This window comes from Phalacrocorax aristotelis, chromosome 6 (assembly GCF_949628215.1).
Source record: "Phalacrocorax aristotelis chromosome 6, bGulAri2.1, whole genome shotgun sequence".
NCBI lineage: Eukaryota > Metazoa > Chordata > Aves > Suliformes > Phalacrocoracidae > Phalacrocorax > Phalacrocorax aristotelis.
Window position 1 is genome coordinate 59,338,689 of NC_134281.1, and position 60,948 is coordinate 59,399,636.

At 38.7% G+C, this 60,948-nt stretch overlaps 1 protein-coding gene across 7 annotated transcripts; it reads left to right on the forward strand.

Annotated features, from left to right (window-relative positions):
• Window positions 1-4,873: 4,873 nt before the first annotated feature.
• On the forward strand, window positions 4,874-59,813 carry PTBP2 (polypyrimidine tract binding protein 2). 7 transcript variants are annotated; one of them, XM_075098188.1, is made up of 14 exons: window positions 4,896-5,049; window positions 6,646-6,676; window positions 19,691-19,766; window positions 33,186-33,358; window positions 33,776-33,919; window positions 37,578-37,742; window positions 37,819-37,929; window positions 47,006-47,201; window positions 55,119-55,258; window positions 56,730-56,763; window positions 57,213-57,305; window positions 57,680-57,896; window positions 57,999-58,076; window positions 58,209-59,813. In XM_075098188.1, exons 1-14 carry the CDS (start codon window positions 5,042-5,044, stop codon window positions 58,336-58,338), a joined length of 1,596 nt encoding a protein of 531 aa, XP_074954289.1. In that variant the 5' UTR covers window positions 4,896-5,041; the 3' UTR covers window positions 58,339-59,813. The 7 variants fall into 7 exon arrangements, with proteins under 7 accessions (XP_074954290.1, XP_074954291.1, XP_074954292.1 ...); XM_075098186.1 differs by having other exon boundaries at window positions 4,899-5,049; window positions 55,104-55,258; window positions 58,206-59,813; XM_075098187.1 differs by having other exon boundaries at window positions 4,899-5,049; window positions 55,104-55,258.
• The last annotated feature ends 1,135 nt before the right edge of the window (window positions 59,814-60,948 follow it).

Sequence of the window (60,948 nt, forward strand, 5' to 3'; positions counted from 1 at the left end):
CTGGCTTATAATGTTTGTAATAAAAAGTAAAACTGATCTCCAGCCCTGAAGAAAGTAAATGTACCTGTATTTAATCACAGTGGTAGAAAAAGGTGAATTTGCTGTGGAAAATAAATTTCCAGGTGGATATAGTACAAGCGAAAGAGGGGATGTGGGCAGGCAAATAATAACCTAGTTGTCAGAAATGGACCTCTGGACCCATACGAATGTTAACCGAGGTACAGCATGAGCTACGTCACGTGTTTTGGTGTTTGAGATGGTAGAGAGCAGCAGCGCTCCCAGCCCACCCAAGATTAGCTGCCCTTCTAGCAAGGATGCTAGAAATAAAATGCAGGAGAGTTGCCTGTGGGATTCAGACCAGCAAGACAAGTTCTGACCCGAACTTGAAAAAGAGACATTTATTTAGGGCACTGTGCTTGTAAGAGCTCCTCGATAGCTTCAAAACGTAGTTCAATAAAACAAAGTAAATCAACACAGACTGCTGGGAAGAAATGTTGATTAAGGATATTGTTTACAGGAGCACAAAAAGATGAATAGCTACTAATAAACGTTGGGACTTTGCTCAAAGGCATCTGGGGAATTTATGAAGTTGATAAGAAGTGGCTTAAGATAGAATAATGTGGTTTAATATAACAGAGACTGGTAAACTGAATGATCAACCTTTCCCATAATATCCGATGGAGCTGCTGTACCGAGCAACACCATCCAATGACGCTACTGTTAATGATACGGGGAAACTAAAGAGACAGGGCTATTTAGTGTGGTGACAGGGACAAATGAAGAGTTGCTACCGTCTAAGTGCACCTAATAGCAAGAAGTGTCGTATTCTTTGACAGAGTCACTAAGTTTCAGTTTTAGCATAGTCCGATCGAAACAACACGATATCATTTCAAAAAAATAATTTGTCGAAATTCTCTACCCAAAGCTCTTGAGAGAAACTAAGTTGATACAGGATTAACAGGCACATTCTCTGATATATTAATAACTTATTAGTTATTGCTAATAACTAGTAATGAACAATAACTTATTAGTTGTTAATGCGAATTATTAAAAGCTACTAAATGAAAGGCAAGAAAAAATGGCCTGTTTTTTGCAGTAGGGGGACGTCACTGGTAGCGTACCACAGGGACCTGCGCTGTTCAGCATATTCTTAAATGATCTGGAAAAAAGAGTGATTATCGAGGCGACCAAGTTTGCTGATGATGCTGAATTATTCATGGTAATAAAAACAAAAGCTGACCGTGAAGCATTGTGGAAAGCTCTCATGATACTGTGTGACTGAATGATAAAATGGCAAGTTAAATTCTGTGCTGAAAAATGGAAGTAATATGCAAGGGAGAAAACAAGCCAAACTCTACATGCAAAATCCTGGAATCTAAATGAATGACTTCTACCCAGCAAAGAGTGCTCGAGCTGTGGGGGGCTCTGTGAAAACATCAGCTCGTGGCTCAGCAGCATTCAAACATGCAAATGAGATTGGTATTAGCAGGGGAAAAAAAAAAAGAACATAAAACCAGAAATAAACCAGAAAGCATTTATTATGCACCTATATAAAGCCATTGGATTTGTAACTTGAATAATGAGGACCATTATGGTCTTCCAGGATCTGATTAGGAAAGATGTAGAAAAAAGCAAAACGAATTATTGAAAATATGGAATGACTTCTAATAGAGGAGACATTAAATTTACTAGGGCTCTTGAAATACAACTGAGGATGGAACGATGAATGTGTATGCATTCATGAACGGCATGGTCAGGTGAACAGGGAAAATTATCCACTTTTTTTTTTGAAGAACTGATGGACAATGAAGGAGATTATCAGGCAATGGGCTTGAAACAAACAAAAGGAAGTATTTTTCACACAATGATTTCTTAAATTGCATAACTTATTGCCCTAGAACGCTGCGGATGTCAAAAAGTGCTCAGGCAAATGCTTGGACAAGATATTCACTGAGAGTGTGGATGCTATTTTTTTTCCCAGCAGCTCCAGGGACTCAATTTGGGACAACGTACTGCAGAAAATATCTTTGTGTGCTTCCTAATTCCTACAATCTTTCACTAAAGCATACACTGCTCATGCTGCTGCTGAACTACATAGACTACTATTTATTAGCTGTTCTTGACATAAAAAGAAAGCAATCAATGAAAGAGAAACATCTAAATATATCGACGACAAAGGAAATTGTTTTGGAAAACAAAATACTATTGCAATAAGATTACTAGGACTTAAAAAGTAGGGAACCTTTGTACAGCTAACAAGAATATCTACACTTAAATTTTGGTTAGAAAGAAATGGATAGAGGATATAAGTCCTCATGTTTCATAATATAATGACTGAATGTGAGGGGCTTTGCTAGAGGTGTTTCAATGGTTGCCTATTACTGGACGTTTTAGCCACCTTCTGAAACAGCTGATGCAGGACTTCAGCAGAAAGTCGACAGCTCCTAAGGACAAGGGGGTGGTTTTGGCCACAGCTTTTTTCTGACCTTCTAAAATATGAGAGGGACAAAGCAAGGATACTCTAGCAACGGAGAAAACAGGCGACCGAGTCACTGTTTATAAAAATATGGTAGACGTTTTACAAGGCAGCCAAAAGCACGTTAAAAATTCTAATAGGATAAAAAGGCAAAGCTACATGAAGAGGAAAGCTCAATGCCATGCTGAACAAACACATGAGCAAGAGGGTCTATGGCATTTTATTAGTAACACGCTGATTGTTGCTATCTTTTTTTCCCTTCTAAAATTAAACGCTCTAGGTAAAATCCTGATTGATTAATTACCACTTTTATTGATGGTTTCAGGGGGACCAGAGTTTTGCTCTATAAAGTCACATCCATTATTTCACCGAGATTTGCAAACTCAGTTCCAGTGTCTTTTCTGCTATAAACACTCAACACGCGCTCCTCAGTCTCCCTTATATGGAAGAGCATCCAACTCAGAGGAGGAACCGAATGAGTATTAGCTCGCTTCATCAGATGGATTCTGGTAGGTGTCAGGAGAGCACGAGAAAACAGGAATATCACAATAGGAATATATATCAGGAATATCAAGAGATGAGAAACACGGGTTTGAAGATGGCAGTACTGTAAAGGCAAAGGAGGTAAGCAAGACAGGCAGTAAGACAGATAAGTCAGTTGGAAAGACAGATTTCCTCCTAACTGCTAAGAAGTAGAAGGATCAGTACTTCTACCAATACAAAACCGGACAAGATGTATTTTGATTTATAAGGGGGGAAAAAGGACAAAAAAAATCCCCAATACAACGTGACAACAAACAGGAGTGAGGGCAGTGACAAATGAGAGAAACTAAATGTAACCCCAGCCTCCAGTGGAGCAAAGCCTCCTAAATGCCCCAGAATCTACAGGAAAGATGCATGTATGGAGTAAATCTATAAAAATGCTCTGGATTTATAAAGACAGTTATAAGCATTTCTAAATCTGAGAAGTCCTCGATGTTACATTCAAGCACAGTACTTTAATACATGCAATCAGTAGAGTTCTACAACCAGGTCCTTTTATTTTCAAAACATAATAATGTTGAAAGCAAAAAAGTGAAGAATGGCATTTGGCATGAAGAACTTTATTTACCATCTAAGCAAATGAAAAGTTTAAGAGGGATTTTATAAGAATGAGAATAGTAAATCATTTAGTCTAGTTGTCAGTGATGGGTGCCAAAGACAGATGCTGAAAGAGAAGGTAGCTGCACATATCCAAATGATATCGGCATTTAGGAGAAGCAATATTAGTTATTTTCCACCTAGTAAATGGATTGCTGCAGAGAACCAGAGTGACTTTTCCAGAACAGAACTACAAAAAGTCACAGAGTAAAATGAGAATTTGCATGTAATCCTGACTGCTAGTTACTGGGCTGCTCATGAGGTCAGTGAAAAGGGAGGGAGGCAGGGGTGGTGAAGTGTAGTGAATATTTTCTGGTTATAGAGACATGCGTCATTTTTTGGCTCTGAAATTCTTGATCAGGCTTCATTGCAATAGTTTCAGTGACAGACTCCTCGGAATCTTACACTAACCTGAAAGAAGTAAAATGCAATCAAGTAACGGGCTACCTCCTCAAAATATATATTTGAAACCAGTATTGCCAGATCAATATATAGAAAATACAGAAGATGCTTTGAATACTTTTTAACATCCTTCTGGGTTTGGGATCTTTTAGGAATATTTGGATCACGTTTTCAAATCTTCCTTCATAGGTACAAAACCTTCAGCGTGACTTTTTGTTTGAAGGCAATCCAGGATTGTCCCACGACCAGCTCTTTCTAGAAATTCTGTGTCAAACATTTTAAGATTTGTGATGAAATATTGAGACCTAGCAAAAAATAACGGGGGGAAGCGCATTTCCTGATGGCCATGTAGAGAAAATAGTTTGTCCCCTGATACGGTAGTTTACAGAGAACAGTGCCTATACCAGTTTCTGTGAAGCAACAACCTAACTCACTGCAATAGTTAATCTGTGCGTACAACTTAGAAATTTTCTGAAATAGCGTCAGCGCTCAGCGGCATGTCAACAGGTCGTTTCCTTGCGGACGGCCGTGTGGCCCAAGCGATGGGGAGGGCTCCCCGTCAGGGCCGGGCGCTCGGACGGGACGGGGTGCGCGGTGGCGGACTGAGGAGCCCCCGCCGTCCCCGGGCGCCCTCCCCGGGGCAGGACCCTGGGCCGAGCTCCTCTGAGGCGACCCCTCTCCTCCCCGCACACACAAGCGCTCCCGAAGCGCTGCGCTGGGGCAGGAAGAGCCGGGTGTCCCCCCTCGCCACACGGCGGGTCCCGGGTGAGGAAGCCACGGTCGCGCCCCGCTTCCCGCCTCCCGCCCCAGGCACTGATGGCAACAACTTCAGCGGCGCGACGGCGCATGCCCGGTGGGCTGGCGCATGCTCAGTACCGGCGAGGGACGGGGAGCGGAACCCGGCGCTCGGCAACGTTCGGCGGTTTTCGTGCAGGCCGGGCCGCCATTTTCTCACAGTCTCCCCCGTACGCCTTGCCCGCGCGGCTGTCTGTCCCGCTCGTCCGCGGTCTGTCCTGCTCGGCGATGGACGGGTGAGTAATGACCGGGGCGGTGGGGGCGAAGGCAGTGTCGGCGTCGTGCCGCCGGTCGGTGGCGGGACCTGTCCCGGTGGCGGGGCTCGCTTCCCGCCGCGGCTGCTGCCGGCGGGCGGGAGGGCAGGCGTTTCTGGGGCTGAGGGGAGCGGCCGCTGCCCCGGCGGCGGTAGGGACGGACGGGCAGCCGCAGCCTGAGGCGCTGTGCGGGGTCGGCGGGGGGAAGAGGGGTCTCAATCTCTCCGTAACGCGGGCCCCTCGGTAGGGTCCTCCGCTTAGGTGCCGAGGGCTTTGGGCCGCCCCCGACTTAGTGCGGTGCCCGAGACGCTGGGTCTGGCTGTGAAGAGGGAGCGCCATGTACCCCCCATACTCCAGAGCCTCTTGTTCCCCCGCCTTCGACTTCTCTCTCCCCCAGCCGTGGGGTGAGGAGGGGCGCTCCGTAGGGCTGGGGTTTGTTTTGGAGCCGGCTGGAGGGGAGGAGCAATACCAACAGGAGCCAGATGTCGAGCTCTTTTGTTTTCAGAAACTGCCTAATAAGCCCTCTGGCTTCCCCCCCCCTCCCCAGGTAGGGAGATGCCTTTGTGTGTGCTGGAGGCCGGCTGTGAAAGCCAAAGAAGGGAAGGTTTTGAAGGAGGCAGCCATACGGGACGGCGAGGGCCCTCGGTCCTGGCCAGGAGCTGGGGTGGGCGCTCACTCCGCACAAGGTCTTCTTTCTGTTGGACCTGGAAAATGAAGCTGGTGGTTGTAGCCATCGTCAGTGTAAATACAACATCTTCCAGCTTCCAAAATTCTTGTTGTTTTCTCTGCTTCGAACAGAGAAACAGTCTCTTTTCTATGCTCTAATCATATAACCTTGCAACTGTGAGAGTTTTAAAGGCTTTTTATGGTTAGTTGTGATTATAATGTTGGGAATTACAAATCCTGTCTGAGAAGTCTTGCCATTAATGAGCATTACGTTATGGAATGCTTTCACATATTCATATTTTGCTTTCATTTTTTTTTTTGGGTTGGGATTGTGTTAGACACTGTGAGTTATGATCTCACCACCTCTAGGAAAAAGATATACCTTGACATACCTGTTGCAGAGTTTCACATAGGTACACCTGGTTAAATTTCATATAGGTGTACCTGCCAATGCATTTGTTTTTTTCAACCTAGTGTCAAAAAACCGTGTTCATTGCTTTCTGGTGTCTGAAGATCTGTAGGGCAGACTATGATGCTGAACTAGCTGTCTAGTTAATAGGGGTGTGTGAGAAAAGTTCTGTACTTACTTTTACGTTCTTTTATTTTCACCCTATGATCTCATGTAGTCCAGAAACCCAAGTTTCCTAAAAAAAATTTCCTGGCAGTGCTGCTTTGGATTAATGTTTACTTGAAACTTTAGATTCTTTTGGAGAAGACTATAAGCTGCGGGAGCTCAGTGGCTTTTGCAGATTTCTTTTGTGCTTCCCCTCAGTCCTGCTGTGTTCTTTGAATATATTCTATTGATTGTTGGCTATTTTGATTCCTCATTATTTTGGCATTGCAATACATTGAAAAGTCTGTTTTATAAGGATAAATTGGTTGACTTGTTCTTTTTTTTCCCTTTTTTTACAGCATTGTCACTGATGTTGCAGTTGGTGTGAAGGTAGGATGTACACTTAGCAAATAAGGGGGTAAATTGTTGATATAAAATGAACTACTTTGAGCATCAGTAACTGCAAGTTGTAAGATTTTAACTAGTCATTGTCATCTGATGTTTAGTCAGCAGTATATGCTTTATTAACCAAGAATCCCTAGAGGTGAATTGAAGGCTCTACACAAAATACTTTTCTAGGCACTGAACTGTAAACAGTGGTTCTAGATTAATGTAGTGCTGTCAGCTTCTTATTTTAAAGCTTAATTTTGCAGATTTTTTTGAAAACAACACTTTCTCATTGTTCCATGATGACTGTAAAAGACATGCTTTCTTCTCTCTCCCCTCCCACCCCCCGCATTCAAAACAGTTACCCCTAGAAGTTAAAAGAAGTGACTGTCTGTAATAGGACTCAAAAATATGGGAGGTAGAATTTGTTACATAGACAGAGAAGTGGGTGTTCAGTTGGCTTTACTTTTTATTTCTCAAGTTCAGTTATGAATTTATTGCATTTGTTACAACGAGGGAAGAGCTTTCAAAGCATTGTTCACTTACGACTTATTTCACTTTTGCATTCAAACCAATTGCAGGAATTAGATCAGTCCTTTGTAGAAGCAGACTGAGAGATAATGCAAGTGCAAAGATATATGGGACAAGGCAACTTTAGGATATGTTAATGAATACATGCAAGCAATTCGCTTTCGTGGTAGAAACGTAGAACTTTTCTAGTGCGTACAGTTAAGTCTCCACGTTTGTCCAGGGACTTTGTAGCTCTGCTGTGTAGCTGCCTTTTCACCTGAAGCTGATCTATGTTAACTGCTTGTTAACCCAGGTGTTGTCTAATAAGGCTCTTTGGCTGAGATTCAGTACTGGTTCTGCTGGATTTGGACTAGTTCTTATATAAATCAGCTAGCCTGTAGCTACAGCAGCTATTCTGTCAGATGTACCTGTATTATGTTTTGGAGCAAGCTTGCTTCTAGGAGGAGCTGTAAGAAGTCAGTTCTATAGATTCTGGATCCATCTGGCTCCATGTGTTTGCAGCATTGGAGACAAGCTTAAAATCATTCTCTGAATCAAGAGGAAAGTGTATTTGTTAAAGTACTTCTGTGGGAGCTAATCCCAATCAGAAATACAATTGTTCCTCTGTTCCCTGGGGAGGACAAAGTGTTAACTGATGAAACCTTTAGGAGTGCATTTAATAGTTTGGAGGAGCACCTAAGGAAGTTCAAGGCTTTCAGAAGTAAACTACCCCACGTGAATAGCTTTGGGGCAGAACAATTTATAAATTGCCCTCAATCATGTCTAATGAAGGAGCAATTTCAGGTAGGCCATGTGTTGCTTGAATCTGAAGTTCTGACATTCTCACTTCAGGAGAAGTAAATGGATTCAGTATCCCCTTTATTCTTAATTATGAGTGACTCAGAATCTTATGAGAATTTGAGCGTTCATGAAATATGTTGTAAGCGTGTATTGCAATTTTGGAACCATATTCTCAGACACTAGCCAGACAATGAAATACAGACACTTCAGATGACATAACTGCTTCTTTCTGTTGATTGTAGAAGTTATATTTTTAATATAACATATAAGAAAGAAGGCAAGACAGGTATATCGGACGTAGTGATTAGAATAAATACAAGGGAAGGCACAGAAGTGTCCAGAAGGTGTGCGCTTTGCCTTGTAAAAATGACTTATTCTCCAGATTTTAAAAGGAAACAACCCATTTGTGCACGGAAGTAGTGGGAAGAAATAAAAAGGATCATGGTTTCCTGAAGAAAGCTGTTAAATATGGCAGGAGTAAACTGGATTGTATTCTGGAGCTTCTGTAATTAAGATACTAGTAAGAATGGACAATGGAATTTCTCAGTAATTGGTATGTGCGGTTCGGGTAGCAGTCTAATGCTATAGCTTCAGTCATGTTTTGTGGAAGGCCACATGAAACATTTGCCCTTCCTGTTCTCTGGTGGCTGTTCATTTTGCTCTTAATGAACTGATGTTTTAAAGCTGAGGAATGCTTTACCTGTAAGTGGTATATAAATAACTGGGAACATTCATCTGGCCTTTCCTTGGCTGTACTCTTTTCTTTGGGGTGCTTTGGGGTTGCGTAGGGGGCAAGTTTTGAGTCCCAAGAAGTTGCATCAGCAGTTCTAATGCTCTTCTGACACTGCTTTTATTGTGACTGGATAGCCATTGGAAGTGGGCAGGGATTTACCTGTGTGAAATCAGCATCTCCTGGATACTTGTTAGACCTGATGCTTTCTTGAGATTTTGCACCTACTGTGTATACGCTGATCAGTTATACTGCATGTTTGTGGTATATTCCACTATACTTGGAGAAAGGGATTGTGACATACAACCAGGATTGTGAAATATGACCCCTCTGGAAAATTTACTTTTATCATCATCAGTTATGGCGATATAAATTTGAAAATTATATTAATTATTGTCTGGCTGGTTTCTCTCCCTCAAACAGAAAAGTGAGCATGTTATATTTTTAAACCCATTTGTAAAAGAGTAATACCAGAAGTTAACTACTGTAGTCTGGGAATTGTCTTTGAATTAAAAGAGGGCTTTTGAGCTTTGGGGACTGCATGTGGGCAAGGCAAGTATAAAGTAAAAGGAATACTTGCTTATAATGTTTTATTAACAGTTTTATAGTCTCAGAATTACCTGCTAATGAGGCTGCTAAATTTGAAGCTATTGCCATTTATTTGCGCTGTACGCTTTGATTTGATTTAAAACATTTTTGCTCATTACACTGTTGAAAGCTCAGTCTTGATCTTATTTACATGTTGAGTCACCAGAAGTTAACACCAAAAGCCAAGGAAAACATAAAACTCAAAATGGAGGTGGGAAAAAACCTGACAAATACTATTCGGAAACTTGGGTTGCATAGAGTAAATGTGGGGATTTGTGCAACTCAAAATATGCAGTGGGAGCACGCTTCCCTGCTAAAATCTGTCAGAATAGCAGCGTGCTTTAATTTCTGAAAGCGTTAGAACATGTCAAAACCCAGTCGTCTTGTAAACACATGAAATAATTCATGTTTCCTTTGGTCTGTAATGTCTTGTTTTGCTTACGCAGAATTCATAAAGGCAAGGAAATGTTGCTCTGTGCACAGTTCACCCCTTAGGTTACAATTTACAAAATAATACAAAAAGGGTGAGCTTTAGCTCTGTCTCTGATGTTACTTTGTGAACTGTTGTATATAAACAGTTTGGGTAAAGTATTTTTGAATAGAACAGATCTAAGGATTCCAGTTATAGTAGTGTATTACATAGTTCATTTTTTTTAAGTTTCAGACAACTTTAAGAAATTTGAAACTTGAACAAGTTCTATACATTTTAAATTTATAGATTTCTTCATGCATAGTTTTAAAAATTGCCATATTACATAAAATGTTTGCTTTTTTGTTTTAAAAAGGTACATCTCAGTTGCCCTGTTTTTCTTACGAGGTCCTTAGTCACTAAAAATGAAATGGCCTGCCTAGTTAGCTTCTAGTCTCAAACTTCTGATTGCTCACTGGCTTAATGTAGGTTTGAGTATCAGAATCTAATAACTGTAGTTTGAATTGCTGTCCTGTGTTCTCTTTACAGTTAACGATACTTAAATCTGGATAAGTAAACTGATTTGGCACTTGGAGCAATAGAGCCTTTTTCAACCGTTGAAGTGAATGTACGAAGTGTATAATGTATCTTTTCTCAGGGGTAGTTATAAGAATGTTCGGAGGGGTACAAAATGTGATGTAAAGAATATACATCACACAGGTGCAGGGAGTAAGTTAGGTGAACTTTTGGAGCATACTGAAGACGATAGTTCTCTTTTACTGTATTTCAGCATGTGCCGCTTCAGTCTAATGTATCATCTTTCTCCTGGATGGCATGCGTAAGCTCTGCAGTAAATGGGGCCTGAGCAGTCGAGTGACTCATTCTGTGTACGTGCATTGCACAGTTCAGAATGGCTGAGGTGTAGTTCTACCTGACAGGAGAAAAGAAGAATGGATGTGTTATTTGGCGCATAGCATTTGGGAATTTGTGGTGTTGTTGACGCTGCTTTGGGCTACGCTGGCCAAAACCTGAGCTTCAGCTGCCGAGTGTGGACAACCGGTTATACCGAGGACGGAAAACTCAGCTATTCCCGTAAACATTGTTTTGTAAGGTTTAAAGATGTGGGAATGGCCTTTTTCCCCAAGTTAGGCCACCAGCCTTTGCGGTGTGCTTAAGGAAAGGGGGAATTCTATCTGTGTATTTAGTTGGTTATGTTAGGGTTGGGTAGAAGATGCAAAGAAGTACCAACCTAGTACTTTCTAATAGTTTGCCAAACAGTAATGTGTCACAAAGTCCCCCTTTTTCCTGGTTGCTGAAATGTAACGTGGGGGAAGGGCAGTAGCTAAAACCAGAAGAAAGATGAGCTGGTGAAAAGGAACAGAGCACAAAGTATCAGTGTCTGTAAAACGCTCTTGAAGCATTGTCTGCTCTTTTTTAACCTCAAGTTCTCTTCTCTTACAGAATTATAGAACTGACCCTCTTTTGCCACTAGTAGCTGAGAGTTTCTGTTGCGGATATGTTGTGGCTTTTTATTTGAACTGCACACTAATGAAAATATGTGTAGAAAAAAGTCAGCTAGAAATTCTAGCAAGTTGTCAGAAGATAAGTTTAGACTAAACTTAAGAAACAAGACAGTGTATTTAAATAGCTTTTTCCTCTGTTTCTGCTCTTTCTAAAATCTATTTTGCCTTCACTGTGGCCATTCTAGATACCTAAATAAAAGGAAGGGAGTGGTGGGATAAACAACTGACTTGTTTATACAGACAAATGCCATGCGATAGTCTGTTTTATTGTATTTAAAATATTAGAATGATAGTTTTGAGCTATCTTTCGATGTCTAATAAAAGTACTAGTAGATTGCTAGCAGATTAGAGGAAGAGTCTGCCTAGGCAGTGATATGAGAAAAAAGGGTGGTTTGGGCAAACTGTTTTGATTTTGTTAGCTAGGCTAACACAAGGTTTATAAATCAACTCTTGTGTTCAGTAGTACTTTGTTGTAGCAACAGTAGTCAGCAAAAAATGTGCAGAACGTTCTAGCAGTGAAGTAACAATGACGTGTGACCATGTTCAGAAGTTTAGAACTGGCGTCTGGATTTGTATTTTCAGCAGTGGTATGGGGAACTTGTCTTTCATTGTAAGAAGTTATTCTTGCACCAAGGACATCTGCTCTCTTTTTAACAGTAACTTCTGTAAATTGACCCTGTTTGAAATGACTTTCATATTTATTCCCAGAACAGTCTACTCCAAATCTTTTTTTCTTTGTAACTTTGGTTTTTTTTTTTCCTTAATGCTCATTCTGCCACCGTAATATATGTGGAAAAGTAAGGAGAGATGAAAGTGGAGAGCACAGTAACATGTTGAAAATCAATTTGAGCTCTGTAGCAAGTATGCATCAACATAAGGAAGGCTTAGTATACCTATTTAATATGTTTTGATGTTTCTCACTAATTGGAAATCACCTATTTTTCATTTGTAGCAGCACACCTGTATTTGCATCTTAATTGAGTGGGTTGTAGGAAGAGAAATGTGATCACCTGCACCATCTGAAAAATATGAGCCAATACCAGCATGAAAATACTTTTCTTATATCTTAGAGCTTTGGGATGTGTTTTCACGAGCAAATGGAGCTGCATTCCAGTTTTCTCTGTCACTGTAATATTTGTGGAACAAATGTTTGGGTAGCAGCTTCGCAAACAGCTCTTGGGAACTTAACCAGGATAAAGCTAAGCTGACCCAACAGTGAGTTATATCTTTTTAGGCAGATTTGTACCAAAGCATGTGGTTTCGTAAATGCTTGTAGCAAAACAGAGTCAGGGAGGACAGAATAGTAACAAGTTGCTGGGGCCAGGGAGAAGGTAGGACTGTTGCTTTTGGTGGTAGTTGGTTCGAATGAGGTTGTGGCTTCACAAACTGTTAATCAGACTGTGATGTTTGATTTAGGGGTTTGGGTGGGTTTTTTTTATGGCTGCAAGTACATACAGCTGTTTTTAGCTTTTCATCAAATCGGTTTTTCTGTGGACATGTAACGTGAATGTTGAGTTACAGACAAAATAGCACTAGCGCATTTAATTTATTATTGCGAAATCGCAGACAATCACGTGGAAAATACCTTCCTTATGGATCTTAATTTGAGATGTAGAAACTGCTACTGAAGGACCAAATCAAACATCTGGGTGCCATCATTCTCTAACCAGAAAGCTAAGAATGCATCTAGCTGGTAGCTCTAGCAAGTTGTTCTCACCTGTTCTAATTTACTACCAGTTATGTACAGCTGCTTCAGAGCAAAACTTTCTTCCCTGGTAAAAGTGGAATAGAAAGCCTGAAATGCCAGAATAAATGATCTTTTTTGTGTACTTCCTCCTGGGTGTTTGAAGCATCGGCTGGTATTGGACTAGACTCTTGCCTGCAGCCTGTTGTTACACTGAAGGTTTCCAGATGAGGCTGGGTGGCATAGTTTAGTGGGAGATTTGGTTCTTTACTCATCAGCTTTCTGGTTTAATAGTCCATCTTGATCTTCCGATGCTTGGAGAAATTTGGCTCTTTTCCACATTTTATTTTGAGAATCTGGAGGCTTTTCAGAGGAATGGAGACTTGTCTCCTTCCAGTCGTAAAGACTTATCAGATTCCATTGATTCATGCTCTCTCAATTTCTAAAAACTTTCCATAAATTAGGTACATGGCATATATCAGGCATATAGTTGCAAGAAAAAAAGAATAAAAGTGTAATTTTCTCCTAGATTCTTTCTTACTGAAAAAAATGAGTGTAAATATGGTGAAGTTACTTTTGGGGCTATGTAAACAATATAGGGTTGGCTGAGGACAGCATGAAAAAGAATTGAAGTGGGTAAAGAAGAATGCAGAGAGTAAGTATGGAAAGGTGGTCATATTGTATCCGGTTTATGCTGAAGTAAAAGCAAGTGACTTAAGTGAGTTATTACGCACCCATGGAGTTCATGGCCTTATTTGATAAGATTTCATGCTAACATAGTTAAGTAGTATAGTCTTTAAAAAATAAATCAAGTCGACCTTGATTGTAAGGTTCTGATGAAGCGCTAACAAGACGGTAGTTTAACCTGTATGCTTTGTGAAATACCTGGGAACCTGCATGGAATTTCTTTTGGATTTGGACTTGGCTTGTCCGGTCCTAAATGAGCCTTTGAGCCTATGTGTATGAGAGGTGTAACAGTCTATTTGTTAGGTCATTCGGATTCTGTGTTTTGACGGTAGTGTGTATAGTCAGAGCATAGGGCAGGTCCATTATTTCTTCTTCACTAAAGAGCATGTGAGGGGGTGTTTATGCAGTGTTTCGTTAAAATGCTTCCTGTTAAAAATGAAGTGTTCGTTAAGTTCTGATCCGTCGCATGTAAACCAAACAAAGTTTATAAATGCTGTGTTTGGGGGTTTAAAGTGTGTTGTCCTGTTGTTTCCAACATCCAGTCCCCAAAAGTTGCTTCAATATTCAACGTCTGAATTAGCGGGTTTACAAGTGTGTATCTGTTAGAGGGGAATGTTTACTCTCTGGGTTGGAATTCTCATGCGCTTTTATTCCTCTCCCATACCATCAGGTTTCTGGCTCTTTCTTTTAAATTGTTCCCAGTTGTTGTTAGAAATGAAGTGTTTTACATTGCTGTTAGAGTTCTTTAAATCATGAGATGTGTCTCCTGGCTTGTCATACCCCTTGGGAAATTCATGCCTGTAGGCCGAGAGTGACTGTGGTAAATGCGCAGTGCAGTTCTCCTTTTCCCTTTCATCTGGGAGAGGAGGGAGGGAGGGAGGGAGGGGAGTGGTAGGGGCAAAAGGATTCTGTTCTTGAGAGGGCCTTGTAATATCAGCACATTTGAATGCCACAAATGAGATGATTTATCAAAACCTGTATTTTGCAACATCTTTGAGTGGCTCCTTTATCTTTTCTAGTGGGAATTTAAGAAATTATTTTAGATGATGCTGTTGACTTTTTAATAAAGTGCAGTGTTGTCACTTGTTTACTGTTTCTAGTAGTATTGGTTTAGTGTTCTTGTGGTGTTGTAGTGCATCTACACATGCTTCTCATAAGCCTGCTGTAACACAGTTGGTTATGTTAGGTTCAGCCATAACTTCTGATCAGAGTCTCCATGGCCCTGAATTATTGGGGAAGGAGCCGATAACTTCTCTCTTTCATAAACAGTTCTCAAAAAGTACTTTGATGCTTGAAAGACCAACCCTTTCTGGAAACTCTCAAGTCAAAGTTGTTACTCTTTGGGTGCTTTTAACCTTGGATGTAATAAAATCTGGGGAATGTTTGAAATATTTAAAGCCCTATCTGGAGTGTGAGGAAAATAGCTGGCAAAGACTTCTAAACAGTATGTTTTTGATGAGCCTGGAAGGATAGCATGACTGTAATGACTTCCTGAAATTACATAGCTACTTAATATAACCTGTGATAGCATGAAGATTTAGAGAAGTCTCTCACGGGGGGAGGAAAATCTGAAATCCTGCTACATAAATCCAGCTTGTGTAGTGAGGGATTCTGAGTTAGCTATGGCTGTCAAAGCAAGGGGCTAGGAGATTAATTTGCTAGGCTTGGGACTTTTTCTTTGGTTTTTTTTTATAACTGATCTTGTAAATCGTAGAAGAGACAGAGCACCTACAATAACTGCCTTCGCTTATAGAAATATGGAAGTGGTATCTTCGGTTTACAGGATATAAGAGAATGTCGGTACATATAATTAGGTTTCTCTGAAATATGTATTCAAGGTCTGAGTTGGTGCATTTTTAGTCTTTGTCTGAAAGTGATCCTACATGCCAATTTTACGTAGTTCCATTGGCTGAAGCCATACATTATCATGCTCTTTCTCACACCATGGAGGGGAATGCTCTCATGGGGGCAAGGGTGTGATAACATCGGCTTCCTTGAAAGGACGGTATTGACTCTGCAAAACATTTAAGGTTCGCTCGCTGCAAGAAGTTAGTTTGGCAATTCCCTTGTTTATTTTGTCTAACAGTATTTCGGCAGATGCTGGTTTCATAAAGAAATGTTCTAGATATCTCTCATTTGAATAGTTAGTGGTTTAGTTTTAATGGAAGATTAATACAGATTAATGTTCTTGACATGGGTAGGAATAGAAATATGGCATTGAAAACTTGTGCTGTTGAGGACTAGCTGTCAGAAGATGACCTATTAATAGTGTAATAGCAGTTTGTACTTCTTATTTTGTCCTTTATAATCTCCTTCCCTCATGCTAAAATGGATATTCAATTAGTCTCTACCATGTTGCTGTTATAGGAGCTTTCCTTTGCAGTCTGTGACAAAACAAAATCATTGTGGGGGTATTTTTTTTGTTCATTTGTTATTTTAACTTAGATTTAGACATTCCTGTGGTGTCTGTGTTTGTGATCTTCAGTCCTGTCATACAATCTCGAACTTGCTTTGATTCTTCGGAACACAGCAGTTTGCACAGATGGGAAAAAGAGTTAAGTGAACATTGTTCTTGGATCTTCCATTTTTCATTGAATCTGATTTGCTATGTTCTTCAAAGATCCAAGTTCAGTTTCCTTATCTCTGAAATGGTCGATAGAATTTACCTAAATTAGTTTAAAGGTTTCTTTGCTTTGCATGATTAGACTAGCAGAGGTGGCTTGCTTGAGAATAAGACTAGCGAATGTTCAGGATGCTTGGTAAATGGGTTATAATTCTGAAATTTGTGTGTGAGATAGCAGAGTGATGAAGGGCATTGCCCTTGGAGTAAGATGCCAGTCCTTTTTGGCTTAGCATCCTCTAAAAGAAGATACACATAAAACCAGAGCCAAGCACCCCAAACCGCAGACTGAATTAAGTCTTACCTCTGCTGAGTAAACGTAAGTAAAATAAGTATTTATGTCTATGCTGTAATTCAGGAGGTGCTTGTGCCACATCGTAGTGCCAGTCTAAGAGTATGCATTGGCTTACTTGAAATCACAGACTCACAGAAGGTGGGGGTTGGCAGGGCCCTCTGGAGCTCACCCCGTCCCACCCGCTGCTGGAGCAGGCACCCCCAGAGCAGGGGCACAGGACCGCGTCCAGGCGGGGGGTGAATGTCTCCAGGGAAGGGACCCCACAGCCTCTCTGGGCAGCCTGTGCCCCTGCTCTGGCACCCGCACAGGGAAGGGGTTTGTCCTCGTGTTTAGCTGAAGCTTCCTGTGTTCTACCTCAGAATATAAATGGTTATATTAATTTGCTTTACTAGACAGCTGTTATATGAAGATAACACTTTTGAAGTAAACGACAATTACCAGGCATTTACTGCTTTTGATTTTGTAATTTAACCGCCCTGTGTCCAGGTACATGGTGTGTCTTTTGCTGCATAGCTGGTTTTAAAGTTAAATACTGAATGAAGTGCAGAGGTGTCTAGGCTGCTTAAGAACCTATAAAGAAAAATAATTATGTATATCTAATAAGATGGTTACTGACATGGTGAGATGTATCGTTGTCTTTTACGAAAAGCTTGGCAAGTATGTATGGGAGTGAGTTAGCAGAGCTTTGTTATACCTTTGTAATTTCATGGTGAACTGGGAGACCATTCTACATACAAACCTGTATATCTGTGAATCAGACTTGTGAAAGCTGATTCTAGGAGAATAAAACAAATGTAGAATTTATGATACATGCCAATATAAGGATTTCTTCTGAAGTAAAACTGTTAAAACTTTACCAAGTGTAATGACAAAATCTTGTGATTGACTCTGAATGTATTCATGAAATGCAAAATGATACGTTTCAAAATGAAAACTCTTATAACTGTTCATGAAACACAAATACTGTAACTGCATATCTACTCCATTGAGTAATTTGTGCTCCGTTTGGATTTTTCTGCTGTGGATTAAGAAATTAACAGCTTTTTGAAAGCCTGATTTACTAGGAACCAGAAGTTTATGTAATCGCTTCTGTATTCTGCTAGTCAGCAGTTGCTGGTGTAACTAACGTTTTGAAGCTGAAGACAACTCAAATTTGAGATATTTCAGAATTGTAAAGTTCCTGCAGGTTTTGGGAAGAGCATTCGTTTGGTACTGGGGATGCTTCAGCTGTTTACGTAACTGCTGTACTGTGGCATATTATGGGGAAAAAAAATTGCTGGTGAATTATCTTCTGTGCCTCTGACTGTCAACTGGTTCAGTCTCTGCTGCTACTTCTGCCTATTCAGTTGAGCCGTGCAGGTTGGCAACGGGCTTCCCAGCAAGGCTAGGTGCATAGCTGTGAGCAGAAGTAACTGCAGCTATTGCCGAGAGAGCTAATACTGTTAGTAATCTTGAACTTTGCAATATTCTACCTATGTAAACGTTAGAAAAATAGAAAATTAAAGAGAAAGAAGGAATATTTACGTTTCAACTTCTACTGAGTGCCTTATATTTACAGTAGAAGGAAATATCGTTTGAATAACAGAGTTTCCATAACTTCTCTAACTTGTTTCTCACTTTTGTCCAGCCAAATTTTTCCTTACTTGTATCTGATTAGAGATCTGTTCTTATATAGAGAAGGACAAGACGTGGTCCTACCTAACCTTGGTATTAGGCATTACACAATTTTAAAGGAAATCTGTTGATATGATAGGCGCAGCTTCGTTGATTGTTACGTGCCCTTAAGGGCTTAGAGTATCTAGTAAACTGTATAAAGATTCTTCAGAGCTGATGTTGAAAACTGAGTAAACGTTCATGGTTCTATGTGTGCATACACATACATACTGTTTTTAAGAGCTTCCAGATTTCAGGTGTGGATTAAACAAACTTTAACGTGCCGTTCTGTGCATGGACACAGAGTGTGCTGTGCTAAAATGGTACAGGTTTGATGTTATGCATCTTGCAAACGTGCTGTCTAGAAAGGTGATGTTCTCAGGTTAATTTAGTATGCAGTATTGAGGTGTCCTGTAAAACATATTCGTTAACTCTTCTTGAGATTCTATTGTAGTGTCCACAACATGTTTAAAACCATTTATTTTTATAAAGATGGGTAGTAACTGTTTTCTTTCCTCATTTCCATTTTAGCAGTGACCTGGATTAGTGTTAAGGGTGCCGGGGAAGGACTTTTGAAGTGGGGGAAGAACCAATAAGAAACTAAAGATAATCTTTAAAGGATGTCAGGTTTATTTCCTTATACAAATTTTTTTTTGAAATGGAAGATCACCTAAGTATTTGGGGGCTTTTTGAGAGATGACATCTTGGATCGATGGAGGGGGTTGGGGGGTTAAAGAAAAAAAAAGGCATGAAAGGAAACAAAGCCTCTTTAGCTATGTCAGATGCCCATCTTGCAAATAATTCGTAAGGAGAAGATTATCTTGTACGTTTTCAATGGGGCTGATTTTTGCAGCCCCACTTTGAGTAATTGTCAAAAAGACCTTCTAATTGATACTTGTCATGCTTTAAGAATTACAATGAAGATGTACTTCTCTGCCCTAAATTGTGTTTTGCAGGATAAATGGATATCCCCAAAATGAAATTCATCATTTCCTATGAAGACAAGTTGGCTTTTTTGTTGTTGTTGTTTTTGGTTTTAAATAGGGGTGTTAGAATTGAGCTAAACTCCATATTTCCTTTTGTATAGATTTCCCTTGTAGTTTCAGCTAGATGTAATAATTTAGTATATACGTGTATTAAAATATTAAGTCAATAAGTCAGTTTAAATGTTACTGAAATAGACTAGTATATTTACTATTTTAATTTGAAATGCTGGACAAAATTATTGTTCAGCAGTTCTCATTGTGTCTGGAGGTGGCTACATTTCAGCGGTGGGTGAAACAACTGTGCCTAAGCTGCTCTCATTTCAAAGATTGCCATGTAAATATACTGCTTTACTTAGATTTCAAGTTGTTGCGCTTATCTGAAAAGAGGAAGTCTGCCAAATCTGAATAGGTTTGGTTATGCTTGCTTAAGATCATCTAAAGGTTTTCCCTGTCAAACTGACATTTTTAATATCATCTTTAAAAATCACAAAATAGAGGAAAAAAAATCTCTTACTGTCTCTTTCTTTTTAGAGAGGATCTGACGAACTTCTTTCAGGCAGTGTACTCAATAGCCCGAACTCTAACATGAGCAGCATGGTAGTTACTGGTAAGTGATGCCCTTTCAAAGGAGAAATCTATCATTTATACTTGGACTAATTTCCTGTTTACAAGGGGAGAACACTGGAACAAGAATCCGTTGTGCTATAGAGGGATAAACTGTTGGCATGCATTAGACTGTAGTGACCTTGTACCTACTCACAAACTTTCGGTATCTGAGAAGAATAATCCCATAAAACAGGAGGCAGCTCTCAGATGTCTGTATGCTAAATTGTTGGTGGGTGATGGGAAGAAAAATTACACTTGTCTTGTACAGCTGCCTTCAAAGTAAGGAATCACAACTGCCAAGCAAAGGTAAACATCTTAACTACTCCTGTATGCCATCAGCTTTTTCATACACGGACATCTGCAAGTCTGGGCATTGCAGGGAAGAACACTGTGCCAGTCATAAACTAGTGTGGCTAGTATGGATTCAGGAAAACCGAGTTTTGCTCTGTTCTGGTTTAGACTGCTAAAGCCAGGAGGCTTCGCTTTGCTACTTCAGTCTCAGATTGCAGTGGTAGAATCTCAGAACGTCAGTGCAAAGTGAGTGTGGTTGTTCTCTAATCAACATCACCTTTGGTGATGCTTGTTAGAAAGGCTTTTTATGGATTGGCACATACTAAAATGCCTCTTCTTGCAGTTCATGCTTCTGTATGTTGAACATGCATTGAGTTCCCTTGGAGGGCTCACTTCAGAAGTCTCTTTCTCTTTTAAAATTCTTCTTCCCCATGAATTTTTTCCCCCCTTCTTTCCTCAGAGCTGTGGAGGAATTGGTTCATGGCATCAGTGTTGCTGGGCTTTCCAAATAGTTGCCTGGTTCACTGCTTTCACGTGCCTGATCAGTTTTTCTGTATTTATGTGCTGAGCAGTGTAGTCACTGATATTAGTAGCAGACCCTTTCCTTTTAACTTAAGAGGAAATGATTGGGATTCAGGGCACAATTTCATGGTACGTTTAGGGTGCTGTGATGGCAGCTGTTGCCAGAATGGGTAGTTCTGTGCTTTCTCATCCTAGATCCTTAGCACAAGTAGAATCCTCCCCCCCCACCAACACCACATGTTTGTGCTCCACTGTCTATGTTGGAGTGCTCATACACTTGCAAAATGAGCTAATCCAGCATTAAACTGTACTGCCAAAAAGTGTAGTTTTCCCTTGGAGCAACCTAGAGATCAGTCACGTGGCTGCACAGTTCCTAGATTCAATGCAACGTGGGATGGAGGACTGTGGTGGCAGAAGAGAGGAGAACCACTTCACTGGCAGTTCTGTAACCAAAGGCGAAGGGATGATACTTCATTGAAATAGCTTAAAAACGCAGTGCAGTGCATTCGTAGCCGTTCTGGAACTCCAGACAATTTGTTTCTCTCCTCTGCTTTTCATACTTTCTTCTGGTTCCGAATGAGGTCCATCTTCTTGTTTTCATTTTCTTTGTGTCATCTACAGTCCTGGATATTAGTGCTTCAGTGGTTTGCCTTATTTAAATGAGAAACTAGAATGAAAAGAAGTTTGGGTTGTGTGTGTGAGGGCTTGGATTTGGGCAGTGGGAGGGGGAGGGAGAGCACTGTCACCATGACGGACCTGAATGTTACCAAATTTTCCACATATTTTTAGAGAAACTTCTAGTTCAGGGAAGCTACGTGCAAGTTGATCTATCAAAGGAAAAAAATATTAAAAGCTAAAGGGGAGAAAATTGAAATAAGAATTATTATAACTTTGAGTTTTCAGAAGGAAAAATACAGACGCTTGTCTAGAAAGCCTCAAACTTTAAATAGAAATTATTTTCTCCTCGAAAAGTTCTTAAAATATGAAAGAGTGCTTTGATTCTATTATGTGGACCTAAGAGTTATTTGTTAAATACAAACACAGATTCTCCTCCCCACCTTGTTTTTGTTTCCCCCCTTTTTAAGCTGATACAGGGTTTGGGTTTGGTGGTGAATTTTTTTTAGTTACCAAAGAGTAAGCATTTGCGAGAGACTTTTCAAACGAATTGATTCTCTGTATTTTATAGAAGTAAGACTGCTTGATATGTCTCTAGGCATCCAGAACAATAAATGACTTCTCAGAATGGTCTCATTAACAAGCAACAGTGATCTGGGTAGTGGCCTGATTCCTGTAGTATCAGTTGACTGTTACAAAAGTTTTCATATTAATTGTGTAAAATATAAAGGAGGTTGGCAGGAAAAATACTCCCAAACAAAAAACCTAATCTGAATGCAATAATACAGTTCAAGCCATTGTTTGCAGAGGTCAGTGGAAAGGGGGCTAGATTGGTTTGCAGTTTTTTTGTTTGTTTGTTTTTAGGCAGTTTCTTGGGGTTGTGTTCAGATTTCTATTCTGCCTGCCTGCCTTTGTTAAATAGCATTAAAAAAGCCTTGTAGAATAGGCTAAATCCACAGTTCAGTGTTATTTCTGAATATATCCCCCCCATAGCTGTCTTGTTTGTTGTGAACCTGGAAGTACTTGTTCCAGGCTTGCACAGTTTACAAGTTCAGATTGTAAACTCAGAAGTAAATAGATCTGAAATGGAAACCCATATGATATTTGTTCTGCACCCATCTCCTGAAGCCAAATAAGGTCAAGTATTCTTTATGTCTGAATTAATGTCCTCCTTTTGCTTCAGTTCTGTTATTACTTTTCTCTTTAGAAGAATTTAAAACTTCTGTAGACAGGGTTTTTTTTTTTGCTGTAGCCAAGGAATGGTGGTGAGGAATCTTCCTCAGATTTTCTAGGGCTTAATCAACGATTACAGATTCTTTTAAGTTCTTTGTAAAGGAGACGCGTTGTAGAAATCGGCCTACTCCAACTCCTAAAACTAACACTTGTTCTTGCCCTTTCATTCTTAGAGTTTGGAAGTGTCATGATTTTGAGACCTGGTCATTGTTTTCTGGAGTACATAGAAATCTATTCTGGTTTTGACCCTGATATTTTCAACATCTGACCCATGGTATTTTTCCAAACAGATACCTAGATGAATAGAAGAAAGAGGACAGTTCATCTTTGTAACCCCCTGAGCATTATTGGTAAAAGTTATACACAATCAAAAAACCAGTGTTTGCTAGCAGTGCCCTAGCTGGCCTAAACTTAGAGCAAAAACTTGTGAATCACAGCCCCGTTTCTTTCTTAATCTATGCTATAAGAATATTAACCTAAACCAAATTGCCCAAGCTGTCAAAAAATGACCTTTTCACGGAAGTGGGTGTTTTGGGTAGAACTGGGAGCTATGTCTTTAGTGGTTAGACTGGAGATGAGTTTTTAAAAAACCTCATCATCCTACCCTTTTATCACGGTAACAATTCCATTAGGTGGTTTGGATTTTTTTGGCATTCGGCTGCTATTCAGTTAGAATACTGCAATGCTTTTATGAATACTCTTGCTCTAATTCTCTTTCTTAGATCAAGGCATGAAAGATGCATGCTTTCTCTGCCCTTTAGGGAGTCTTACATATGAAGCCCTCCCCTTTTTTTTTTTTTTTTGTGAAAGAAACTTGCAAAATTGTTGGACAAACGTTTGGTTTCCATTCTTGTTGATAATTTGAACCACTGTAATTTGATAAACAATATGGAATTAAGGAGAATGCTAGCATGCTGGACTGTTGTCCAAAGGACGTTGCTCAACATACAAGGCCTGATCCTTGAGCATTTTCTAAGCAGCTTTGTCATCAGCATCCATCTTCAAGACTGTATAGACGGAAGGAAATTGGCAGTAGGTTATATTAATATCCACGGCAAGTCAAGTTACTGCCTTACGTACTTTGTGTGTCTTTCGTAAAAGAACAGCCTTAAAACAAAGTTAGACTTTGATAATTGAGGATGAGTTCTGTGTGAGTTCTTTTACCACTTAATTGTGAACCCTAGTATCTCCTGTTTTGGGCATAATTTGATTACTGTCCTTGTTGTGGAATTGCATTTCAGTTAAGCCATATATATTTAAATAGACAAGATTTTTTTTTTTTCTGATTTAGTTTGAGCAGTATGGCGGAACATCATTCTGTAAACACTAAGAGAAGAATCCCATCTACTAGATGAGAATTTGTGGCAAGGGAGGACAGCTTGTAAGGTTCCAGATCAACCGATATCTAACATTTTCTAAGAAGTTCTCTTTTTGATGTTAGGTGTTTAAGTTTCTGAGCTTTTTAGCACCAGCTGACATTGATACGTTGCAGTTGTATTGTCAGAACCACAGGCCTTCTGCTACTGCTTGTACTACTCCTAGTGGTTTCCTTCAGCTTTTCTGGAAGTACTGTCAAAGTCTGCTCTTATTTTCTATCATAATCTTGCTTGGTTGCAATCTCTTTGGAGAGCATAATCCTCTCAAAGATCTGTGAATTAATTTTTTTGTGTTGATGCACAGCAGCCAATGACTAGAAAGGTAGTTCAGGTAAACTAAAATATGATTTGGTACCAGGATTCTGAGAAACCAGAGCTGAAGCCAGGGTATTTAAAAAATATTTTTTGACTCTGGATGTTTTAAAAGACTTCAGTAATGTACGTTGTAAGTGACTGTACATAAACAATGTTACCTTTCAGTGCTATATGTTCAGTAAACATGTAACTGCAGTTGCTTATTCTGCAGCTTTTAAATCTAAGAAAAAAAGAAGTCCCTTCTCTTGAAGAACTAGAAAAGGCATTTTCTCTGTGATGGGTTACTTTTACGCCGAACTTCGTGTGAGGCTTTTTTATTTTCAATGGAGGACTGCTTAATGGAAGTTCTAGGAACTTACATGTATGAAGATGCTCATGCCATGAACTGTATTGCTGAAATCCACACACAAATCTTAAAATTCTTAAGGGATGTAGATAAAAAGTGAAAGATGTTGGTGGAAGTTTTATGAAAATTGGCTTGTCAAAGGTGAAGGGATTGAAGCAGAATTGGCAGGTTTTTTTATTACAGCTGCCACCAATTTTAGTGTTCACATTTGTGTGTTTAAGCTCAGTCAGTAAAAAATATTTCAAAAATAATTTTGCAGCTGAGCTTCCCAAACTCCTGGAGCTTTAAACGGTACTATTAATCTTGATCTTGGTTTTACTTCATTAGCAGGGAATGTTAGCAGTGACTTTGGTAGGTAATTCATTGTATTAACACAATACTTAGCGCTGAGGCGCACAAGCTAATAATATTTCAAGTGCTGTTTTTAACTTGGGGAATAAACATAGATGTGCTGTTTTTGATGGCACATTAAGTAAAACTGGTTATTAGTTAACATTAATGATGCCTAAACATAGGTAATTTACTGCTGAAGTTTGCAAATTGATTACAATTAATAGCAACTGGAAAGATTTGAAGAGGTACAGCACGTGTGATTGGAAAGTACAATAATTTAATAATAGACTATAATTTACATTTTTCTATAGATACACATGGGCATGGGCATGTGGATGAACAAGATTTTAATGCTCTGAATACCTGAACAATATATCTTTTTGTAAATTAAGAAACTTAAAAAACAACCAAACCCCCCCCCCCCCAAAACCAACCAAACAGAAAACCACAAAGAAACCCCAACTCCACAACCAAAAAATCCCCCCAAACCCCTCAAAAAACCTCAGGGTGGGAGAAATAAAATGTCGCTGCTATTATTAGGTTGATTTCTGTCTACACCATCATGCCATGGTAATAAATTTTTGTTCCATTTCACTTGCATGTCACTCTAGCTGTAGTACCTTTACATATTTTAAGGGCCGAAGGGAAGTGCATTAGTTTCAGACTGTGCAACATTACTACACAATATTGTAAGCGTGTTATCATAGTTGCTTAGAAAACTTGCTCAGTGGGTTTTGAAACAGAGGTGCAGACTACGTGCAGGTGTGCTAGTTAAAAGCTGTGTAGTTAATTTTTTAATTGCTTGACCATCTTTCCTTTTTAAGCTCACATTCCTGCTAGCCAGTATTCTTTGTACTATAAGACGGTTTTGTTATTGATTGGTCGAGGTTTTCCTTTGCACGTGGCCCACGTTCCTGGTAAAAATGCGCCTACTACAAATGGTTAATGCTTTAGTTCAAGTGGTAAGGCTTCCACAATGTAGTAGTGGCCTAGCAAGGTGAGGATAATGGGGTATAAACTACTTGGAAATAGGCTTGCAGAACACATTCTCCTTTCCAAGCCCCAAAACAATAACAAAAAACCCCCACCAACCAACCAAGCGTAATTAACACTGAACTTGTGACCTTTAGTTTTAAGGTTAACAAACGCAGATTTCAGAGAACTTCATGTTCTTCATGTGTTTATCTTATTTTTGAGGGTAGTGTCTCCTTTTTTGTTCCTTCTCTCAAACATTTTAAATTCTAGATTTCATCTTTAGCTTGAGCTTTTGAAGCCTTCTGTACTAAAACAAAGGTCCTGTTCTTGTTTTGGGAGCCTGTTGGCACTTGTGGAAAAGTTTGTCACTGGATCAGACCGAAGGTCGTCTCTTCCTACATTGTGTCTGTGACATGAGGCCAGGGGCATACATTTGAGCAAAGAACCTCAGAAACAAAACCACAGTGGTCTCAGTTATACCTTCCCAATTTGTGGTTGGCTGCGGCTTCCTTAGCTGGTGGTTTTATGCAGATGATTGTGTTCAGTAGCCACTGCGATATTTAATCTTTGTCTGGACACAATCTACAATTATAAACCAGGGATCTTTGTAATTCCATTGCTTTTTCTCTTGGTCAGATATTTCCTGTGTGGATATGTGTACTATTTTCTGCTTGTTGATAACATTAAATTTCATATACTGAGCTGATGTGAAACAAGAAGGAACTTTCTACATTAGCAACAACAATGAATAATACTGCTAGTAAGGTTCTTTAATGCATAAACTGAGTGTATTGGAGGATGAAATAGGCTTTCCTGAAACACTTAAGAATTTATTTTTTGTAGTTTGTCGTTGGTGTGTACTGACAGTTGTGAAACAGAGATTGACTCCTGCAGAAAGGATGTTTGTTTATCAATTCATTACTGCAGATATGCAGGGATTTATAATCAGTGTCTTGTGATGAATTTTTAACATTTTTTCCCCTTCTTCCCAGGAAATGATAGGTGAAAGCAACTATTTATGGTATGCAAAATCTTTGCCCATAGCCACATAGTTATATTTCTATACTGGGGGATTGTGTGAATATGGAAGAAGGTTATTGTAAAGGAAAATCGCACATCTAAAATAAAGGCTTCATATATTTTTAAAGTAAATTATGTATTTCTGGCCTTAGACACCTTAGGTCGTATTTATGTATTTCTCAAATAAAAAAAATGGTGTGCAGAGAAAAACTCCTCTAGGATGAAAATACTAAAATATGTCTTCAGAAATAGTTATCAGCAGCAAGTAAGTTATTCAGTCTTTGCTAAGAGTTATGCTCAACTTTTAAGATGAGTTTTTCTGCAAAAACTACTTGGGAGCATTGAATCTTCATAGCTTGAACAGTTGAATGCCACAGACTTAGAGTATGCCTTGATCCATTGCACTTTGTTCTGTTGCTTATATAGATAGGTTTCTGTTTCTGTGTTTAATGAAATAGGAGTTTCTCATTACAAATGCCAGGGACCCAAGTTGTTCAGGTAGTGGCCATTTATAGGCTTTGCCAACTCCTAAGCATTCAATTTCAACAAGTTGATTTATGCTAAGTTGAAGGAACTCTGCATAGCAAGGATGTGGCTTATGTATCAGTTATGGTTAGACTGTAGTACCCTATTTAGGTGGGAGAATAATGCTTTGAATGCCATTCGTAGAGGTGAGATTTTGTTTAGAAATAGACAACTGATGTCCTATGGAAAAGGGATTTTTTCCTTTTCCTTTTCCTTGGTGGAGAGCCAAAGAGGGCTGCTACAGAGCATGATGGGGTTTTTTTTAGTAGTATGAATGGAATATAACGAGTACTAAGGGTTAGATTTCTGATTTTTTTAGAAGTTATTTTTTTAACTATACATTTAAGGCTGTAACTTGATTAGTAAATGAGCTAATACTAACACTGTGTTTAAGTCATGCTATTCCCATGGTCAATTTTAAATATTTTTTCCCCCAATGCAGATGTTGTAGTGTTATGCTCTTCAGTGCATCTTTATATTTGTTAGTGTTATAGAATCATAGAATTATTAAGGTTGGAAAAGACCTCTAGAATTACCAAGTCCAACCATCAACCCAACACTACCATGTCTCCTAAACCGTGCCCTGAAGTGCCACGTCTACAAGGTTTTTGAACACACCCAGGGATGGTGACTCCCCCACCTCTCTGGGCAGCCTCTTCTAATGCCTGACTGTTCTTGCAGTGAAGAAATTCTTCCTAATATCCAATCTTAAACCTCCCCTGATGCAGGTTGAGGCCATTTCCTCTATCGCTAGTAACCTGGTAGAAGAGACCAAACCCCCCCCTCATTACAGCCCCTCTCAGGCAGTTGCAGAGAGCGAGAAGGGCTCCCCTCAGCCCCCCCTTCTCCAGGCTAAACCCCCCCAGCTCCCTCAGCCGCCCCCCAGCACACTTGTGCTCCAGACCCTGCCCCAGCCCCGCTGCCCTTCTCTGGACACGCTCCAGCACCTCAATGTCTTTCTTGTCCTGAGGGGCCCAAACCTGAGCCCAGCACTCGAGGTGGGGCCTCCCCAGGGCCGAGCACAGGGGCCCCATCCCTGCCCCGCTCCTGCTGGCCACACCAGTGCTGACACAAGCCCGGGGGCTGGTGGCCTCCTTGGCCACCCGGGCACTGCTGGCTCATGCCTTTCCAGCCCCTCTGCCCCAAGCCTGGAGCGTTGCCTGGGGTTGGTGTGACCCAAGGGCAGGACCCGGCACTTGGCCTTGTTGAACCTCCTGCAGTTGGCCTCGGCCCATGGATCCAGCCTGTCCAGGTCCCTCTGTAGGGCCTTCCTGCCCTTGAGCAGATCAACGCCCCCGCCCAACTTGGTGTAATCTACAAACTTACTAAGGGTGCACTCGATCCCCTCATCCAGATCATTGATAAAGATATTAAACAAGACTTGGCAAAACTGGGTTAGTGCCAAGAGGTTCAGATTGGATCAGTCTTTTCAAGTCTGGTAAAAGCCAACCTGACGAAATAGCTACTTTCCAGTAAGCTTCCAGTTTAATAGTAGCAGTTCCTCAGCAGTAGTTACTATTTGGCTTGCGAGGGTTCTGCCTCCAACACTCCCTCGACCCCCACATCAAATTTTCTGCAGTTTTGTCTTTCTCCCCCTTTATAGGGAAGGATCTTTTGGGTTGCTTGTTTATCTCCATAGACTCAATTTCTATCGCAAGACAATGTTATTCTTTTAGTACCTTGCTTTTCTTGACTTACCTTTTAACCTTTATGGACAGTGGCCATACTGATAGAATTTGTTAGAGAATGAAGGTGTTTTAACCGTAGTTGACTTCACCTTTCAGTGGCTCCGAAGAAGTTGTGTTCCCATGTTTTCAATGTTCTGGTTTTCTGATCCCAGGTGTTACTGATGTCTTTTCAGCTGAAAAGCACCATAAAAAATGGCAAGTAAGAGACTAAAGTTAGGGAGAAAGGTTTCATGTGGTGCCAAAAACTCTTAATAATTGTTTGAAAAGCTAAATTTTAATTGTCCACAAACAACCCTCTTGTGTATGATCACGCATATTTAGTATATGACACAGTTAATTACTGCCATTATTGAAATAGTAAATTAGCATTGGGCTGTGCTGGCTGGATAATCAAAAGTAAAAGCAGTATATGTTCTCTTGGCTTTCAAGCAAAGCAGCGATAACTGATGATGTGTTAATTTCTTCAGTCTCCTTGCAATCCAGTGTTAAATATTTGTGGTAAATTTTACTTTAAGAAGGTGGGCTTCATTTTTTCTGAATGTTACCAGTTCAGCTTTCATTGTGCAAGGTATGCTTCTGCCAGTAAGTAATAAACAGCTTTTCTCATGCTTGCTTGCCCTACCGCTGAAAACTTTCCTTGGGCATTTACATAGCACTGAGAATGCTTGTTGCCAGTCCCCCTGTCCTGTCCCCCCATCTCTCCTCTCATTCTTCTGATTGCCATGTATGTAGTGCATAATTCTGGATCCTTTTGGGAATGTTATTTTGATATATTTTATACTGACTTTTCACTTAAACATTTTAGCATGGGCACCTGTCTATATAGCTCTTCTTTAGAGAAAGTAAAAAAAGTTTAAAGAATAGTTTAGTGGATGTTTAGTTTAAGATAGTTTAAAAAAAAATTTTGTGAGACACTTGTATACACGAGTTAAGTTAAAACTTAACTGCTCGTTAGGGAAAGATAGATCTCTAGCATAAAAAATGTTTCTTTTAAATTTGTTCTTTAAACCTACTGCAGCAACAGTTGAATAACTGTAAAGCACAAATATTAGCAGTGCTAGTAGATAGAAAAACAATTTATTCAGGTAATTCAATAACTACTAAAGGATTATTTCTTTGCAAATACATATATATGAGTGATTATATACGGGCCAATGCTACGTTACCAGTAACATTAGGATTACCTAAAGCCTAATCCAAATAGAAGCTTCAGTTTTTTAAAAAAAGAAATCTTGGACATTATGCTGTGGAAAAGTTAATATGTCAAAATTATGTGTTGAAAACCACGCAAAAGAGAAAACAGCTGTGTGAGAACTGCTTTGAGCATTCATGGTATACCTTTTTAGTGGTGTAGTCAAAACAGGTTTCTTATCAGAAACTTTCTATCAGAAGGTCTTTTAGTTTAAACAGTTTGTTTTCACTTTCTCATTTCTTATTGCTACTGTTTCATATTTAATTTTTGAAACTTGTAATGAATTCAAATCACTTAGCTTAAGTATGAAAGGCCTTGGAAATCTAGTTTCAGTATTACTGTAATTCCAGAATTCTTTTATTCTTTGCAAGTGCGTGACGTATTGTTTGTGATACAACTGTTAAGCCTGTCCACTTTACAATGTTTTCCTTTTTGTTTTTTACATTTAAATTGACAAGTAGGTAAAACTATTGTGTAATGAGTTTCAGGTGAAAAATAAAAGTACTTTTTCATAAACTTTGCCTGTCTCTCACTTTGAGGTTTAAGTGCTGTACTGTGTTAATTATGAGCAGGTGAAATCTGTCTACCTGGAAGCCCAGTCTCAGCAAGTTTTCCAGAATGATGCAAGTTAGAGCCTTGTGTAGACTAGGGATGGACTTCAGGTCCTAGTTCAGTGTGTAGTTTTGAAATTTTACTCTTTGTGTGTTCCATCAAAACTTGTCCTTCTGTGCAGCAGACCAAACCTGCTGTTACAGGGATTCAACCCCTTCTAGCATTGTCAGTTGGAGATACTGCTAGCTGAATTTTTATGAGTTCCGGTGTTAGGTTTTTGTTGTGTTGTCTGCTGTAGTAAGCTGGAAAAGACTTAGTGTTCTACAGTGCAAGAACTTTTTTAAAAAGCTCAGTTCTGGATTTTTTTTTTTTGGGGGGTGGGGGGCAATACGGGAGGAGAGGTTGAGGGATGACCTGTCTCTAAGGCATACTATTTGTAGAGGTCTTGAATTTTAGATTTATCTAAGCCTAAAGATAGCTGAAGCGGAAGGCAGAAACATTCAAATTAGAGTGAAGAGGTTTAGATGTTAGAAAAAAATATATAAGGGAGTGATGGAAACAGTTCCTGATGTGTAGATTTATCCTTTTTCCATCAGTTCCTTTAATGGCAGTATGGAGAATGACCTTACTCTTGAAAAAGTGAAAAGTATGTTCATAAGTTTGGTCAGAGACCCCACGTTTTCCAGTTTTCCTAATAGCGTTGAAAAAGTAGTTAAATGTCATACTTTGGCTTTTCAAATCCCAATCTGGAGCGTGGATGTTCTTGACTTGTAAAAATAAGGGTCCATTTCATTCTGTGTTTTTAGTCTTGAGTAAGTTGGCTTGGTTTACACAAACTGAGTTAAGAACTTGAATTCTTGATTATGCTTTAGGCATACCCTTAGCAAAACTTTCTCTGTTCAAGTCGGTCATAAACAAATGCAATATATTTTGCAGGGAATCAGATTAGGTGTAAATGACTTTGCTGGCACAAATTCAGAATTATATTCTGTAGTGACAGCTGAGTGATAACTGAGGACTTCTTTATTCTCTTCCCTCTGGAACTTGCAGCCATAAACTTTCTTACGGAGATCAAGTTTTTGGAGGATTTAACACACATAAATGCTTCCTCCTGATCCTGCCGCCCCCCCATTTACTGTTTCTACTTTTATAGTGAGTAAATAAAAGTAGTCTTGTTCATAATTTTTTTTTGTTAATCCTCTTTGGCGTAAGCCCTCAACACATGAATTCGAACCCTAATAATTACAAATATTTTGCTATCAGTCACAGTTTATGTGTTTTTTTGGAAATACAGGTAGCTGTTGAACTGCTCTGCTAACGTGAAATCAGAAGTTGAATAGCTCACACTCTGACCTGCATGTTTTATAGCCAGAAGTAGAAAAAAAGGAAGTCTCAACACTTGCTTCTGTCCTACCTAAAGGCATTCTGATTTCCAGCATTGATTAATTCCTTAATATCCATATATCTTATGACAGTGTTGCTCTTCAGCTCTTGACTCTTTCTGATGTTTACTCTACTGTCATATTTGTAGGCAGTGGTTGTATTACCTTTAAAACAAAGTAAATAATTTTATTCTTTCCTTCTTTCCAAAGCAACACGTCTTGCATCCAACTGGGTAGCTCTTTATTGCGTGTGTTCCAGAAAAAGGAACTCAAGCTGGAATTTTGCTGGAATTCTGGACAACCGTCCAGAATAGTATCTTTCTGGTGCTTTGTACAATGATGTTAATGCTTCCCTGCTGCTGCAAGGAAAATCTTGTCTGGCTTTTCCCCACCCCCCCTTCGAGTTGGTGGCTTCATGTTTATTAGTTGGTTTTTCCTTTTCTGTGGGTGAGCTTGTAGTTCATAAGGGACAATTTTGTGTTTGGTCCTTAAATTCTGAGGTTGTAGATTTCATCAGACGTTTGTGATGTCAGCCCTCTGGGTCATCCCCTTTCTCCTGTGTGATCCTTCTCAGCATTAATAATGCTTCCTGGCTTTGATACTTTTCCACTTTTTGTGTCTGGGTCCTTAAGTGCAAAACAATCCTTAAGACTTTCCTTTAGGACCTCTTTTAGTAACTATTCACCACCATTTTTCTCGTTTCAAAAAAATTCTGGGTTGTTTTTTTAATGTACTTTAGAGTTCTTATGTGAGCCCTTCTGAGTCACAATTAATATTGTTACATGGTATTGTATGAGATGAAGGATTTGCTGTGGGTTTTCTCTCATTTAGAAAACAAGTTGTGATTATCACAGAGGGCTGTTGAGTTAATCTTGAACAGTCCACCTTTCCTGAAACCGTGTAACATTTGTCTCATGAACCCTTGAATTTTATGTAGGTCAAACTAAGAGATGGCTTACTTAAAAATTATCTTATATGTATAATTAAAAGCATTTTTAATAAAGCACTAATAATATCAGTAAACTTTTCAAATACAGTCTGAATATGTCTTTCAGCCAATGGCAATGACAACAAGAAATTCAAAGGTGACGATAAAATGGATGGGGCTCCTTCTCGTGTTCTTCATATCAGGAAATTGCCTGGGGAAGTGACAGAAACGGAAGTTATTGCTTTAGGTTTACCTTTTGGTAAAGTAACCAACATCCTGATGCTGAAAGGGAAAAATCAGGTAATTTTCTGCTTTTCATTTTTTAGTATGCTTACTGTGTCATTTCAAAATATGCTGTTAAAATGCTATTGAAATAAGTCATATGACAGTAAGTATCAAAAAAAAAAAAAAGAGCCTTTGTTCCTTTAATCTTTTATGAACTTATACTGTCTTTTAGTAAATTTTTTGGGGAACGGGATGGTTGGCAGCTACATAAAGCAAAAACATGAACTGCAAGATAAACAGTCCTGCATTTTCACAGATGAATTTTTGGAGGTGTAGTAGCTTAGCAAATAAAGTTGGTACGTAGAGAATGACATATTCTGAAGACTGATATTTGTTAAAACGTGTTATCAAACCCCTTCAGTGTTTTTTATATGCTGCTGATAGGAAGATGTTCTGCTTTGTAAATACTGAAAATTAACTGTTTAATTACAGGCGTTTTTGGAACTTGCTACGGAAGAAGCAGCTATCACTATGGTTAATTACTACTCTGCTGTGACGCCTCATCTTCGTAACCAACCTATCTATATCCAGTATTCCAATCATAAAGAACTAAAGACTGATAACACACTTAACCAGGTATACTTACTGTTATATAGTATTGCAAGTGCAGGCAGTAGAAAGTGAGGCATGGCATGTATTCTTGGCTCGTGTGGCATGTGTTTAAATTGTTTGGTTTTGTCCACATCCTAACACTACTGTAGTCTTACCTATGATCATTCCATTTTGTGACATCGAAGGGGATTTTCTTTCTGTGTGATCTTTGCGTTATGATGAATTTTCTTAATGTTTCCTTAATGTAAGAAGAAAAACATTTTTGAAGCGTCTTTTAACTTTAGTTATTTTTTCCCATAAAATAAGTTTTGATCCTACAGTCTCTAACTTTCTAATTCTGACACATTCTGCAATTCTAATGCTAGTTTGAATTTCCCTGGTGATAATGACTGATGCTAATGCCTACATTTCAATGTTTTTGAATGATCTCTCTGGTAGCACTGGTAACCTCTGCTTATGTGATCTGCGGTTCCTGGAGAAGAATGCCTTAATGATCACTGTAGAGACAAATATACTTAATAACAAAAAAATGTTTTGCTATTGCCTCTGCAGAACCTATTTCACAATAAATATAGATACATGTGTCTGTTTTTAGTAGAACAGGAAAATTAGCAGATGTGACCATTTCATATAAGTTATAGGGGGAGAAAAGAGACATCAGCTTACCACGAGTCAGGTGATTATTTTAAGGTTAACTTTCTTTCTGATGTTACCGAAGACAGTGTAAGTACCAAGTTACAGTTTCTGTTACTCGAGTCCTGTGTTAGGTAAGGTATGTCAATAGTAAAATTGTAGACGTTGCCTTTAAAAACAATCTGAGGGTAATCTGATGAAAGACATCTTGGTTAGATCAAGTACAGTGTTGATTTTCCTGTTGATCTTTCTAAACATTCCTGTTCCTTTGAATCTTTTGATAGGCTGCCTGCTGAAGGTACTTTTTCAAGACTGAGATTTTTTTTCCCCTCCAAAATGTCAGTTATAAAGAAAAATAAATACCTTCATTTAATTTTGAAAAAAGAGAATAGAGGATGAATTCTGCCTGCAAGTACAGTGGATGGACATACTCCCTTAAGAAACTTTCTCTTCTTACATTGTCCTCTGGCTGCTGTGGTGATACTCTTTTTGTACTTCACGTGTCCACCTTTTCAGCATATAGGGTGTGCTCACTTCTGAGCAGCTTTTGCGCCACCGTGTGCATTAATAACCAATTTTAACATATTCCCAGTCTTTCAGGTATCTCTTTAATTTAGAACTAAATAACATAAGTAGGTACTTGGCAGTAAGTGTTCTGTAACTAGTATCTCATGAGACATACTGTAAAACACAAGACCGTTGGATGTTCTTTTTTTCTGTAAGGAAAAATAAAGGTGGTGCAGGCATTGCTTGTAGTTTGCTTTATTTTTCTTTTAATAGTCAAAACGTATGTTTTTATCTATATTTGAAAGCTTTCTCATCGAGCCAAATTAATTTTGAAATTGTCTTTCTCTGGATGTTCAAGAAGGAAGATAGGAAGAAGTCAGGGTGTTAGTACATGTAACTGGGAAGAGAGGGTAAAAAATTGGAGAAAGGTGCAAGTAACTTAGTTATAAAGCAGAGAGGGGGGGAAAAAAGGGTATTTAACCAAGGGGTACTTTAAACAACCAGGCCTTTAGAAATAATGAAAGTAGGAAAAGTTCCATTAAGCTGTGCTATTTGAATTTCTCAATAGTAGCTTCCAAGATTATTTTTAGTTATGTACTCGGAGTTGGCTCTGAATAAACAGATTCAAAAGGGACCATTTAAGTTTTCAGCTCCGCTTTATAATTCTATGAAAATCATTTTCCTCTGCGACATCAAAACGTTGAGAGGAGCATTTAAACTCAGATTTAAAACAAACATCTCTTACCTTGTTTCATACAGTATCTAGACTCAGAAGAATAGAGAACAGAATGACCTGTGTAACTGTAATTCTCTTAAATCATCAGCCTGTCATAAATTTAGTCTTTCTGCACAGACATTGCAACATTTAGAAATAAATAAATGTTACACTTCAAGTGGTGTAGCTGATCTTTTAAAAATCAATTTGTTTTGCAAAAATAAGCAAGAAGCTTTATATACTATGAAATGTCTCCCAAAGTGGCTATTTATATATGATACTAAATGTTATTTTCAACTTGACAAAGTACTCACTTTCATCATAATTCTACAGATTTTAACCTTACTTGCCTATGTTAAGTCCTGTATTCCTTCCTGGATTCACATTAACTTTAGTGGAATGAAATATGATACATAACCATAGATGGACGGTGCTAACAAGGGTCATATGTTAAAATTGACTTCACAAGTTTTGCTACTTTGGGTTATACAGCTTAAACCTTTCCAGTCGCTTTAAGGAGTGAGTTTTAATAGGTATCTGCTGCCTCTGTGCTTACAGAAGGAGTAGGAAGTAATTGTGCTATTCAGCCAAATATCTGAACAGCTTGAAAGTTGTGTATTTCATACAACAGGGGAAAAAAACCCATGTTGTTATCAAAAGATGTTTTTTAGAGTTACAGTAATTGATGTTAAATGTAGAGGTAAATTTTGTTTTCCCAACTAGTGTTCACCAGGTCTTTGTTTTTTTTGTTTTCCCCCCTCCCCGCCCCCTTCCTTACTCATTGATTCATTTCAGTATGAGGAGTATCATGTAAGTTGTGAGACATAACATTGTGTAGTAGCTCTAACACCTTTAAAATCTGCAGTATGCGTTAATGTGGCGGTTATTATTTTTACCTGGCATGCTCACTTGTCTCTGTCTTGTATCGTTTTGCTTCATAAGGCTACTGTAATGAAAGTATTAAATGGAAACCCCTTGTTGTTCTGCACTTTTTCTTTCTCAGCAAAAAACCATCTAATCTTTCTGACGCTGTCAGTTTTGGCAGTGGAAGTAGTTACATAGCTGTGTGTTCGTGTGATGTCATCCTGTGGTTACCTTGGAATTTCTAAAACCCTGCTTGCATTTAAAAAACAAAAAATCCCCACACATGGAGAGGGTTTTGTTTTTCTTTTCCTGAAAAAGGGTGGATAACAGACACCAGTTTGTTTACCTCTCTGTGGATGTTACTTTCTGACACCCGGCAGTCTTGTGTATTACTTCATTGTGCTAAAACTGAGAAGTTCAGAAGTGTTAGTTTAGTGTTATTCCTTCCGATCAGAGCCTTCTACATAACTAAAATGGCAGTGAAATATTAACTGTAATACAATCTCTTTAAAAACGGGATAAATATTTCTGGTTTCTGTAGGCTTGGGGGTTTTTTGGGGGTTGTTTTGTTTGTTTGAGGTTTTTTGTTGGGTTGTGTGGGTTTTTTTCCTTTAAATGAGAAGAAAAAAAGTCTGAAGTGACTTGAAACGTACAAAATTCTCACTTTTTTTATGCTTACCAGTAAAATGATAAGCTTGCTACTAGGAAGATTGATATTGGTGCCGTTTGAAGCCCTTCCTTACTGTGACATAAGGATTAATTGATGTTTTCATTTTTATTGTCTCTTCTCACAGATTCGGACTGCATTGCATTTACGTTGTGTTATGTCTGTAGCTCTGAGTTTTAAATAAGTGGACTATTTTATGTTTCTGAAGTTAACTATTAATACTGCTAATTAATTTCTAGCTATCATCTTGAAATATTAAAAAAAAATATGTCTTCTATCTTCTTTTTTCTTTTAAGCGGGCCCAAGCTGTTCTTCAGGCAGTGACAGCTGTGCAGGCAACAAATGCGCCCATTAGCGGGACCACTGTTAGTGAGAGTGCAGTGACTCCAGCTCAGAGTCCAGTACTTAGAATAATTATTGACAATATGTACTATCCAGTAACCTTGGATGTTCTTCATCAGGTAAGCCAAATTTCATTTTACCTTGAGCTATGGTTGGGAGGAACTCGTGTCTAAAACGTCACAATGTTTTTGGCAGATATTCTCTAAATTTGGTGCTGTATTGAAGATAATCACATTCACAAAGAATAACCAGTTTCAAGCTTTACTGCAGTACGGCGATCCAGTAAATGCACAGCAAGCAAAACTAGTAAGTATAGTTCTCTCTTAAATCTGGAGACCTTCCGTAACTCTAAATGTCCGTAAAATGTTACTATAACAGAGTATTCACCGTAAGAATGTGTCATACTTCTCCATCACTTGTGAGAATTTTTTGAGATTACAAAATAACTGGGAATTATTACATAATGTTGTTATGCTGTGTAAAAATGGTGTTTAAAGATACTATGTTTAAGGGCACTGTTGTATACAGAAGTGTATAGATCTATAATTATGAACAAATATTTTAATAAGACTGCACAGAGGTGAAATAATATGCAAGACTGCAGTAGTGAAAATGTCAACCAGAAGTAAAAATGTAGGACGTAATGTTGATGCTTAATTAATTGACTGTGAGCAGCAAATTCAGTACGCCTGTTGGATTATTGATGGTAGATACTTTGTAAGCATCAAAACAAATCTGTGACTTGTGGATCGGATATAGGTTTGTGAAAGCATTTAATTATAGTATCCTGGAAAGAAACCCAACCCTAGACTTCATGATAACCATAAATGCCCAGAAGAAAGGGTGCAGTCTTATTCGTGGGCCCAGACTATGAAGAAGCTTTGCAGCAGTGACAGATGAGAGCAGGATCTTAATTTTGTTTCACTGGAAGCTCTCCTACCCTGGGTAGGAGAGGCAAGAACAGGTAACTGGTTTTATTCGTTATATCAGGAGAGAGCCTATGGATAAATTACGACAAAGATCAACAGCGTGTCATCTAGACCAGATGTTTTGAATTAATAGAATGGAATATGTTCACATCTGTGGCAATAGGAAAGTTGAATCAAAGGGAAAAGCTAGATTGTTTAAAATTTTTGAAAATTTTTTTTTGAGAAATGGAACAAATTTGTATTTTCAAACCTTCACGTGCAGTCTGGATTTGTGGAAGGCTGATTAAAATTGATGTGCTGGTTAAGTGTTGCTTGGCAGCGAAGACAGTGCTTGTTGCCCATAGATGACAGAATAGCTGAGAACTTGAAGAAGTGAAAAGCTTGCACCTCAGACTAAGTTGGCAATGAATATCTCTTAGCAGAGGAAAGAAAAAATAGGCTTAGTTTTCTGCTGTAAAGAATGATGTCTATACTGAAATAAAGACCTTCATTAAATGGTGGAAGGTGGTTATTTTTATCCTCATCACCAAATGAAATACTGGGTGTTGATTAAAAAACTGTGATTCATTGGTCACGGTTCTCTGATCAAGATGGGGAATCATAAAAAAAAGAAAAAGAAAAAACCCACAAAATTTGTTTTCAAAAAGCAGAGGGTAAGTTTTCATGCTGTTGAGAAAAATAAAGTTAGCCAGAGACAAGATGATTTGCAACTTGATTTATGATTATCTAATTTAAGAAAATGTACTCCAGAAAGGCAGTCTGGAAATACTTGCAGATTTGGACTGCAATTTAAATCAGAGATATCCTTTTCAGAGACGAAGAGTATCAAATCTTCAGTTGTTTCTTGGAGCAGAGGGAGGTGCAAATACGTCACTGTAATGTGTAAAAAAATTTGCTTAGATGGGATACACCTTTCTGTTTTTATGTAGCTTTAAAACTGTAATATAGAAAGTAGATCTTTAACCTACAATTGCTGCAGAAATTGACTGTGGTCATTTAGATCCACATTTGAAATATGTAATAAACCATTGGATGCTAATGTGCTTGTTGCAGAATGTTGTAATTCAGTCTTGATTCATGTTTGGAAAGTTATTTTTCAGTAATAGATGTTAATGCTGCTTTTAAAGTACATTTTTGAAGCAAAATACGATATCAAGTGATAAATCTTTTGACTTCATTTTTTGGGTCTTACATATATTATCAGAAGACATAACGAAAAGATGGCGTCTGTGAGATGGACTGTAGTGATTTGGAAATTATCAGTGTAATTCTAGGAATATATTATAAGGAAGTGACAAAATAACAAAAGGATGGGGTATGTAAAATATGAAAGGAACTTAAGAATCTCTTGCTGTTGTTGACTTCTGACAAACTGATACTAGCTCGTGGGATATTGTATTGGTCATAATTTAAAAAAAATTTAAAAAGCGCATGTATTTGTTTCTCCAGTTTTGCATGTTTTGATCAGGGTAGCTGTTCGCTAGTGGTAGCTCATGTGTGAATGACTAAACTTCGTTGAATAACAGTGATTCCTGCATGTAGAGTCATTGTCAGAGTGATCTTAGAGCCTGCCTAGTGACAAATTGAATCAGTCTTAGGTTTATGGATTCTTATTTTAACCAATCTATATATAAATAGACAAAAAACTAAAGAGTAATACCAACTGCAAGTATTGAGGAATGCTAAATTTGAAGGAAGGTTTGATTTCCCCGCTACCCTCCCAAGCTAAATAGAGTAAAATAAGTACAGTTCGAATGGTTGAGCTTCTGTGGTAAAATGTGAAGTGCCACCAACCCAAAAATAGCTAAAGGAAAGAAACAGAGGGATGATAAGAAAAACCCCTCCAGTTTAAATACATCTGGGAATACAGTAGAAGCAAGAGGATGTGGTGGCTACACTTAAGTTGCATGGAGTTCAAAATTAAAAGCATGATAAAAGAGTAAAGAAGTTGTCAATTTGTTTTCCGTCAGTTGCTACTATAGAAGATAATGGGGAAATTTAATTTTCCACTGGCACTCTTCACAGGAAATCAGAATGTGGCTTTAATAGAAATTGAAGACTTATTAAGGAAGTTAAAGAGCAATTTGACAAACTCAAGTGATGTAAGTACCAAGGAGAGATGCTATTCATTTGAAGGTTCTGAGAAAATAGTGACACTGACAAGGATGTACAATACGAAGCCTCTAGCCCTATGGGACCACTTCTGCTTTTTGAATGAGCAAGTAGTGAAAAATTGCATTCCGGTTCCACTTGCTTTGTGAGAAACTCATTTCCTGTAAAAGTAGATTATGGCTACGCTGATTCATGTTTCATCACCGCCCTCAGATCGGATCATTATAGTTCGCTATACCGGCAAGTAAAGGTGAAGACGACAGACTTCAGGTTCTGTGCGATGCAGCAGTCTAGCCATGGGCTGGAGAAAGTACTGAGAATGCGCAACAGTACAGCGCGTTGAGCTACTGTGCTTCTCCTAATGAAACAGGAGGTGATGTCCTGGAGATGCCTGTATACATAAGGAGATATTCTAAGCATCGAAAATAGGTCATTTACACAGTAAATGATCCGTACCCTCAGCAGAAGCAGCAAACTTAAATATTTGAATACCGGTAATCTGGTATACCATAGAAAGATCAGAGTGCCAGTGTTGCTATGTGAAGAGCTGGCAAATCCAGAGTGTTGTCTCTGTGTAAATGCACCAAAAGTACTCGCGACAAATCTTGGATGTTGACAGCTATTAACGCCTTGTCTATGGAGGATTAACTGAGACACATAGGGTAGTGCATGACAGTCATCTTTACCCAACATGGGTTAAAAAAATATCACAAGTTTAATGGAGAGGTTCAGTTCTAGTTGGCCAGTTGGTCCTTACTTGGCCCGTAGGCGATTCAGAGTATCCGTACAGAGATTCTGTTGAGGTTTGACTCTACATTCAAGATGTCTTCCCTCCAGTTGTTTCGAGCGACAACTTAATGGTGGCTCTGCACTGGTAGCAGTCTGCAAAAGATCTGTGCTGGGCTACATCGCCCTAAAATTTGTAGTAGGAACTCCAGGTAGCCTTTGCCAGAAAGGACATCTCCGGATAAGATATTTAGCCTCAGGGCAATTATCCGTGATTATTGCATTAAGGATTTTCAGGCATCTTGAAGCCTAAAGAGCACAGTTAGTGCTCGGAAATGATAAGTAGTGTTCAGGTAAACAGAAGAGTGCTGGATTATGTCTACTGTATCAGAAAGCCCAGGAAGTGCAGCAACAGTGTTTGTGTCTTGGATTCTGCAATTTTGTTGAAAAAAAGAGTAAGATATGCAACTGGTGATTCAGTCAAGGAACTGCCCATAGGAGGAAAAAAAATAAATCCTGTTTTTGGAGTGGAATGTGTTTTACATACACTTTTTAGCCACAGAAGCTTCTCATATCCAAGACGCTTGTCTCAAAGGGAGTTAGTTTCACTCAAATGCATATCCGTAGGATGCACTCGGGACACGTCTCTCCCAAGAGATATTTACCGTATGACCTTCAGTTACTTTGAGGTACTTATTTGAGCTGGAGTGTTTTGTGTAAGGATTACTACTTCTTCCTTTTCTTTTTTTTTCTCTTTCCTAAATGCCTTAAACTGTTAGGTCCTTCTGAAAATTTTGTTGCTAGTTTCTCCTGCTATGTGTGCTTCGGGGAGAGAGACAGTATGACTAAATGTCTGTCTCTCTTTTTTTTTTTTTTTTTTCCCCTTTTCAGTTTGGAGAGAAGGCAGTGGTTTGGTTTTGTCTCTCTGCCACTTTTTTCTCTCTACTCTAATTTGATTTTTCTTCATCGGACGTTGGTAAATGCTTTCAAGCTATCATCATCCTGCAAGAGATCTGTTTCCTGTCTTGGATCATCATCTTAGGTGCCTACAGTGTTTGACAAAGAGAGGGGCAGATATATTATTTGTTGTGGCTTGAAGCCATGCATCTCCAGAAATATCTGCTAGCTAAATCTTTGGGCTGTTGTTTTGAACTGAGAATATCAAAAGGTCCAATAACTTTGTCTCCCAAACTGTTTTTGTCTGTCTTCTAGGTACCATATGTGAATTAACTAAAGAACATTTTAAGTGGCATGTCTGTTCCTGATTTTTAGAGGGTTCCCTTGACCATCTCCTGTAGGGGGGCTTCATTCCATAGATTCATGGTCTATACAGGCCTTAGGAGAAGCTCGTCAAAGCATAGTTCCCAAGAATATAGCACCTTTCAAGGGACTCTTCTTTGACAAGGGTTTTTCAGACATCTTGAACCCTGAAAGTAAAAAGAAGAGCAGTGAATTCTATCCATAACATCAGCAAGCCCTTCGTTCAGGTGAGGAAAGCCTCAGAGAAGAAGTGATTCTAGGAATGTTGTTCTGCTTTGGAGCTTACCAATAGATCTGACTGTTACCTGCATTAAGCTGCATCAGAGGGCTGCATCAGTCATTCAGGATGTTACAACATTTTGTAACTTTATAGAGTACTTTCGCCATCCGAGATCACCTTTGCTGCTGTTATCGCTCGCTCGACATCCACACTCACCTTCGGAAATGAGAGATGCTAGTGCTGTGAGTCCATGTTGACTAGATAGAAATTCTTACTGTCTTTTTGCAGAAAAGCTTGTTTGTGGTCGATTACATCAGCAGCAGGAGAAAACACTGTTTACCGAACTTTTTCCTTTCTTTCTTTCTTTCTTTTTTTTTTTCTCCATAGGAACAGTCTGTTGTCTCACTTGTTATATCTGTGGGATCTTTTCTCAGTCAGCAGTTTCCATCTCTTCATCCTCCTGGCTGCTCTGAGCAAAAAGAGAGGGTAGATTGGCCTGATTTTTATGAAATGGGAGAGTATTGTGTTGTGTGGTGCAGACCTCCATTTCGTTGATGTTCCCTATATGGTCATTTTTGCTGTCTGTGGCAGACAGTCGTAGCTCTCTGTTCTGGATCCTGATGGCTTCCCAGGCTATTTCTGCTATTTTCTGTGGCATTAGGCCTTGCTTGCTCATTCTTGCCTTCAGTGAAAGGTGCTGCCTTGAGACACGAGCAGATTTTGGATTCTTTGTGAATATAACCCTGGTTGCTAAGACCCTTTCTAAATATTTTGAGTTTTTCTACTGTAGTAGTTGTCTAGGAATGCTAGCGTCTTTCCAGCCAGGTCCACTATTTTTGAACTTTCACTGGTATTGGGGTTTGTGATTTTCTTTATCTCTGGTTTGCTCCCTTTCCTAACGGCCATAGCTGATGCAGCAGCGGAACCATGCAGCATACTTAGTTAATGAGGAGTCGTCTTTGTTTGGTGTGGGTTTTTTTTTGTTAGCGGTGTTTTTTTTTTTTCCTTCCCAGAAACAATCTAAGTGGCCGTAGAGGAACTTGTATGGCTGATAGTGTGTTGTACTGTGGAGTTGAGGTCATCGTGTCAGTTCAGGCACGTGCCTCTCTCCTTGGGTCTGTGTCAGTCTGAATTGAGAAAGGGATTTTTGTTTGTTCTTTTACCACTGTTTTCCATTGGTCTTTTGCACATTCTTACTAGCTCCTAAGCACCACGCTGTGTTTTTTCAGGAATCTGCCTGCTGACAAGCTCTTGGCAGGAGGTGAGCCACTCATCAGAATAATTTTAGCCCTTGGGAAAGTCCAAGAGGAGGGTACTTCTTAGTACCAAGGGGGAGGGAGGGAAGGCAGGGGCCTGAAAACGATTCGGTGTCATTACACTCTTAGTATTGCAGGATGACAGAAGTTTTGATGCTTCTGTTGTCAAGGCTGCTGGCACAGCCGAGAATGATACTCATATCTTGTGGGAGGGTCCTGTGGTACTGGATCTCCTTGCTTTGGCACGTGTGTGGTGTGGTACTGTGTCACATGTGAATGTATGTATAGATGAATGCTCAGAGAAAGAGAAGTTTCTTAGTATATAGAGTTCTTTGATGTGCTGTCTGTATGTACGTTCGCTACTGCCTTCTCGCATTTTTCAGGATGTCTGTTTGAGAGGAACGTGGTTGGAGGGTTTGTTGCATTCTTTTATTGCCATATAAGAAGGAGCTCAGGACACACACATTCACAGTTGTATCTTTACACGGCAACAGTGAATCTTGAAAAAACCCTAGCTGCTGGTAACTTCTCTTGCATTGTTGTTGGAGGTGTACGATGCTGCTGGTAGAGGTGGGCGGGGTGAGTTTTTCTGGTTTTGATCCGCAGCAAGGCGCCGTTCCCAGAGTGTGACTACAGTGCTCGTTAAAGAGTGCGTCTCCCTCTCCAGTTCGGGATGTTCTTTCAGGCTGCCTGTGTCTCAACTACAAGGGATTTCTCTTGTGCAGTACTTTTAGTTGCTGTGAATTTGTCAGAAAGAGGAGTTTTTGCTGTTTGGGTTGTAAGTTTTAGTTACTTATGTGGTTCCCATTAAACGCTGACTACTCTGGAAACTACAAACACGGGTATAATTTGGTTTGCTACTTTTTCAGAATAAAAGAGCTTCGCAGCCAGCCATAAATCAGCACGTCTGCAGACTCTGTGCAGAGGTATAATAGGAATCTTGGTTGTGTTTTAAAGACTTAAAGCTTTGTGTCATGGTCCTGTGTTTGGACAAAGCTAAAGGATACCGCCTTTTGGTCTCACTCGTACCTAGTTTTCTTCATTATGTGAATGGGCATTTCCTTAATTGCACTGGCATTGTCTTTGACAATGAGTGAGCTCTGGCTGCGTAAACTGGACCTACCTTTAATCCACATCTGAGTGGATTTTAGAAGGTGAGTCTTCTAAAAGTGGTGACCGATTCTCAGTGTATACTTTTTAGATGTAAGTGTTCAGGTGAGATTCTTTTCCTAAATACCAACGTTAGAAGTCTTGGATTGTGCTTTGCCACTGTGTGTAAAAGAGCTCGCAAATGCTGTGTTCTGTAATGGTGACACCCACCACCACCCCAGCATTACAGAATTAATCCTCAGTTTGTATTCTATGAATCGGGACAGTAGACTCTGCTTTGCCAGTATTGTATAAAGCATTGTTTGAGCTGAGTTTCAAGCAGGAGTTTCTCTTTAATTGCTAAGTATTTGTTGAGACGGTGTCTAGATTGTTAGATTTCTATACTTTTTTTTGTATTATTTTATTTTCCCATTATTTAGAAGTTCACATAATACTGACTTATCCTTGTACATTGGCTGCTAATGGTGGTAATTCTCCTAAGTGATTTCATGAGCCCTGGAGATGTCAGCTGTGAGAATACGTTTGTAGGATGGGACAGCCCTGCTGGCCCAGGCCTAGCAGAGGGGTGTCTGCAGGATGTTCAGTTGCCAGATGCATCACCGTATAAAAATAGCTATATTGCTTCCATACGCAGCAGGTACACTAGGTTCTTGCAGTGCTTGGCTCAAAATACTGAGCCCTACCAGAACTTGAATGTGTGGGGAAGTCCATTGCAGATGTTACCAAGTGAGCTGTGCAAGAGCTAGCTCAGGTCCAGAACTGGTGCATTCCAGTCCAGCATTAATCAAGAGAAACAAAAGATCTGTATTTGAAAGTGTGATTTATTTGTTTCTTTCACCGGGTATATATAAGGTAGCTTTATATTTAACATAATGACTTGTTTGAATGGATTGATTTTTAAGATGAGCTGTGTCTTTACTTCCTAGCATTTCTTAAGAATATAAACCAACTTAGTTATAAAAGTTTCCATTTTTAAAATCTCTCATATTTAGCTGTTAGTGCTTCATGTGAAAGGAAGGTATGCCCAAAATGTAAATGGAATGAAATCCAGGTATATCAATTTGCCTGGTATATAATGAAGATGGACGAAATGTATATAATTAGGCCTTTTTAGAGAGTGTTTTCTTAGAGTTCTAAGTGGTGTCATGTTAAGGGTTCATGTGAATTTCGCTGTTAATAGGCATCCTTTCAGAAGTACCAGCTAATTGTGAAAATGGGATTTTTTTAAAAAAAAAGCTGTTAGTAACATTAGGTTAGCAGATAAACTTGCTTTTCTTTCAGTTTTGGCACTAATTACCTTTAAGGGGGAAAAGGAAAATATGCAGGATCAATGTAAATATTCTGCTTTAACAGATAACTGTCTAACATGGTATTTAAGTCTTGTTTTTTTTTCCTCAGGTCAACTTTCTGTGTAATAAAAGTACATGTGATTTTTTTTTTTTTGAGGAATTTATTTGGCATTATGGCTGAATTAAAGCTGTACTATGCAATACAGGTTAATTAATTATATTCAGTAGACTAACGTTTGTCTGCATTAAAAGGTCTCTTTCCACTTTGGTGCATAAACAGTTTCTAGGTAAGGGAAGTAAACATCCAGCTTCCTGGAATCATGTTAAGAGAGGTTAATGCATTTTAATCTTAATTGGTTTTAACCTAGACAGTAAGACGGATAAATAGCTGTATGCTGACCTTGTTTTTTTTTTTTAAATAAATTGTGCAACCAACCTGTACTGTGTATTTTTTTTAAATAAATTGACTCCCTTTTCCAGGCCTTAGATGGTCAAAATATTTATAATGCTTGCTGTACCCTACGGATTGATTTTTCCAAATTGGTGAATTTGAATGTCAAGTACAACAACGATAAAAGCAGGGACTACACTCGTCCTGATCTTCCATCTGGTGATGGACAGCCAGCGCTGGACCCAGCTATTGCTGCAGCATTTGCAAAGGAGACGTCTCTTCTAGGTATGATTCTGATGTTGTTCTTTTGTATTGCAAAGTTGCTTGATTAAAATCTTTATTAATCCTTCTAACGATTAAAGATCTTAAATTGTGAGTGTCCTAAGGCCCGTTCAGGCTTCAGTCTATGTTGTGATTTGAATCGCAGTAACACAAATACATTGTCTTTAGAAGTCCTACACGAATGAATGAGAGAATGCATGACAGAATGAGAAATGCACAAAGTATAAGGAAAAGAAGTGTTAGTTCTACTTTTATGCTCAAATCTGTCCTCCCCTCTTTCATATGTTCCTGTCGGCTGCTACTGCCCACCTTGCCCACCCACCCTCCCACCCAAATTTGTAACAGGCACTTAATGATTTACGTTTCATTCATGCTAATTCTTATTTGGAATATCAGATTATGAAAATAACATTTTGTTGGTTTCCTTCAATGAGGAAAGGTTATGCTCTTTGCTTTAAAAAAGAACAAAAAAGTGCTATTCTCTGGTTTCCCTAAATAAAAGGAAAAAGAACGATCTGTAGTTGCACTTCTAGTGCTGTGGTATGTGAGTTCTATTATCCTGCCAGCTCTGAGTTCGTCAGAAGTAGGTGAAATGCTCTGAGAAATATACAGATAAATGCATCTTCTGACTATTGGCAAAATAAGTAATGCATGCGTTGGGAGAAACTTGTAATTTTTTTTAATCAATTAATTACATAAGTTTCACTCCTACTTCTGTCAAGTTGCTGTTCTTTGGTGAGAACACCTTTCACTCTTCAAAATTTAATAGTACTCAGGCATAATCTCATGACCTTTACAAAACCTGATTTATTATGTTGTGATCGTTCTTCCCACTTAGTCTTTTTAGTCTTTTTCTTTTTCTTTAATTGCCCTTTTTTCTTCTGAAGAAAATTTAAGAGCAATGTAGATTTCATGCCTTCTTTTTTGTACAGGATGGGCTGACTTGGAGTAAGTCAGAGTTAACGTAGTAGAGAAGAGCTTCTGCTCTCCAGGTGTTAGAGAAGTTAGAAGGCACTTAGTCAATGATGCAAAGCCCGGGAAATGAGTGAATATTGTAGTTAAGGCTACCGAATACTGCGCTGTGTCTACCCCTTTCCAAAAGCAGATTACTTGAAGGATGCATTTCCTATCTCATCATAAATTCAACATGCACCCACCTCTCGCAAATTTTGGAGTGCTTGACTTCAGATCCTCTAGTATGACTTGCAAAATGGAATGTCGCTTGTAGCTACAGCTGAAGTTTTAGAAAGCAAAACCACCATGAAGTCTCTGAAGAACGTGTTTTAACTTCCTGGCACTTAAAAATTGAAATCTCTCATTTCATGGATTGATAAGGAAATGGAAGAGCATTTCTGAAGAAGTTTGACACCATAGTGATGAGTGCTGTAGAAATGCTCTTGAGGCAGTTAGTAATTCTTTTGTCAGCACGTAATGACTGGAACGTAGTCATGGGGCTGCAGGATGAGGAGTAAGGAGACAAAAACAAAGTAAAGCTGCTGCTCGTTAATACAACACCCATCATATTAGGTGTTGTAAGGCAGGGTTTTAGGAGAGGGGAGAGTTAAAGATTCATGATTTATAAAACAGGGCCAAATGCAGCATTATCTATGTTAAACTCTAATTCTGACATTTTCCTGAATCCTGAGAAGTTGCTTTCCAGTCTCAGGCTTACTAACGTATTTCTTTGTATACAGTGCTTATAGTATGCATCAAATCAACAGGTTTAATTTGTTTGGCATAGTGGAATCATGCTCTGAGGATGCTTCGATCATTGCATCACTTCGGATACGCTTAAGTTTGGGTTACTATACTTGATATGCTTATCCAAGTGACTTTAGCAGACTTTATGTTCTAGTGTTTTAGGCTTGAAAGTCACCTCAATGCTTTTGTAGCTTTTGCCTACAAAACTATGTAAGTTTTCGAACCTTTTGATTTTAATCAGGCTCATTCTTTTGTGTATATTAAAGGATTTTGCTAGTAAACTTATGAAGATGACAGTCATATTAGCCAATGAGATTTTATTTCTCAGTCTCTGCGTGGACCTCTAAATGTGCTGTTTTTCTAAGGAGCAGGAAAATAAAAGGTGCATGACGTGTAACTTTCATTGCAGGTGTGAAACACTTTCAGACTGTCAGTGCAGTCATGTTTATTTTGAGAAGTAGTGGAGATTATATATCATGGTTGGTTTTTTTCCTTTTGAAAGAGATTTAAGGGAGCTGGGTACGTTTTCTAAGTCTCCTCATGGCCAACTGGGTGAGCTTGGTATATTGTAACTCTGCATCTTCTGTCAATTGGGGGTGATTATACAGTGATTTTTTTTTTTTAATTTGGTGATTTAGGGTTTGGTTTTTTTTCCGAGTTGCCTTTTTTAGTTTGTTTTTTACAGAATTTGAGCTCTTCAGCTGACGAACTTTACAAAAAGGCTCCATAGTGCTGTTGGTGCCTTAGCCATTTGGATAGCTGTCAAAATGGGAATGGTGCTTTTGGGAATACGGAAGAACAGGGTTCTCATTCTGGGCTGCTTACTGTGCGAGAAGGCACAAAATGTAAGTGATGTAAATAAGAAAGGGCAAAGGATAGAAAAAAATCAAAAGCTTAAATGGATGCTTGTGCATGCCATGTATAGCTGTATTTTTATTCAGATGCTCAAAAAGAGAAGGGTGAGAACACTTAGAAGTTCAGAGAGTTATAAGAAGGAGGTTGGCAAACCATGATGTCTGAAATATGGCAGAATGGTAGGAGCGACCTTCCTCCTGCTTTCTTCTTTTATCTTAATACTTTACTTCCTTTTATTTGCTTTAGAATTCTTATTTCTGTAATGTCGATAAAGATACCTTCAGAGAATGCTCAGTCAGTGTCTGCCATGCCCTATTCGCAGATGGTTCCCAAAGGGCGTGTTTCTCCATGAAAGAGTAGAGCTCCATTTTGAGCTCAATGTGATGCTCTTCAGGTTCTTTTGCGTGCTCATAAAGAATACCATAAGTTGAACCTGGGGCATTCTTGTTAAAATTCTTGCTGTAGCTGTTCTCTTATGTATATAATACCATCACTAACAGAAAATGGGCTAAGGACTCAGTTCTGACTTCTGCTTATGTTACGCTATTGTATGCTGGATAGTTTTACAACTTGGCTGCCTTTTTGTCGTTGGCTTTTAAACAGTGTAATATAATTCGTATGTCAGAAGTGAGGTTTAGGTTGAACGTAATTTTGTGAATTGAGCTTTAGCAACAAGATGTGAGTCTTGTTAGTCTTGGTGTTTAAATCTGCTTTAATACTAAACCATTTCATATCTCAATTTCCTTCTGGATGGAGTTAACCCTCCTCTTCAGTAAATGTAACATTATGTAGTGTAGTAACACTTGCAGCTTCATAAGCTGTTAAGCAGAGATTTTAGAAGAACCTGCTATCTCCCCAGACCCATTCAGGCTGAGTATAAGAAGCAGGCCAGTAGCAAGTACAAAAAGATGGTGGTTACTTGACATAAAGCCACAAAAAAGGTTCGTAACCGGACTAGGGACTAAATCCAGTTCTCAGTCGCAGTTATGCATACCTGCATTAAGATGACTCCTCCTATTGCCTGTGGTTTTCACACATAAGTTCATCATATATTTTTAGTATAGCTTTTCATTTGCCTCTTATTAAAATGGTATTACTAATTTGCATTTGAGAAGTCATGCAAAAGGATACACTGAGGGGGAATAAATAATGGGACATGCTGTAAATAATGTGACAAAACTTCATTGAGGAAAAAGGCCTCAAAAGGGCTAGGAAAAAGGTGTATAGTATTTGTATGGTGTCCTTAATACCCAGAAAAATCAAAAACCTCTTATCTCTAATTGTTGGAAGCTAAAATAAAGCTGGTGGCAAAGCTTTCTAATACCAGTTGGTCATGTTGACAAAGTAGTTAACGTTTCTAAATAGTTTCAGTTAAGTCCTCAAATCTTAGTGTGTTGCATGATAACTAATAGTCATAATCCACGTTGTTCTTATTTTTATTTGTTAAGAATTTGACTTGTTTAAATCAGGGTGCAGTGGAGACCTACCGAACAAGAATTGTGTTTCTGTGGGGTTGTAATTTGTCTGACCTTTCCAAGAAATGAGGTCTGTGTCCTATGTAATCGGTTAGAAACGTATCAATCAAATAGATGATCCTAGCCCGTGTGCATCGTTACTCATTTGTCTACTATATCCTCAGCTGTGATGAAATAAGGTGTCAGAAATCTTTGAGACTATAAATTGGACATCTTGTTATCTTTTTGAAAGGAGAAAATCACTAATGGGCAGAATGGTCTGGTTTCAAATGAATTATCAGAAGCAGATTTTTTTTTCTTTTTTCACCTCACATATGAAAAGATACACATTCTCCCTTCCCTCCCCCCCCAAAAAAAGTTACAGGAGATCTTGCAGGAAAAAAACCCTTTGAATAAAAAGCAACTGTATTACACTGAACTGCAACAAACAAAGGATTTTAAATAAGAACTACTTATAATTGCAAATACTAATATGTAGTAATACATTAACTCCAGTTTAGTTATTTGTATAATATTTCAGCTGGAAATAAGTCATGGTTAGGGCTCCCACAGCTTTATCCCTTGCTGTCATTGCTGGCTTTCTTCATTGGCACTTTCCACTAATGCCCCTTCTTGAGATTCTTACTAGATTAATCTATTTCAAAGGATAATAATTGAACAATTTTCTGTATGAATGGTGTTGAATTGATCTTCGCTTTTAACTTCTTCAGTGGGACCAAAGAGTGTCCTGTAGAGAGTCTGATGCTATGAAGAGTTTTGCCTTTTAAAGTATGAATTCCTCAGCTGTGCTCTGCCCAGCTATGGAAAGAGCCCTACAAACTTCACTAGTCATCTTTAAATTTCTTTATTCCTGAAAACACTGTACTGCCTTAAAGCTTCTGAGGTTAGGGAGAGGTGCCTAGACACACTAGAAGATTGGAAATGCTCTGTTATCTTGGCATTTTCTAATACCTTAAATGATTGCTATTGACCCAGTATAAGTAAGTTGTTTCCCTTCACGTGGACATGTGTCACACCTTACTGTCATTCTTCGCGTGTCTCTCTGTGTGACCGCTAATGTAGCTGAACGTAAATAAACGTGACTTTCGGCATATGCAATATGAAGCAGTATAAAGTACATTTCCAAAAATGATTTTTTTTGAACGGAATTGGTTTTTTTAAGTTGTTTGAGGGGTTTAGTTTAATATTCACAGGTTTCCCTGTTCATTGTAGTCTGATTTTGGGAGTAAATGTCTCTACTTCTAGCGCAGAAGTACTTTAACTGCATCCTTTATTAATTGTTTTTTCTTGAAAGTAAAGCTATATTCTTCAGCTTTAACCCAAGAGCAAAACATGCATCATATTTATGTTAGATTTTTGTCTTGCTATTCATATACGTAAGTATATATTATTACACTTTCACACAAAATGGATTTTGGGAAACAAAATTGCTACGCTTGGACTAGCAGCGGTCCATCTAATTTCATATCCTTTCTCTGACAGCTAGTGTTACTTGGGCATTCTTTGATGGAAGACCAAGCGCAGCCCTTGTAATGGGTGATCCTATCGCAGCCTACCTGGGGAAGGTGCTTTGCTAACCCCAGGTAGCTAGAGCTTGGCTTACACGATGAAGTGTATTATATGTCACTTTATTGCCTGTTTAATGTAACTGGCTGTTGTTTCCATAGACGCTCTAAGACAGTCTCAAATCTATTAAGTGTTTTTGCAAGATGGAGGGGAGAAAGACGAGATGGGTTTTTCCTTTTTATGTATTACAGTCAGTCCCACAAATACCTCGTATAATGCAATAAAACATGATATTACTTGCCTTTTGATTCAAGTAGATTTTCCCTTTATCTTGTGGCATGAGAGATGACTAGAATTGTCATTATTCAGAACTTTCTATTCCTCTGATTTGACCCCTGAATACTAACAATTTCAATCTCTTAAACTTTATCAGAAAGCATTCAATATCTTCAATTTCCTTTTTTAGAACACTTATATTACTTTCTTTGGTGTGTGCTTTGACAGGAAATGACCAGAAAATATTTTCAATGCTTGATCGAATAATACTGTTAAGCACTACTGCAAAGTAGTGATGGATGTCCTGTTGCCTTTGAGGAGTTATTTGTCCAGCCCAACAAAATATCTCTCTTTTTCTCCTTTTAATTATTTTTTTCACAAATTTGTGTAACAAAACATAAATAAAGCGTTAGAATAAAGACAGAAATATTTTCTAGGAAATGTTAAAAAAAAAAAAATAAAATTGTAACCTTGCTTACTCCCCCGCCTTCTGTCCCCCTGTGTGTTCCCTTTTGATACTAAATCTGGGATTATTCTTTTTTTAAATTAATCACAGAAGGTAGGGCTTTGGAAGGGCCCTCTGGAGCTCACCCCGTCCCACCCCCTGCTGGAGCAGGCACCCCCAGAGCAGGGGCACAGGGCCGCGTCCAGGCGGGGGGTGAATGTCTCCAGGGAAGGGACCCCACAGCCCCTCTGGGCAGCCTGTGCCCCTGCTCTGGCACCCGCACAGGGAAGGGGTTTGTCCTCATCTTCAGGGGGAACTTCCCGTGTTCCAGCTTGTGCCCGTCGCCCCTTGGCCTGGCGTTGGGCACCGCTGGAAAGAGCCCGGCCCCGTCCTCCTGACACCCGCCCTTCAGGTATTTATAGGTATTGATGAGATCCCCCTCAGCCTTCTCTTCTCCAGGCTGAACAAACCCAGGTCTCTCAGCCTTTCTCAGCCTTAATGGTTGAGTATATTTACTGTCATCTGGTTAGTACTCGAGCATTGCCTGAAACGGAAGAATTTATTTTCTCTTATGACTTCCTTCTTTAAAACTGCTTTCGTTCTCACATTAAGTTTTTTTTTTAGTCTTAGGTAGACAGAGTAAAGGTTACATTTAGCTTGTCTACCTGGCATACTGGAATACTGGTCAAAAGTTGTGTTAGCTTAGTATGATCATATAAACATTAGAAATTTTGCCAAAATACTGAAACCAACTTCAGTAAAAGAACATAAAATACTGAAGTTATATTTCTTTATTGAGTTTTATACATTCTGCTACATCAGCATCCTTTTGCTGAACTCTGTAAAATGTGCAAATAAAATTGCACATTTAAAATCAAGTACAACAAAGCTGGTCCTATATGGGCTATAGTGCATATGTATCAGAAGAACCTTTCGCAGATGCTGGGAGTAGCGTGCTTGCCTAGTACCCCAGTGATTAGACCAGGCGAAACGAGCAGGTCTCTACAGGATCTCAATTTCCTTGGAAGAAGAAAAATAAAAGCACAGCCAAAGGTTTAGCTAAGGGTAACATGCTGCTTCAGGGAATTGCATCGCAAAAGCCACAGAGCATGATCAGTGGTGCTACCCTGAATTTTGGATTTAGAAGGTTGCCTCCTCACCCAGTTAGTGCTAAGGCTCTGAGAGATACGTAGGCCTTTTCACCTGACCTACTCCAGTGTTGTACATCTAGTCTGAAGATCAAGTTGAAGTGAGGAATGCCTCTCAAAGGGAGGTGGAACATAAGGATGTAATGATGCTGAGAGCACAATTAGTGTTTATTCTGATTTGATCAACATTTACCTTAGACCATTTTGATAAAGTAGACACTTTAAGCATTTTGGAGTACAGTGGAAACAGTTTTGGTGCTCAGTAACGTTTACTTGAAAGAACTGTTTCCACCTCGTCACTTCTTTGAAGACATGATCTGAATAGAAAGAAAATTTGCATTTCTCTTCCTTAGTTAATTTAACAACCCTTTGGACGAGTTTTACAACGGAATGGTCTGCTTTGTAGAGTGTCGTATGCAACACTTGTGCTGATATAGGTACTTTTTTTTTTTGAACGACTTGTGTGTGTTTCGTAAAATATGCTTTATTTTAAAATTAGGGCTTCCTGTTGCAGCTGTTCCAGGAGCTCTGAGTCCTTTGGCTATTCCAAATGCTGCTGCTGCAGCTGCTGCTGCTGCTGCTGGCCGCGTGGGAATGCCTGGAGTTTCAGCTGGTGGCAATACAGTCCTCCTGGTTAGCAATTTAAATGAAGAGGTCAGTGAAACAATTTTACTGTTTGGTTGGTTGTGGTTTTTTTTTTTCCCCCTTCTTTAGTCATGCTTCATTTGTCAGTATTTTTATAATTTCTTTGCGTTTGGCCTCTTACATTTGGATTTTAAGCTCAAAATATTTTTGCTGAGTTTTTTTAATAATCCCCCAAAGTTAATTTTAAAGCCATTATTGTTAAATACTTTTGTTTTCCCAGGTAGCTAACAACCTAAAATGCCCTTTGATAGTCGGCTACCTATTTTTTCTAAGAAAAATGTGGTAACTACTGCATGTTCGACATTTGAATTGAAAGCTTTATTTTTACAAAATAGCAACTATGCTTTCTTTTGCAATTATAATCACGTAAACTAGAATTTCTGTTTTGTTTCTTCTAATTGTTTGCTGTTTCATTTCATGCTTGTATCTCACATTTTAAGGTCTTAATTTATGTGAACTACTCTAACACATTTTTCTTTGAAGGTTCTCCCAAAGATCTTGACGAGGCACTCTTCCAGTCTCTCTTAGTAATTTTTTTCTTTGCAGTTACTCATTTGTCTTTAAAAATAATAAAAAATAATGGTGACAAAGCATTTTCACCTTAACTGTATCTTTCTTGCTAACTCTGAAATCTAAAGGGGTTTATTTAGTTTTGCATTTTACTGTCCTTTACATTTATTTTGATGGCTGTGAAAGCTGGTATGAAATGTGGGACGTTTGTATCGGTCTAGCTGTTCCATTTTTAACTGGCCTCTGTCGCTGTAAATCATTAAGCTTTTTTTATCATCTGGTACTATTTTGTCATCCACAGTCTTGCATGTTAAAATGTTTTAGATCAGAGTGCCATTTTGAAGGATTTTTGCCTGCATTTCATAACCAGCCATGCTTACGCAGTTAAAGTTCAAAGTTTAAAATTTCTATTGCATGCTTTTTTTAATTTATTTTCATGTTGAGATGAAATGCTGTAGTTTACTCTTGATATGAATGTACTTTACCCATATTTGTCTTGGGTGACTACATTTTACTCAGTTTTTCTTGTACAGTACATAAACCAACCATTTTCTGACCAAATTCCTGCATTTCCTATGTACTGACCTATATTTTATTTTTTTTTGTTCCCCACTTCCTTTTTTTTTTCTTCTGCATTGCTGTATTCCCTTCCCCATTTCATCCTTTTCCCTTTGTGTTCAACTTCCCTTTCCTTGTCTTTACCCAAATTCCCGTGCCCTTCCCTGTCTTACCCTTCTCCTCGTCTTTGTCTATGTTCCCTGTCTTCATTCCCTATGTTCATGCTTCTGTGCTTGAACAAAATGTTCCTCGGACCAACTTGCCCCAATTAACCGCCTTGAAACCATGATCCATGACCACCTCACCATTCTGCGGGAACCACCCTTCGTTATGGATGATCTGTTCATCTCCGCTCTTCCTCGACTCTTCTCTCTTCTTGTCTTACGCTGCTTGCTCTTCTCTCCTTCTAAAGATGGTTACGCCCCAAAGTCTGTTTACCCTCTTCGGTATGTTATTGTTAGCACTATACTTTTATTATTGATTTGATTTTTGTTTTGGTTTTTTTGGTTTTGTTTATTTTTTTGTTTTGTTTCACCTTAATTCTTATTTGTAGCTAGCACTTTGGCTTAAAGTTGAATAGTAAATCTTTTGCTATTTTTCTTTTGCTGTTTAAAACTCTCCATAGACACAGATTTTCTTTTAATGCATGCTAATATATTTTGCATGGTCTTTAATTTAATATCATTCACATAGCTTTGAGGGTTTATCAGAAATTATTCTTTTCAAAATTCACTATTCAAAATCTTTATCTCCTTTATTCATTTGTGAGAGTGTTGAGTTTGAGTGAGTGATCTTGTTGCTGTCTGAATGTTCCATTGATATGTCAGAGTATGTTACTTAGGTGACTGGCTTTAAAATGAACTTTTTCTTTTGGGTTACCTTTGACTTTGAAAAGGTGTTTATGGTGATGTGCAGCGTGTGAAGATTTTATACAATAAGAAAGACAGTGCTCTTATACAGATGGCTGATGGAAACCAGTCACAGCTGGGTAAGATTAGTTTTCTGTTTATATTCCCAGTAGTCTAAGCACTTGAAATGATGCTGTGTAAAATCAGGTGAACTAAGCATGTTTGCATTTGTCTGGTGTCCTGGTTACCCACGAGATCCAGAATTTTATTGTATGCAGTTCTGTTGCAGAAGGTCTGCGCAATATCCTAAATGAATTCAACAGCTGAATCACATGTGGTGGTCTCTAAATAAAATTAAATACTCGTGCAGATTCTGCAGACCTGGTTCTTGATTCCGGTCTTTTAGCACATTGACCCTTTGACTTGCTCGGGTGTTTTTCGTGTTCGCTCGTGCGATGTACTGCAAGCTAATGAAAAGTAACACCGATTTGAGTGAAGTTGTTGTCTTTTTCAGCCATGAGCCATCTTAATGGACAAAAAATGTATGGAAAGATTATTCGGGTTACCCTCTCTAAACATCAGACAGTACAACTACCTCGAGAGGGACTTGATGACCAAGGGCTGACTAAAGATTTTGGTAATTCACCTCTGCATCGCTTCAAGAAACCTGGTTCAAAAAACTTTCAAAATATATTCCCTCCTTCTGCAACACTTCATCTGTCCAATATTCCGTAAGTGTTGGCCGTCAGTAAGCCAGTGGTATTAACGTGAGTCACAGCACGCTGAACTGACTAATGATGTCTTGCTTATGCTTATTTTCCTTCTGTCTCTAGACCGTCAGTAGCAGAAGAGGATCTACGCACATTGTTTGCTAACACTGGAGGCACTGTGAAAGCATTTAAATTTTTTCAGTAAGTACCTTTTCTGTACATAGCTCAAAGTGGGTTTTTCAGCATGTCTGAAGGAAGAGTGCATACAGGATAGCAAACATTAGGAGCAACCCTTGTGCTTGAGTCCCTAATGCCGTTATTTTGTTTCAGAAGAGATCACAAGATGGCCCTTCTTCAGATGTCAACAGTAGAAGAAGCTATTCAGGCTTTGATTGATCTTCACAATTACAATCTGGGAGAAAATCACCATCTGAGAGTTTCTTTCTCTAAGTCAACTATTTAAAAAGGCAGATTGAAAATGAGGGTGTATTGCATTGTTTGGTGTTGTCACCTATTGACTGTTCAGGAAAGTGGGGACCAGAGTTTGTCTTCTGTTGTTCTTTTATCTTTTTTTTTTTTTTTTTCACGCTGTTATCATTCCTTGGTTGTTTTGGAAAAAAAAAAAATAAAAAATGAAGAAGCAGTGATACTAACTGCTGTTGTTCAACTGTTGTTTAGATAAACCATCATTTTGTTCAAAAGATTTCAAGTTAATACCACAGTTTTTCAACTTAGTTGACGTACGTGCCTTAAAAAGGAAACTAGTACTGCTGGAATTGCGTGACTAGTAAAAAGCAAATTTGGTTGTCTGGGGCACATTGTTACATGATAATTTAAATATGTTTAGGCAGGGGTGTGTAAAAAGGTTAAGCTTTTATTTCTCCTGCGTGATAGATTTCTTTATCTGCTGGCTTGTCACTTATTTTTAGTTTTAATTGGATAAGATGCATTACGCTGAAAGAGGAAAATGGCGTTATTTGATTTCTGCTACTTTTTGCTTTGTGCTCATTTTTTTTAAAAAAAGCCCTTTTATATTTCATGGTTCTGGTCTAGATTCAGTTATGAATGTAGGCATTAGTTAAAATTAACAAGGTACGGAATATTAATTTCTTAAAGGACAAAAAGTGACTTCTGTGACTTTGAGCCCTACGTGAAAAGCATTGTGGAATCTTAACCTTTTTGTACACACTCTTGTGGGATGTATCATATAAATGTCAGCACTAAGTAATGTCTTGTTTGTGGCTGAATATTTTTCGTAGATGTTTTTGAGGTTGACATGACTTATGTGCATTTCAATATATATTGCCATCTTTAGTTTGTAATTAAGATATGGAATATGGTTGTGGATTTCTGAGCATGTACAGACCGGTCGAGCTAGTTCAGGAAATGGTGCATGTATTTTTCAATGACGAAGAAAGTTCGCTGCAAACGCTTGCAGGAAACTTTGTGGCAGTTTTCTAAAACTGACAACCAGGTGGGACCAAAGTTTATGTGCCTTTAGTCTTAATTTACCTTGCATTGTAATATTCAGTTTTAATAAATCTCTTCAAAATATTTTGTATTTAGAAATTGATCTGACTTTACTATAAACATGGCTCAGAATCTACAGATCCAGTTACTTTGAAAGCAGTTCTCTGTCAGTCTGAACTGTTACCTTGATTCTGTTTAAATGACCAATACTTTTTGAAATTGATGTACTTAGTTTCAAGATCCATAGATTCTGTTATCTATGTAGGAAAAGGAAAATGGTCATGTATATTTTCTATTAGTTGAGTTTTTACATCTTTAGAATTGTAAAATTCAGTATAGTTTGAAAGTGGCACAATTAAAAATTAATTTTCTAACAAAGTTGGGAGGTTTGACGGTTGTTTAATTTCATTTTGTGTGTACTCTGCTTACCTCTGTAGCATGCTCAATAAACACTTCTGTAGCTCTGTATTCACCTTTTCTGTCTTTCTCTGCTGCTTTCTATCTCTCCTCTTCTTTGTTTTTCACTTCTACTGTGCTTCTAAATTCATGTTTATTCTCTGCCAGGGTGGGAAAAGCATAATATTAAAAAATACAATTTATGGCTTTTTACCATAAATCTGATGCTGTGAAAAATACCAGCTTTTTATTTTCAGAAAGATAGTGACCCCTTTGCAGGCGTATGTGCATATTAAACATTTCCCACCCTGTTACAACTTACTGCTTTAAAGACATAACTTTTATTGTAGTTTGTTAGCTCTCTCTTTCTATCTTTTTAGTTTTTGAGCAGATTTATGCACTAATAGGTCTCTCAGGTTTGCCATGCTCTCTTGCTGCAGTTTCATCTTTCATTTTTTTTGTGTCTGCTAAAGATTTTCTACTAATCATGCAGTACGCTCATGGGTCAGAGTAACAAAGTTGTTGATGTTAGATTAGCGGACCATACGTATTCCAGACCAGGACATTTCACTGTCTCAGAGACATGGGTTCAAATGAATGTAAAAAGAGTTTGGGCACTTTAATAGTGTTTCTTCATATTACTTGGACTGATTGTTGTGGGTTTTTTTTTTCCCCTCGACTAGAAATAAGATTAGAACTTTTACACAGTCCCCTTTTAAGAGTAGCTGTAAGATCCTGAAGCATTACACTGGCAAAAGCTGTCGGTGTTCAATTCGAAGCAATTTTCTGTCACTTAGCCAGTACAACTACTGTAGATTTATTGATGTCAGATTACTTTGTGACCCGATGTCTGTTCTTTGGGTTGGCTTTCAAATCAATAAATAGCTATCAGCTTTTTAAAGGTCGTGCTGTAACATAGGGTGCTTGCATTAGTCTTCACTACATTAAATAAAATGCATTAGGTTCTCACCTGTTTTACCAGAAATACACCCAAGCTATGACTTAAGCCGTACTCCAGGTGTCACAGTGATCACCCAGTCTGAAGTGCTAGCAGAAGCAGATGCGTCCATACGTGAAACTTCTATGAATCAACTGTTTTTAACAACTCGGGCACCCAAACACATTGATGTGACCATCTCCCAGTTGACTTGAAGAGAAGTGAAGGATCTGACTGAGCTGATCTTTTAAATTTTTCATCTATGTAGTT

Bases quoted from the DNA above. Each gene is read 5' to 3' on its own strand.
- PTBP2 (XM_075098186.1), top strand. The intron at 19,767-33,185 runs GTAAGTGATGCC...TATGTCTTTCAG, and splicing joins GAGCAGCATGGTAGTTACTG to CCAATGGCAATGACAACAAG. The intron at 47,202-55,103 runs GTATGATTCTGA...TTTTAAAATTAG, and splicing joins AAAGGAGACGTCTCTTCTAG to GGCTTCCTGTTGCAGCTGTT.